Raw genomic sequence first — 72,089 nt, 5'->3', positions numbered from 1 at the left:
AAACGACCAAGAACTTGACGACCAAGTGGCGCCCTTCCTTTTTCTCACCCAGCCGGATAGGTACATCAATCCGTCCAACTAGGTCCACCACTCAGCCCCCAAATCCAACCAAGGGATGGGTGGTTGGGTGCATGTTGTTGGGTTTGTACTTGAGGTTTTTCAAGCACTTGTAGCTGATGATGTCCGAGGAGCTATCGGTGTCTATGAGGATCTGGCCAACCAGCTGGTTGGCGACCTTACATTCAATGACATCCGGGTCATTATGCAGACGGCGAACGCTGCTCCGGTCCTTCTCAGTAATGAGGGCGTCTGGGAAGGTATCGCTGGCAGATGCCTGCCCCTTATTAGCAGCATCGACCATCTTCTTCAGATGATCGTTGGTGCCCCGAATGGTTGGGCCACCGCCTGCAAATTCGCCTGCTATGGTGAAAATCTTCTCTTGTCTGTGTCCGAGCTACCAGTAGGTTGGACAGTCTTGGACGACTACCCTGGATTCGTCTTGAGAGTCCCTTTGGACTTCACGAGGTAAGACTTCAGCATCCCTTTGTCATCCAGACGGTCTAACATCCACTTGAGGCTATAGTAGTCGTTGCTGTCATGACCAACTTTCTTATGGTATTGACATAATTTATTTTTGTTCCGCTACCAGACGGAACTCTTCATTGGATTCAGCTTCTCAATGGTCACCCAATCCTTTATCTCTATGAGGATGGAGTAGCAATATTAGTTAAACTCGTACTTAGGGACAACGGTTTAAGCTCTGTTTTCTTCTTCTGAGACGGCTGATCAGAATCATTTACCACCAAAACTTCTTTTCTCTTTTTACTCTCTTCAGCCTTAGGAGCCTGCTGAGCATACCGACTCTACTTTTGTTTGTCAGAATTTTTGGAGTCTGACTGATTGCTGGGGGAGCAAAGGTCGATTGCTTGTATAAAGCTTTCCGCCTTTATAAGCACCTCGGGAAGGGTAAAAACCCTTTTTCTGACCAGGTCAAACTTAAAGGTCGACCCATCCTTCAAACCCTTGAAGAAGTATGTAAATGCTACTTCGTCAGGCAGTCCTTGAATCTGAATTCTTTTCATAATGGAGCCCTTCTCTCTCTCCCTACTTAATGGTGCTCAAGTCAAGACTTGTTTTCTAAACAGGGATGTTCATTGAGAAGTTAGAGGCAAACAAGAAGGAAAGCCTCTTGAAGTTGTCAATACATCCGGCTGACAAATTACAAAACCATTGTTGGGCGATGCCCTTCAATGTAGCCGGGAAACATCGGCACCGCATAGCATTATCTAACCCTTGTAGGTACATGAGGTTGTTGTATGCCATGAGGTGGTCCTCAGGATTAATGGTACCATCATAAGCACTAACAAAGACATTCTTAACCTTAGCCAGCTATGCCGCCTCGGTTATTTCCTTGGTGATTGCAGAAGGTTGTTCACCAAGTTTGAGCAGACGGAGCTTCCAGTCCAAAGGTTGGACGTTATATGCCGCCTGATCTCTAAAGAAGGTCGACTGCATGTAAGGGAGGGCATATTGCCCGTATGGCATATGAGGCACATACGGGGCTGACTCGATCAATTGAGGGCTTGTGTGGACGGACGTACCGCCTGTATGGATCTAATACAAGGATTGGGTATTTGTATACACTTGATTGTGTCTCCCCAAAAACTAAACCCAGTGATGAATATCTTTCACATCATTGATTACCGAACAAGGTAAAAATGTGAAAGAGTCTTTTGAAGCATTCGTTTTAATAAAATACTTCTTTCTGTTTTTAAAAATAATTCTTTCTGTACTCTATTTATGAAATGTCTAGTTTAATTTAGTTTGGTCCATGATAAGGGTCCAATAATGGTGTAGTTGGGCTCGAAAAGAGCTTTCCAACGATTATTATTATTATTATTATTATTATTACTATTATTACTATTATTATTATTATTACTATTATTATTATCATTATTATTATTATTATTATTATTATTATTATTATTTATTAATTAATTAATTATTTTATGGAAAAACCTTTTTCAAAAAAATAAAAACCTACCACCACAAGCCTGCCAACCACTAGGCCCACCAACCCCTCATCACCATGTAACTACCAGACTCCATTTATCCCCCTTGCGCCGATCGGCCGACCGAGTGACTAGCCCAACCGACCAATCCTACCCCCTCCCCTTTCCCCGATTCATTCTACCCCTCTCCCCTTCCCTTGCCCCCGATTCCTTCGACCCCTCCCCCCTTCCTTTTCCCCGATTCGACCCTCTCCCCTTTCCTCTAACCAGATCATGGATCCCCTCCCCTTCCTCTACCGTAAGCCGGCGTAAACCAAACCCTATATCCCATAGCCCAAACTGTAATACTTCGTATTTTTATGTATTTTTATAAACTATTTAAGTATTTATAAAATATATTTTTAAGAGATCAAGTATTTTAATTAAACATTTTAAAGGGTTAAAGTGTTTTAACTATAAGGTTTTATAAAAGTAAAATATATTTTGGGCCAAACGTATACAAATTGTTGGGCCTTATTTAAACTATCGTATGTAAATTAGTCCCACATACTCATATTGAAATAATCCATTTCATTTAAATAAGCCCAACCCTTTATTTGAACCCTTATAGGTCAAATGTTTTATAAGTCAAGCTCATTCATTTATTGAGCCCAAACTTAAACCCTATTTTATACTCTATAAATACCTTTCAAAACCACAAAATTTTCCCATACAAAAAGATCAAAAGTTAGATTATTTGGGGGTAAGTATTATTTTCTTATTTTCTCTTTTCCTTCTTTTCTTATTCTTTCTTATTTTTTTCTTTTTTCTTGTTCCACCTGATGGGTCCGTGAGGTTGGATGTGCATGGGGTGCCTTCCACCTTTCCATGTCATCACTTGCTGCCACATCATCACCACTGGCGACCCACCTCATCGACGTTACCGGTGACCCGCAAGCAGCCGGCCAGCCACCTTGGCTGTGAGTTCTCTCTCTCCTCCTCCTTGTTTTAAATCCTTGTTTTAAATTATTGTTCCTATAAATATATATATTTGGGTATTTATTTTGGTTTTAGATTATTACTAGTATGTTTGTAATTATGTTTTAATGATTAAAGATTGTAAATTTTAGGGTATAAAGTGATTTAATTTCTATTTATAAAGTATTAAAAGTTAGGGTTTTAATTATTAAAGTGTTGATTTTTAGGGTTCTAACTTGCAATTGATTTGGGGTTTTTATATACCCATTGATTGTAAGTGTTAATAAAGCATAAAGATTGTATTTTTTATGGAGTTTTAATGAGTTTTATTAAAAATAAATTGCTGGAATTTTATTATAAAGTACTACTTTTGTGTTTTAATGAAAAAGGGGTTGATTACCCATAAGTAGAGAAGGTTTTAAGTGGTTTTAATGAAATTTTCAAATTTATTTGAGGGGTTTAAACATTAAAAAGTATGCTGGAATATTTATATAAGCACTATAAATATGTTTTTACTTTGTGGTTTTAATTACCCACTTAAAGAAAGAGTTTTTCAGGTTTTAAACCAAAATTTCAGCTTATTAGAGAGGTTTAAGATGTTTAAAAGTTGCTAGAAATTTGTGTAATCAAGGGATTAATTAAGTTTATACATTTGGTATTGTAGGATTCTTTGAGTTGAGTAATTTCTAGCATTGTGGCTAGTTGGAAAGACGATTTAAGGTACTGTAGACACCCAAATGTGTCTCCCCAAAACCAAACTCAGTGATGAATACTTTCACGTCATTTAATTATCGAATAAAGCGAAAGTGTGAAAAGTCTAGTGATGAGGATGTTTTTATTAAAATATCTCATCTTTCTGTTTTTGAAAATATTTCTTTTCTTACCTTATTTATGAAAAACGAGCATTCTAGTTTAGTTTGATCCATGATAAGGGTCCAATAATGGTGTAGTTGGATGAGGTTTGAAAAGACCTTTCCAACGATATATTATAAGCCCAATTCCGACGAATAATGCGGAAGTTATGGCCAAAATACTAAACTGGGCCTGATTTGGTTTTTATATGCGGTCCAATGATCTAGAGGAGGGCATATTATTAATTATCATTCCTAAAGCTATTAGGATTGATTATATTCTTCTAGAATACTATAGAAGGTTCTCTTAAATCCTAATGGAGTTAGGATTGATAATTATGTTTTAAAGAGTTTGAAATTGAATAAAACTACTTCTTTTGAGAATCCTTGTTTTGTACGAAGTGGAATATATTCAGATTTTATTTTTGTGCCTCATAATATTTATCCAAATTTTATATGGTTGGATAGATCTTGAAATTATCTTTTCAATGATATATTATAATATTAAATCCGAGCTATAACGAAAAAGTTATGAATGAGACATGAAACTCTATTCAAAACTGACACCCTTCCACTATTTCTGCCATATCTTTTTATCTACAAAATATTTTAATCTTATTTTAATTGGGTTGGAAAGTAGAATTCAAGATCTTTCCAACGACATATTATATGACTTATTTGAACTTCCGGATCAAAAGATATGATAAAAACAAAAACGCGTGAAACTGATTATTAGCGCCTGATGCTAAGCATTAGCGTCTGGCGCTAACCTTCAGCGCCTTGCACTAATTGCCAGCGTGGACGCTAATCAAGTTTTATGCGCGTCAGAACTCTGTTTCAATTTTCTATCTTTTTTGGCTTATTTTCTCTATAAATAGCTTTCTAAAAACTCTGTTTTCATTCACCAACTCTCATCAAGATTTTCTTGATTACTTTCTCTCTCTCTTTTCTAAACTAGCCTTTTCTCAAATACAAAATTCCCCATTTTCAAGGCTTAGATACACCTAGCCATATTCGAAGTTGCCTTCGTCCTAGACGTGAAAGGTTTAATTTCTGAGGGTTTGGTCCCAAATCTCTCTTTTAATTATTTAATTTAATTTAATTTGTTTTAATTATTATTTTCCTTGAAGTTACTAACGCGTGTATTTTGTTATTAAAAAGAGATACGAGACATCCAAGTAAGTACTTTAATGGTTTAATTGATATTATGATATAGAAATCATGCTTAGATTGTTATTTTGATTCCTAGTATCATGTTAGGATGTTTTCCTTAATTTGATGTTTAGGGTGACAACAATAAATTCCTAGTATCATGTCTAGGGTAACTTTAATATCAAGTATGATTAAAATTATGATGCCTTTTATGTTCTTTCTAATATTTATGATTGTTAGTATCATGTTAGGGTTAAAGCTTTGATTTTTATATGCTTAGTGACATGCTAGGGTATGTTATTAATCTTGTTAGTATCATGCCTAGGATCTTGCTATTATGCTTTAACATGAATATTATTATTATTATTGTTTATTATTATTATGTTGCTTGATATTTTATTTTTATTGCTTGATCACACCTTTTATGCATGTTTAAAGGGAATTTTGTACTTGAAATCACGCTTAATAAGATAATTAATAATCTTGTTTAGGGTTAATTTGATTATAATTCAAGTGATCGCCAATAATAGATTTATTTGTGCATTAATATTCAACCAACATAGGTAAGCAGGTTTAGGGTAACCCTAATGATTGCATGTTAGTCAGAAAGCGCACATGAATACGATCAGAATAAAGTAGGGGCCTATTATTAGGGCAGGTTCAATCTCTTTTAGGTTAGATTTGTACCTTCATCCCCGAACTACCAGTCATGGTTCCAGACCTATTGGAGTTGACGATCTCCTGGATCGTTAAGGGGTGTAACCTTCACCTCGTGAACGGTTTACAAGTTCCTAAAAATCTTGTTGGCGACTCTTTTGCTCTATCTTCTTTCCCTTTGGATGCCACCGTACTTAAGTGTATGATCACAATGGGGTTCAAGTTTGGGATAATGCTTGAAACATTCCCTACATGTACGTTCGCGTACTTGCCATATATTTTATGATGTAGGAACATGCTAGGCTATGATTAATTAATTCCAAGTAGTATCATGCTAGCTTTTGATTTGAATTGGTGATTTGGTTAATATTGGTGATTGACTTATGAAGAATGGTTTATTTGTGATGGTTTGATGTTTGGAAATAATTAATTTGGCTTGTTGAATATGAACCACACTTTTATTATTGACATGATAGAGAGCTTGTTTACTTAAACTACATGTTTAATTTGGTTTGGAATATTGAAAAGGAATTTTGTTATGGTTCATATAATTTTTATTGATGCTATAAGCATGAAGAAAGAGCTATTTAAGTGTCTTTGTACACAAGAATTAAATTATATTTTGGTGCCTTAGTGCACTTAAGGTGTTTCTAACACCGAGGGATAAGAGTTGTGGTGCATTATGCGTTTAAGGTGTCTTTGACACCGAGGTAGATTTAAAAAGGGTTCAACATTAAATATTAGGTGGTCACTAATTATTCAAGAATTAAATTTGTATGTTTGATTGTTAGAATAATTATAATGATTGATTGTATTATGGTTTTAGAGTCATCATCAAGTCTAATAATATGTAAAGCAACGTAAAGTGAAAGAGATTACGCACCAAAACTCTTGGAATGTATATACCTTAAGTATGAACATATGGGGGAAGTTATGAAACTTCATATTTGACCATAACTTCTACTGGGAGTACAGGACGCTGTATATTCCTTTTAATTATTATGCGCAGGAATCCGCCACTTACGAGTGGTTCTTTAATATTGGCATGGCTAGCTCCCGTGTTAGTATCCCTTTAATGGGGCAGGTTAGGGGGGAAACCCGTTCAATGTGTAATCAAGCTAAATAAATAAATAAATTAGTTATTTATTTAGATAGTCATGTTGTATGTTGTATGCTTGTAAACGGGTGCAACATGGTAAGTTGTGTGATGATAGAATGAAAGAACTTTAGTGTGATTTATTTACTCTTATGTACTCAGCTTTGCTGATTGTGTGTTTGTTTGGCTTTATCTTTACTTTGGTTCTATGATGACCCATTTTTAATAGAGAATAGTTGAGACAAGTAGAGAGAAGCTTTTCAGGTGATGAAATATATTAATGATGGGCATGAGTGAAGAGCGAATCACGCTTAGTTTCCATAAGTTTATGATGTGTTTATCGCTTTAATTATTTTATTATTATGTTTGTGGGACTAACACAAAAGTTTTAAGTTTGTTTGGTTTTAGTAAGAGCCTACAATGGTTCCAAGTTGCAGGTTGACTTTATTTTACTTTACTTTCGTTTGGTTGACTTCTAAAGTTGACTTGTTTTGAATGTTTTTGCAGATAGTCTTCTGCTGTGTGTCTTTGATAATTTCCTTAGCCATTTCACGGTGCGGTAATGTCTTAGATTTTCCTATTTTGAGTTTTAAAAAGAGTTAAACAGTTATTTAAAAGGAAAGGAATTTCTAGGGTGTTACACAAACAACTGCCAAATCGTTAGAGTTTAGGTTTCTGGTTTGGGTTGGGGGTTTTGGAATCCGATGAGGGGGAGGAGGGAAGGGGTTGTGTAGGGAACCAGGGAAGGGAAATGGAAGGGGTGGGGTCGGTCAGCGAGGGGGAGTTAGGTGGTTTGATGGTAGCAGCCAAGGTGGCTATTTGAGAAGGTGGGAAGAGTGGTGGTGGTGTATTTTTTTTAAATAATAATAATAGGAGATAATTAATATTTAAAAAAATAAATAATAGGAGTTAATTAATTATTTTCTTATTAACAAAAAATTTATAATTTATTAAGTTTCTAGAAATTATTTAATATTTAATTAAGAGTTATATGAGAACTTAACCATGCATAAAGTTTGGTTTAAAAGTAAATTATATTGTTACATGATTTTATTAAAGAGAAAAAAAATTGACCGGTCATATAAGTTGTAGGTAAATTATCTTGTTTAAAGCAGATACTGCCCAAAGTTTGCATTATATAGAAATAATCAAATGTTTAACTTGTTTTTGGCGGATCGCTCAATGTTTGTATTATTTTTGACAATTTTTCCTTAATTTTTTTTTAAAAAAAATAAGGAAATTCTCAATGGTAACACTAAACTTTTTAATTTTCTCAGTGGTAAATTGCAAAAATTCTTATTATCCTTAGTAAACTTTAATTTATTATAATTTTCAATGGTGAACTTAATGAAGCAATTTAGTTAATATTAAACAATGGTTAACATCTTTTTAGTTAAAATCATTGACCACAGTTAGTTTTATTATTTTTTAAATAATTAACTTAAATTTAAATATTAAAAAATAAAAAACATCCACCCTCCCCACCGAACCAGCAACCCAGATTTGTCGGCGCCACCCAAACCTCTCCCCTTTTCTGGCTCCGGCGACTAGTTGTCCCCCCCCTCGTTTTCCACCTCTCTTCCCTTGAAACCACCTAAAACCTTACCTCCCCCACCCCCGAAACCACCTGGAAACCTGCCCCACCCCCGAAAACCCCAGCCACCACACTCGAATAACCCTAATCGGTCATCCTTCACCCTCACAAACCCTCGGTGACCTCTCCTCCACCCCCGAAAACCCCGGCCACCCAGCCCACCACTCTCGAAAAACCCTAATCGGCCCTTCTACACCCTCACAAACCCTCAACAACCTCTCCCCCACCCCCGAAAACCTTAGCCACCCAGCCCACCACCCTCGAAAAACCCTAATCGACCCTTTCCCCACCCACAAAAACCCTCGTCGAGGGTTCTTAAGGGCGGGGGGAGGGCAGATTTTGATTTTTCGAGGGTGGCGATTGGGTGGCTGGGGTTTTCGAGGGTGGGGGAGGTGGGTTTCCAAGAATAAGGGAGAGGGGTGTTTCGTGCGGTGGGGTGGGTTTAGAGGAGGGGGATGGGCTTGGCGCCGGCGCCGACACCAACACCGACGTGTGGGAGGGAGGGAGGCTGCGCCGGCCGGCCTGATGGTGGGGGAGTGGGGAGGGGTGGCTGTTGGGGGAGGAGGGTTTTTTTTTAATATTATTATTTTATTTATATAATATAAATAATTAAATATTAAAAAATATATAAAATCCTAACTATAATTAATTATTTATTAAAAAAGTCATCATCAATGTCATTAATAATAGTTATAAATAGTTTAGGTTTACTAAAAATATTATATTTTTTTGCAATTCACCACTGAGAAAACTAAAAATTATAGTGTTACCATTGAGAATTTCCTAAAAAAATAACTACAACAAAGTTGTAAAAGGTTTAAGTAGCACTACCACTCTAACAATTTTGGCTAGAATCTCTGACGTTTGGGTCTTATTTTTTTTACCACGATTTACATTTATGAAGGATAATTTAGTTAATTTAGATAATTATTTTATGAGGTAAAGGTAAAAAGTGAAAACCAGTGCCGAATATTTAAGTTGGAATTATTAAAGTGATAATGCTACTTAAACTTTTTAAAACTTTGTGGTAGTTTTTAAAAATTATTTTTGATAGCTAGTTGTTTTCAAAATACGCGCTTTCATTGGTAGTTCTTCACAAAATTTCCTTAAGATAATAAACTTTTAAAATGTATTTAATTTATATTTCAATAAATATTAGTGTAGGCGTGATTTTAGAGCAATGAGGTTTTACAGGATTATGATTGTCGCTAAATTATGAGTATGATTTTGTGTTTTCGGGACAATGAGGGGTAGTGTTCACTCATACTATGTTCGAGTTTTTCCGAGTGATTGTTATTCTACATATGAGAATGATCAAGTCATCTGCAATGACAAGTTAAGTGTTATCCAGAAGTAGCAGCATTTGTGATCCAATATTCGAACAAATTGCTCGAAAATTGTTGTCACAACTGCAAACCAACTTCCCATATAATACATTTCTCATCCAACATTAGGAGATTATTTGGGTAACTTTGGGCGTCATGAGCAGGTTGATATAAACTCTATTTGTAAACCATGCCGAATTTATTTTATAAGAGGGCGGAAATAAATTAAAACAGACTATATTAAAATTATTTATAAATTAACAAATTACGTAATTCTAGAAATATATTATACTTAACATGTTACATAAAACTATAAATATTTTATACTTAACAAACTATATTAAAATCACAGCTGCAAACCAAATTGATGTGTCGAACTATGTCCCAAACGAAACTGTTTGGTGTGATACAATGTTGACTTGATAGTTCTTTTTTTGTCTATATTTGAATCTAAACACATCCAATTTGTTTTGACTTGATTCCACAATTACTCGGGCATTACCCTATTCTGTTAAGAAGAATAAGTTAATAAATGCCTCTGAAAAAGTTAATAAATGTTCTTTGTATATATAATTTTGAATGAAAACCCAGCTCTTGATGTCTCAATATGGGGCTTGTCTATCTAGTTGTGAAAAGTGAAGACTGGGTGTGTTTCTTTATTGTAGTCTGAACCTTTTATATGATTGTAAGTCTTTATCTTAGTTTGGACAAAATTAAAGAATTCTATTTCTGTGCTTGTGTTGTACTAACGTAAACATAGCTTGAAAATTTAATCAATGTATTTTGAAGTAGTTAGTTGAGTAGTATTGTGAATTTGTGATTTTACTTTAGTTTTATTCTGTATATGGTATGTGTGTATTTGAGTTTCTAATTGAGTTATAGGTTTTTTTTTATTTAGTCATTGCTCGTAATTAATTCTTTTTGGTTTCTACTAGGGCATGAACAAATGTTTTTGACAAAAATTCCAAAACAATCAGAAAATAAGTGACAGAATAAATTGTCTATATGACTTGATATTTGTCCTGTAACCTAAGTTTAGTTGATCTGAAATTGGCCTAACTAACTAGTTTGATAGGTTTTGCAAACATACATTCCATATTTTATGTTGAGTTTCAACTTTCAATTGATATCATGTTCTCAAATATATGTGTAAACTGTTGGTTGACCTAGTGACTTGATTGTTTGACAACATGCGATGTGTTTAAAGGAGATATACTTCCTTTTTTTTTTAGTATCTTTCTATTTCGGGTGTCATTTTTATAGTGCTCATTTTTCTATTCGGGTGTCCTAATTTTTTATTCTCATTTAGTATCTTTCTGTTTTAAAACACTATAAAATTACCAATACACCTTCATTTATTTCAATTTTTTTTAGAATGATTTCACTTATTTTCATTTGATTTTCCTTATTTTACCCTCATAATTACCAATACCCCATTTTTTTTATTTATTAACTTTCCCTTATTTTTTTTATTAAACTCTATGATCTCCCTCTTCTCTGTGCTTTGAGTTTCGTTCATTGTTCTTTCTCTCTCTTGTTTTTCCACGATAAAACTTCATCACCTCTCTTCAAATTTACAATTTAAACTGCAACAAATTTTTTTTTTCAAAAAACTTGTAGATTTGTGTTTCTCACACTGTGATGAGTTGAAGGAGTACCCTTTTTTTGAAGAAAAAAAATTCATTTTCAAAGTCTTTAGGTATCATTCTTTATACCTCTCCTTTTCTCATTTAAGTATTAGTTACAGAAGTTATGAATGCTAACAACTATTTTGACATCTCCTGAACCTTGTAAACTTCGCACTATCTTTCTCCCCTAACCCATTGTCATCCTAACGCCTCCAAGCACATCGGTGGCCATTTCCCTTCCTATGGTCGCCACTGAGCTTCCCTTAAAGAGCCAATTTGCTATTATCTCAAATTCTCAATTAATTTGTGTTACTTTAAAGACTTGTAGGTTCTTTTCAACGATGTTTCGGTTCAATCTGTAAGTCCTTTTCAATAAATTAAATATGATCTTGCCCTTATATTTTTTGTATGCATCTTCTTAGCTTCTTGGGTTGTTATTGGTGTTCTTGTTTGGTTTAGCTTAAGTAGTTTATTGGGTCTCGCTATTTGGGTGATTTCTAAGGGATGGGGGAAAATTCAAGTTTATGACCTATCATGTTGCATCATTCAAAGTACTTGAGGGAGGATGATATTGATGTTGAAGAAATCTTTGAGAATACAAGTAGTTTGGAAAGGACTATCTCATATGTGATTGTTCTAAAGGATGGAGCGATGCACTACTCAAATTGAAATATTTAGTACAAACTTTGTGTGTACAATTGATGAATCTATTTTTTACATTTTTTATTCCCCGTCCCACGGTCATATTTGTGCTTATTTGAGATCTGCGGAGCTATTTTTATTACTAATATACGTTCTCTATTGTTTTTGTAGAGTTTGTATTATTTTGTAGGAATTCGCATATTTATGATAATTCCCGAGCTTATTGAGCCACTATAAAGATATTGGAGTTTGATCGTATTTTATGACGAATTGTTTTAAGCCTAAGACCGAGTTAAAGGAATTGATTTGCTGATTAAGGGCTCTATTAAGTGAAAGAGGTCCAAAGTTCCCACACAAAATACATACTAAACAAGTGAAAAACTTGGGCTAATGAAAACTCTAAAAGACCAAGTCCAACAACAAAAGGAAATGGAACATTGAAGCCCAGTTCCAACTGACTGGGCCCGATCGGGCGAGGTCTGGCCCGGTCGGGCGGATTTCAGCGCTGACTTCAGCTATTGAGCTTCACATCTTTGGGTTGGTGTAAACACCCATTTGTGTCTCCCCAAAACCAAACCCGGTGATGAGTACCTTTCACGTTGAATTGTAATCGAATGAAGTGAAAGTGTGGAAGATCTAGTGTTGCGGGTAGTTTTAATTTCTTTTTTCTTCTCTCTGTTTTTTGAAAACCTATTTTAAGAAAACAGCAAATCCAGTTTGGTTGGTCCATGATATGGGTCCATTAATAGTGTAGTTGGATAGGGCTTGAAAAGTGCTTTCCAAGGATATATTATAAGCCCAATTCCGATGAATATTGAGGAAGTTATGGCCAAATTACTAAACTGGGCCCGATTTGAGCCTTATATGCAGCCCAATGATCTAGGGGAGGGCCTAATATGGTTTTTTCATTCCTAATTCAATTAGCATTGAAAAATTGACTTTTGTTAACTTTTTGGAATTTTAATTAGAATAAAAAAGTGTTTTTGAGGAAAATACGATTTTATCCTCCTATACGGTTAAAATTCTATCTGATTTTAGAAAACGCGTCAAAAACCTGATTAGCGCCTAACGCCAGCATTAGCGCCTGGCGCTAGCGTTAGAGTCTGGCGCTAATGTCAGCGTCTGGCGCTAACTCTATTTTTTCGCGTCAGAACTCTGGTTCGATTTTCTATCTTTTTGGCTGATTTTCTCTATAAATAGCCTCCTAAAAACTCCGTTTTCAATCATCTACAATCATCAATTCCTTAGTTCTATACTTCTTTTTCCTCTAAAAGTTAGAAGCTTTTTCTCTCTCTCTCTCCTTTCTGAATCACCCTTCATACAAAATTCCGCATTCACAAGACCTAGAAACATCTAGCCAAATTCGAAGTTGCCTTCGCCCTAGACGTGAAAGGTTTTAATTTCTGAGGGTTTGGTCCCAAATCTTTATTTCAATTATTATTTAATTTAATTGTTTGTTTATTATTTTCTTTGAAGTTACTAACGCGTGTATTTTGTTATTAGAAAAAGATACGAGGCATCCAAGTAAGTGTTTTAATTTCTTTATTGATATTATGATATAAAAATCATGTCTAGGTTGTTATTTAGATTCCTAGTATCATGTTAGGATTCTTTTCTTAATATGATGTTTAGGGTGACAACAATAAGTTCCTAGTATCATGTTTAGGGTAAAGAATATAATGTCAATTATGATTTCAATGATGCCTTTTATTGTCTTTCTATTAGCATGTTAGTATCATGATAGGGTTAAAGCTTTGATTTTTATTGCTTAGTGACATGCTAGGGTTTGTTATTAATCTTGTTAGTATCATGCCTAGGATCTTGCTATTATTATGCTTTAACATGACGATGATGATTTTTTACTATAATTATTATTATTTATGATTATAATTATTATAATAATTATTATTTATTATTATTATGTTGCTTGATGTTTATTATTTTTATTGCTTGATCACACCTTTTATGCATGTTTAAAGGGAATTTGTACTTGTAATCACGCTTATATAAGATAATTAATAATCTTGTTAAGGGTTAATTTGATTATAATTCAAGTGATCGCCAATAATAGATTTATTTGTGCATTAATATTCAACCAACATAGATAAACAGGTTTAGGGTTAATCCTATTGATTGCATGTTAGTCAGAAAGCGCACATGAATACGATCAGAATAAAGTAGAGGCCTATTATTAGGGCAGGTTCAATCTCTTTTAGGTTATATTTGTACCTTTATCCCCGAACTACCAGTCATGGTTCCAGACCTATTGGAGTTGACGATCTCCTGGATCGTTAAGGGGTGTAACCTTCACCTCGTGAATGGTTTACAAGTTCCTAAAACTTGTTGGCGACTCTTTTGCTCTATCTTCTTTCCCTTTGGACGCCACCGTACTTTAGTGTATGATCACAATGGGGTTCAAGCAAGAGGTAATGCTTGAAATATTCCCTACAGTTTTTTGGCGACTCCACTGGGGAGGATTTCTATTTTAATTCCTGAAATTTATTTCGGCAATGATTTAGAATGAGTGGATGAGACTCGAAAAGTTCTAAGTATTTCATGTGCGTAATTTTGATTAGCATTATTGTCATATGTATAAATAAGATCTCATTGGAAAGACCATCCGTAATGAGTTAAAACATAGGATTTTTACACGTAGGAAATTTGAGAAATATCTTTCATAACTAGGATCGAAATAATGCTGCGCGAAACTGGAAAATTTTATTGAGCACAGAAAGCTGCTGAGACATGTAGGAACTAGCATCAGGGAACAAAGATTAGAGCCAACGTTTTGACGCTAGCGCCAAGCGACAGCTTCTGTCGCCAGGCGCTAAAGCTAAAAAGTGGCGCTGGCCTCTGTTTGCTGGCGCCAAGTTCTTCCAATACCGAGCCATAAATATGCGTTCTAATTTCGACTAGTTTTTAGCACTGTTTGCTCGATCCTACTTCCTTATTGAGTTTTTCTCACTTTTCTGAAACCCATATGTGTTCTACATATGTACATAACCCTCTGGGAATTCATGCTCCATCTACCTGATTGAACGCTCTGAGCAACAAAGGGTACATCCGAGAATGTTGAATTCACCAAACCATGGAAGCGAGTTTTTCTAAATTTGCGGTGTCCCATCCACTCGCGCCAACCCTTCACGGTTAGGCTTCCGCGCGGTGCATCCGGACAATTAACCATGGACCCTCTATTGACTAACCCATATCCCGAACTTTAGAGAACTAGAGCCATGGTTAGGTTGCAAACTCATTGCATCATATTGTTTCTACTTAACTAATTGTGCATTATTGGTTGTGCATACTCTATGTGTTTTTCCTAACCGTTTGTTTGACTTGTGCTAAGATCAAATAAATTAATTCATGACGAAAAGAACTTTGCCTAATTAATTAATTAATTAATTTGAGTAAATAAAGTCTAATATTTAATCAGAGTTGACTTAGTACGACTTTAGGAATACCCCTGTAGAGTAATAATACTGAAAACAGTTTCAGATCGACGCTCCATCAATGGCGCCAAAATTTGAACTGTAGCGCCACTCTGTGAAGCGTAGCACATGGCGACAATCCTGTCGTCTGGCGCTACACTGCAAAGAGAGGCGTTAGTCCTGTCGTTTTGACGACAGTTCGGTTTATTGCTCAAGTAATCACTTTGTGTCTAATTAAACAGTTTACTAATCAATTCGGTTAATTTTTACTGCTAATAATACCGTGTCAAGTCATTAATCGAGTCTAGGCACTAAGTCCCATGGTCTTAAACAAAAGTCAAAGCATGTCACTTGCACTCACCATATAAAGCACACACTAATTCACACTTTGACCATGTCCAAGAGAGTCTTGTATACGCGTATTTTCCGTCATTTTTTTAGGGGGGTAAGTTGGATATTAATCCTCCAATTTAAACCACTTGATTAAATCCCATACTTGATTCCCAAAAATAGACACCTTATTTTCGCCAAAAATATGCACCCTATTTTTGCTTTTTTCTCTTTTAAAACCCGTAAAGTCAAGGTCAATTTGAGTCAAATAATTAAAACAAAAAATGGTTTGATTTATAGCGCGTGGTCAAGAAAAGAAGGGCGTTTAATCAAAGACAACCTTTTTATCCAAGTCCAACTTTTCGGCAAACCCATCGCTCGTAAGAGGAAAGCTAGGACAAACCCATCGCTCGTAAGAAGAATATGCAAATATTAATGGAGTTTGGGACAGCGACGAAGAAGACATTTATTTGAAAGACATGGTAGGACCTCCACCTCGTAAACGCTATTCTGAAGAAGCAAGGACATTTTCCTGGGATGACCCTAGGAAAGAAGAAAGGAATAGAAAAACCGCGGGAATCACCTGGCCTCCCTAAATTAGACACTTTCGGACTTGGTTTCGAACTGACTCGGAAAGATCTCAAGCGAGCCCAGGAAAAGTCAAAGGCACATAGGGACGCTCGCATCCAAAAGAAAGCAATCCCAATGGATAAGTATCCTCTTACCCTTAATGGACAATTTATAAAAGAAGGAGAGGACTATCCATGCTATGAATTTCCCGAACCATTTGTTATAAATGGCATAAGGCAACCGAGATTCAAAATTTTCTTAGATTGCTACTTCATAGACGAAATCCCAACTCCTGTCCATAAGGAGAAAGCACCCCCATGCTTTGACTTTAATGTCATGGGATTACTATTTGGGCGAGAAAAGGATGAGCCAACATACAAAGGGGATAACTCCTCGCTCATTTAGACAGTCCTACAAAGTGAAAGCTTTAATCCCTCGAAGCTAATCACTCCAGCGGAAGGATCACTACAAGGGTGGCGCAAGACCGTCAAGGTGACTACTCCAAGTGGAAGGAAGATCTCCATCACAACGGGGCAAGGACCGATGTTCGAAGAGTCGTCTGAGTCAGAGTCAGAGTCTCTCCCTATAGAGTAATCTAAGTCCTTAGTTATAGCACCTCCTCCTTCTATCTCTTCCCCTAGGATAGTTTGTGATCAAGTCCCTGAGGACATATCCCTCTTTGATGTAATGATCTCAGAATTTAATAATATGGCTTCTTCTCCTTACTCCTTGTGTTCTTCTTTAACCCAAGATGACGAGCATTGCTTAACTAACAATGAAAATGACAAAGAATTTATTAAAGCAATGGAAATACTTGAAAAGAAAACACCGATAATTAAAGAAACTGAGACGGTTGATATCTCAAATGATTCAACCAATAAAAGAGAAGTTAAAATCGGACTAACACTTAATGAACAAGAAAGAACCGATTTAATTAACTTGCTTAAAGAATTCTTCGATGTATTCTCTGTAGGGAATTATAGGTACTACGCAGCGGAAATAATCATGAATCATATTCATATAGCACCTAACCAAGGATCTCATGCATAACACATAAAGAGTAAGAATAATACCTTTGAAGCGTGATTCCATAAGTGATCGAACAAGAACAATAAGAAGAACAAGAACCCCACGTTAGTGCACGAGCACGGATTAAACCTCCACTAATTCTAGTTAGTTGTGACTGAACACTTCAATCAACCTTCAATGGAGATCCGAGCCACGAACACACCACAACACCACCCACGCGCCACCACACGCGCCGCCCACAAGGGAGGGTCGTACGGACAGGGAGGAGAGAGAGAGAGAGAGAGAGAGAGGGCCGAGTAGAGAGAGAGAGAGAGTTAGGGTTTTTGGGATGCTTGGTTGCTTGTGTGACAATTTACTGTATGTCAAATTGTTATATCATGCAACCCTAGGCATGGTTTATATTTATAGATCATATCTAGAAATAAAACCATGTCAAGTCCAAAACCCATTAGACTCCTCTAACTATCCAAGCCCAATTATCAACATGGTATGTCATGAACTCATGAGGCCCAATAATGGGCCTCTAACTTGTTTAACCCAATACTCTTATGTGTGACCTTGTAGGATCCATTCTATAAGGCTTTGGGCCATTAAGCTAGCCCAAAGATCAATTGTCATATCTAGCACCAAACGTTGACGACCCTATAGAATGAACTTATTATCTCCATAATAGTGATCCTTGATATATCTAGTAATTGCACTTATCGAAGACATAACTCCTTCAATCTCCCACTTGTCTAAGACAAGTGCGCAATATTCAAATTCCTTAAGTCAATGTGTGTCAATTTGATAATATGATTGCATCTCATGTCGTGATCATATTAGTCTACAAATATTTTCTTGAAATACTGAGTGAGATTCACAGAACAAATGATTACTATGTAATCCATTTGAGCATGGCCATGCATTTTCTGAATTCTCCCTTTTCAAGGGGCCAAGACTCATTCCTAATTAAATAGGTAGACTCAATTCAATCTTGTGGCAACTAAAGCTCCCACTCAACTCATGAAGCAACCGGGAAACACCCTTTATAATCCCCAGTTACGGCTGGACGTTTGAATGTACCACAGTTAAATCAATCATTGAATGGAATCAGTGTTCCACTCATGTCAAAGGAATCCACTAATATATCCGGAAGCTCTATACTTGAACTTCAAAGTAGGTCAGTAGTTCGATCATGCATCATTCATGCATATCCATGTGATTGACCGAGCCTCACTATGCTCCTATAGCCCATGAAACTGCGCTATCCAATCAATCTTACATGCTAGTCCATTATTAGAAATCATTTATGTCCAGTTTAATGATTCCGAACTAGGAACTTAAATAATATATGGATTTTGTTCACATGTGGGGTTTCATTCATCAGGTCATCAACCTGATGAGCCCATCAATCCATAATTATTTTGGACATTTTATTTAATATTGAAAACCATCATTAAATAAGAGAAATATTAAAATTTCTGATTAAACATAATTCTGCAAATGAGTGTATTACATATGTAACTTATTTTTCTCCAAAAATAAATACAACTTCTAATTACATCATTTACCTCAATCCAGATTCATTAGCATGTTTCTCATGCTTTGGAAGTGGAAGGGGTTTAGTAAGTGGATCAGCAATGTTCTCATCCGTATGAATTTTTCACATCTTGACATCTCCTCTGTCAACGATCTCTCGAATGAGGTGATATTTCCTCTCTACATGTTTGGATTTGAAGTGTGACCTAGGCTCCTTTGATTGAGAAATGGTGCCATTATTATCACAATACAACTCGATTCCCTTTTGAGCACTTGGTATGACATCCAGCTCAGTTAGGAATTTCTTAATCCAAACTGCTTCCTTAGCTGCTTCAACAACAGCTAAATATTATGATTCTGTTGTAGAGTCTGCGATAGTGCTTTGCTTCGAACTCTTCCAGCTCACTGCTCCTCCATTCAGACAGAAAATGTATCCAGATTGTGTTCTGAAATCATCTCTATCTGTTTGGAAACTCGCATCTGTATAACCTTTGACAACCAACTCATCTTCGCCACCATATACTAGAAACATTCCTATAGTCCTTCTCAAGTACTTAAGGATGTTCTTGGCAGCTGTCCAGTGTGCTTCTCCTGGATTTGCCTGAAACCTGCTACACATACTCAGAGCATATGTGTAGGGAATAATTTCAAGCCTTAATCCCACTAGCTTGAACCCCACTGTGATCATACACTAAAGTACGGTGGCGTCCAAAAGGGAAGAAGATAGAGCAAAAGAGTCGCCAACAAGTTTTTTTAGGAACTTGTAAACCATTCACGAGGTGAAGGTTACACCCCTTAACGATCCAAGAGATCGTCAACTCCATAAGGTCTAGAACCAAATAAGGGTTCGGGGGTGAAGGTACAAATCCAACCTAAAAGAGATTGAACCTGCCCTAATAATAGGCCTCTACTTTATTCTGATCGTATTCATGTGCGCTTTCTGATTAACATGCAATCAATAAGTTTAGCCCTAAACTTGTTTAATCTATGTTGGTTGAATATTAATGCACAAATAAATCTATTATTGGCGATCACTTGAAATTATAATCATAATTAACCCTAAACAAGATTATTAATTATCTTATTAAGCGTGATTACAAGTACCAATTCCCTTTAAACATGCATAAAAGTGATCAACCAATAAAGAATAAATATCAAGCAACATAATAAATAAATATCATGACAATAAAATTATAATCATCAAAATAATAATCATAATAACAATATTCATAATAATAACCGTCATAAATAAAATAATAATCATCATCATACATTATAGTCATTATAATCATAATCATGTTCATGTTAATATTAAAGCATAATAATAATAGCAAGATCCTAGGCATGATACTAACAAGATTAATAACAAACCCTAGCATGTCACTAAGCAATAAAGATCAAATCTTTAACCCTAACATGATACTAACATGAATAAATATTAGGAAGAACATAGGAAGCATCGTAACAATCATATTTAATATTAAATTTACCCTAGACATGATACTAGGAATATCATAATAATAATGTAAACATGATTTCTACATCATAATATCAATTAAAACCATTAACGCACTTATTTTGATGCTTCGTACCTCTTTCTAATAACAAAATACACACATTAGTAACTTCAAGGAAAATAATAAACAAACAATTAAATTAAATAATTGAAAGAGAGATTTGGGACCAAACCCTCAGAAATTAAAACCTTTCACGTCTAGGGCGAAGGCAACTTCGAATATGGCTAGGTGTTTCTAGATCTTGCGAATGCGGAATTTTGTATTTGAGAAAAGGCTAGTTTAGAAAAAGAGAGAGAGAATAATCAAGAAAATCTTGATGAGAGTTGGTGAATAATTAGTGAGAATAGGTGAGAATTGGTGATGAATGAATGAATGTAGATGAGAATTGATGAATGAAAAAAGAGTTTTTAATACGATATTTATAGAGAAAATCAGCCAAAAGATAAATTAAACAAAACAGAGTCTGACGCTCAGAAAACAGAGCTGGCGCCAACCCTGGCTAGCTGGCGCCAGGAACCAACACTAGCGCCAGGCGCCAATGGCTAGCGCCAAGGCCTGAGGTTAGGTGCCAAGCCTGGTTTTAACGCGCTTTCGAAAATCCGATAAGGAAGATAGAATCATATAATTTCCTCGAAAATGCTATTTGGTTTTAATTAAAACTCTGAAAAGTAAAAAAAAGTCAATTTATCAATGCTAATTGAATTAGGAATGAAAAGAACCTTCTAGAAGAATCTAGAAGACTAAAACCATTCCTAATTGCATTAGGAATGATAAATCATATTAGGCCCTCCCCTAGATCATTGGGCCGCACATAAAGCTCAAACCGGGCCCAGTTTAGTAAATTGGCCATAACTTCATCAATATTCATCAGAATTGGGCTTATAATATATCGTTGGAAAGGTCTTTGCAAGCCCCATCCAACTACACCATTATTGGACCCATATCATGGACTAACCAAACTGGATTGGCTGTTTTCTTAAAATAAGTTTTCAAAAACAGAGAGAAGAGAAAAGAATTAAAAACTAGACTTTCCATACTTTCGTTTCATTCAATTATGATTCGACGTGAAAGGTACTCATCACTGGGTTTGGTTTTGGGGAGACACAAATGGGTGTCTACAATATGCAACATCCGGCCTCGTACATATCATGGAATACATGATTGACCCTATTGCCGAAGCATAAGGTTTATCAACAATACATCTCATCTCTTCTAGCATGCTAGGGCATTGAGATTTACTAAGCGTAATGCCATGAGACATGGGGAGAAATCCTCTCTTAGAGTCTTTCATGGAATACCTATCAATAACCTTATCAATATAAGTTTCTTGACTTAATCCAATCATCCTTCGAGATCTGTCTCGATGTATCTTGATCCCCAATATGTATTCAGCCTCACCTAAGTCCTTCATGGAAAAACAACTCTTCAACCATTCCTTGACTAACTCAAGCATTGGTATGTCATTTCCCGTGAGTAGTATGTCATCTACATACAAGACTAAGAAAACAATGCTACTCCCACTAGACTTCTTGTATACACAAGGTTCCTCTTCATTTTTGACAAAATCAAACTGTTTAATTGCTTTATCAAAACGAAGATTCCAAATCCAGGATGCTTGCTTCAATCCATTTGAGCACGGCCATGCATTTTCTGAATTCTCCCTCTTCAAGGGGCCAAGACACATTCCTAATTAAATAGGTAGACTCAATTCAATCTTGTGGCAACTAAAGCTCCCACTCAATTCATGAAGCAACCGGGAAACACCCTTTATAATCCCCAGTTACGGCTGGACATTTGAATGTACCACAGTTAAATCAATCATTGAATGGAATCAGTGTTCCACTCATGTCAAAGGAATCCACTAATATATCCGGAAGCACTATACTTGAACTTCAAAGTAGGTCAGTAGTTCGATCATGCATCATTCATGCATATCCATGTGATTGACCGAGCCTCACTATGCTCCTATAGCCCATGAAACTGCGCTATCCAATCAATCTTACATGCTAGTCCATTATTAGAAATCATTATGTCCAGTTTAATGATTCCGAACTAGGAACTTAAATAATATATGGATTTTGTTCACCTGTGGGGTTTAATTCATCAGGTCATCAACCTGATGAGCCCATCAATCCATAATTATTTTGGACATTTTATTTAATATTGAAAACGATCATTAAATAAGAGAAATATTAAAATTTCTTATTAAACATAATTCTGTAAATGAGTGTATTACATATGCAATGAGTTCTCGAACATGACAAATCTTGACCAACTTAAAAAATACTACCCATAATCACTTGAGTAGAACACTCAAGAGAGCTACGTTTGGCCTGATTCCTTAAGAAAGGATACGTAGGCAACCCTTTATGGGTGCGGCCACTTCATTTGTTTTCAAACCTCGCATCCCAGACTTAATAAAAAAAAATTCAACAGAAGATCGACGACACATTGGCGTCACAGAAAAACTTTTGGCGCTATCCGATTAACATTAGCGCCAGACGACAATTCCTGTCGCCTGACGCCAGACTGCCGCAACTGGCGTCAGTCGCAAAATCGCAGCGCCAACGTTCTGAAAAGTATCGGGGAATATTTCGGTGTTTTTCGAAAAAGTTTCGACTTCCTTACTCGAAAAAATTTCTAAAAAATTAAATTTTTATTGCTTTAATAAATTAAATTTAAAGCAAATAATTTAATTACAAAGCTGGAATTTCATTAATAAAATAAATTACATTATTGATGGAATTTAAATAAAGCTTAAATAAATTAACTTTGTATTTAAAAACTAAGTCTAATAATTGAAATTTAAGCAATGTTCTTAATCTTTTTTCTCTTTCTTTGCCCTCTTCCAATTCTTATCTGCGTCTTCTTCCTCATCCATAACCTTAGCTAGTAAGCATCCTTTAGAGGACCTACATTCAATCTTGGAGTAAATAGTTTCCCCCTTAGCTAGGACCCCATGCTTCTTTTCTACCCAAGCCTTCTTCCCTGTGGTGTCAGCTTTCCTTTTTCCTTTATCTTTTGCAGAACTTTTCTTCTTAGGCATTGTAGGTGTTTTGAACTCAACTCTTTCACCCAAGCGTTCCTTAACAGGAATCACTTTGTTACCTAGACGACTCTTTACATTAGTTTTACTTTGATTTTTCTTCATGCCCTTTGAAGGTTTCTTCAGAAGCCAACTTTTCACATCATTGGGCAAAGAAGGAGGAACCTTTTGGGTAATCACTTCCCATAAAGGTCTAGCGCTCCAATAAGCATCAAATTTGTCTACTTCCTGAGAGACAGGGAACTCATAGGGACGACGAAGATCCCCAGAAGGAAGTGTTTGAAGTAGGTCGTACTGTCTTTTTACCCTGCAGGGATAATAAAAAGTCATTCGGGACAAGCTTGGAAGACGGCAGAAAGGCTGCTTGTTGACACCAACCATCTTTTCTATTTTCCACCAAGGGATGACCCACTTGATGGCAAAATTGTAAGACTCAAAGACCTTCTTCCATTCGTGGTGCCCCATCTTAGAGAAGCATTTCTTCCTTCTCACGAAGCAGTTTGGAGTATACTTCTCAATATTGTCTGGAGGGGTAATTAATTCCAGTCTTTCCATTAGCCACATCTGTAAAAAAATTTCAATGCAAATAAATTATTATTTCTATACAAAAATATATTTTTGATTTCTGTAATTAAAAATATTATTTTTCTACCTGTAATAAAATTGGAGAGCCCCGGAAAGGTGCTTTTGGATTCTTCTTTAATTCATCAAGACTAAGCATAGTCTCTCCAACTATTAATGGCATTGGATTTCTCCCAGATTCAATCTGCTCTAAAACCGTGGATATAATTGCTTGGCCCTCATTAGTTTTACCACTAGTGAGAAAATATTTATTAAGCATGCAAAAAAGAAAAGCCCTTCTTCTATAAAATTGAAAAGATTCAGAATAAGGTCTATCAAAATAATGGCGAGCAAATTCTTTCAAATTAACTATGCTACCATCTACTATTTTGGTTAGATCTTTGTCTTTTAAATTAAAGAAGCGCTCAAAATCCTTATAATAATATTCGTTTATTTTAGGGATTACTACAAGATCTCATGCGGGGAAGCCTAAAATAGCACCGAATTCTTCCGGCAAAGAGCTAATTTCATCATACCCTAATCTAAAGCAATAAGTATTCACATCCCAATATTCTAGAGCAGTATGAATAAAGTCTAAATCAAGATCTACCCCTTTGACACCATAAATACCCCCCATGTGAAAAACATCTAACTCTTTTCTCTCCTTGGCAGTAAGAGACCGACACCATTCATGAGTGAAGTTGGTAAAACTTTTAGAAACTAGAGACATGATTGTTATTTTTTTCTAAAAGCTAAGAATATATTTAATCTGCGGAAATTATGAAGAAAATCGGCTGGGCAGGGGGCTATTTATACACAAAATCGGCACAGTTTTAATCTGGGAAGGATTCGGAGTCAGCGCTCATTAGCGCCAGACGCCAAATATTGGCGCCCAACGCCAGAGCCTGGCGCCAAATGTTGGGGTTTGGTGAGTCCGACTCACCGCAGAAAAAACCCCGACCCGAGGAACCACTCGCAATAATTAAAATCATAAAGCATAAATAATTAATCACAAAGAAAAGATAACGAATCTTACCTCAAAGCGAGCTTCGCCCAAAAACCGGGGCTCTTACTTGAAAGCTACGAGCACGTCAAGTGCCGCGCCTCCGACGGTATCCACCCACAAAAAGGCGAACACAACTTTAAGGTCCCCTACCTTGGGGTTAGCAAGGTCCGACCAAAACCCGAGTGTTATACGAGTTTAAGAGTTTTCCCAAAAATTATGAAATGCTCTTTTGAACTCCCACTCAAGCAAAGAATTCTCAAGCCATGCCATGACTATTTATAAGGAAGTATGCCTTGTGAATTTCACTCATCTTTCAATGTGGGACTTTTCACAAAAAGATCCCACATGGAAAGAATGGTGAATTCAACCCTTAGTTAAATAAACAAAGGAACAAGTAACAAGTGTCACATGGTTAGGTGTGGACCACTTTCTCACTTGGTCCCCAAGGCATTTCACATGAACTGTGAACTAACCATGTGTCACCCAACCTTGAGCCCCAAGTTGGGTTCGGTTGGCCCATTTTATTTTGGCCCGTGTCCATGACCCATCAACCCGGGTCCACGACCATTGCCACATGTGTCGCCACCGTGGCGCGCCGCCACCATGGCGCTGCCACTAGGTCGCTGCCAATGTGGCGGCTGCCAACGTGGCGGCCACGTGTGCTGCCACGTGGCGTTTTTCCATGTGTGCTGCCACGTGGCATGCTCCTATTTGGCATGCATTCCTAGCCTTTCGCGTGGCTAGGATTTTACTTGTTACTTGATGCATTTTCCCGTCTCGCCAAATCCTAAATTTTTACTCGACATTTGAGATTCTCCGACGCTCGGTTTCGACGCTCCAAGCTCGAATTTCTGACGTCTAAATGTTTAACACTCGGGCGACGAATTAATTTCTTCCGAATTAATTCGTCGAGTTGGTTCATATATTTTGCTTGGGTGTGACCCGAAGGGTTCAGTCAAGATTAAGCTGTAATATTAATTATATTAATATTACTGATCGGAAGCGGCCTCCACCTAGGCATTCCGATCACTTGACCTTACTGAATATATTAGCTTTCTAATAATTCTGAACCCGCTATCAGAATAATACACTTGTTCGAAGGACACCATTCCTTTCAATCTCCCACTTGTCCTTCCAGACAAGTGTGTATTTAGTGTATAGCCCTTATCCTATGTCTCTTCATGTCTCTTCATGAACTACAGAGTAAGATTACTAGTCATCTCTGTTACGTCCAGAAGTGTTTCTCGAAATCCGAGTTTGACTGTCAATAAGCAGATGATTTCTAAAATCCATCTGAGCACGGCCATGCATTTTTCACAGTCTCGCTCTTCGAGAGGCCTTGTAAACAACAAGACATGTTCCCTATTGTTAGTAGGGGGACATTTCCAGTCTTGTAATGTAGCTTCTCTTACTAAGAGGACTCACCCGCCTGATATCTGTCTTTATAATCCCTAGTTACGGTAGACGTTTGGCGGATACCAAAGCGGACCAGTACTCAAACAAGAGATCTCCCACTACTCATGGTCAAAGGAAAAGAGTTCCGATAGTAATAATGAGAAAATACTTATGACGATTTTTTAAATCTCTTAAAGTATCCTCATAGGTAGATCCAGTATGGTTCTAAACCAATACCTGTGCAAATGATTTATATCCTCATAGCACAAGAAACGGTGCTATAAATCATACTACACACTAATCTCTGATGGTCATCAATCGTCCACAAAATATGACCTTGATTAGGGATAATTTTCGATTAAAATATTTAATGTTCACTTAATAGGTGTTTCTTTATCCAAGCCATTGACTTGATACCCTATTTTGAATATTTATTAAAATCAAATGGACTCATTATTTAATTCTAAACCACAATTAAATAGTTTTGTGGAATATTTAGAAATATTTTATTCCACTATGAAACTTCACAATGTTTCATCTTATGATAAATGGTTTTTCCCAAATGTTTTAAGAGTAGTACTCTTCATAAAACATTCATAAAAATCACACTCATATTTGATATGCTTGATTTCTTTCATGCAATTATGAATGTTGTCGTTCACTTATTGCATAGGTTTAGTTATAATTACTTTGCAAACCTTAGCATCTTCATTATCCACCATTTCCGTAATAAGATGATAAAATTTTGAGAGTGTTAATGGATTACATGTGATTCAGGATTTATTGTCAAAGCAATGGCTCCCACTCATTTTTATGATTCGAGACCTTCTACTTGACAACCTACAATCATCAACGTTCAACAACGAACTTTTCCATTTAACATCTTTCCTTATTATTGCCTTTCAGGCAACAATATTATCAACATATATTTTAGTAGACTCCCTGATGATGCCTTGCTTGGGTTTCACTCCATGCGACTCACAACGATTTGGGATACCCTAATCACTTGTGAGCATGGAAATTATCCTTAAATTCCCCGCACATTATACATGGATGCACATCCATGTTACCATTCTCAAGCCACGACACTTCTTGCCTCGTGCTTATAAATGGCTTCCTTGCTAAGGATCTAATCCTTGTTAAGGTTTGTGCTTGCAACATCAAAACTCAAATTATATTTGTTTCCATGCGTCAAGAACTCATCCAACTACTTATCTAAGTTCTTTGGATGTTCTTGACTATAATCTAATGATCTAATACTTAGATTAATGTCGATTGGTATTATATACGTACTTCACATGCTCTAAGCATTTAAGTCATCTGACGATTCCATATCATAGCTTTACATGATGGATTTAATTCTAGAATTATTCTCAATTTTATTCCATCCATGTAACATTTAGCTCATACAGTTACACTGAGTCTTGCCAAATTGTTCGCTATATGATGTGGTTGAAAGTCTCCTACTAGAGTCTTTCTCGTTTGACTTAGTACTTAGCCTAGCTTATACATAGGTCAAACATTTACTTAGCTTCATACATATGCGTCGAAAACCTTTCAAAGTCCTTCATGTTTAACATGGTAATTTCTTTTACTCATTTAAACATTTAATTAAGTCTATACCATAGAACTTAATTCCCAACATGTACTAAATATCGTCTTTAGCTCGGTCCATTGTCGAAAATACTTTCAAATCTAAACATTTAGCATTTGATGGTTGTTTCACAATAGAGTTCGTAAACTTCTTGTTGGACCATTACTTTTGCTCCCACTAAACTTCTTGTTCATCAGAATTTCTATGTTTCTCCATAAGTCAATCCTCTTATTAACTTTATTAGAAAACACGTTCCAACTTCATGCAATGCTTCCTTTAATCCTATGACGGATTCCATGTGCTTGCTTTCAAATCTAGCATTATTTAGATTTTCAAAACCCTTAGACTATTCCATAGTCACTTCCAAAATCTTATTTTGGGTAGGCGGTTTTTGTATCTATTTTGCCATATTTCATATGTGCAATTTTGCTAGATCAATCACGAAAAGACTTGAGCATTCCGATTGGTGAATGGGATTTTAAAATCAACTCCTTGATATTAATTATATCCTTTACAACCAATCTAGCTATGTATGCATATACATTTCCACATTTGTTAGTTTTCTCCTTGAAAACTTATTTGCAATCGATGGGTCTTTCACCTTTCATGCAAATTAATCAAGTTTCAAACATGATTTTCAAACATGGAGTCTATTTCGGATTTTCATGGTCTTTAACCATTATTCGGAATTTGGATTTGTCGTAGCTATCTTACAAGACATTATTCCTTTACTATCTAATAGTAAATAGTATGCTTGTAAGTCTTAGGTTTGTTTCTAACTTAATAGAAAATTTATAGGATTCAATCCAAGCCTTTGGTGAATTCTATACCTATACGGGGCAATTGCATCAAACACTGAGTTTTAAGGCGCTTTCAAAGCCCTTTTATTATGTTGATCTTACTCCAACATTTTTAATGTTTTGTGAGTAATGAATTCTCTTATAAGGCACTTGTAAAGTCCTTTTGAGTATTCTTGATCAAGCATTCTCATGAAGTCCTTTAAGGTCTTCCGAGATTCTCAACTCTAGTTTGTTGCTAAGTTCGATGGTCATCGAGTTCATTTGTCTCCCACTTGTCGTTTTGGAAACGTGTTGCTTTCCAGAAAGACACTACTTAGAGCAACAAACAATTTTTGTTCTCAATTAATATGTGGAGGTAATACCCGTAGTCTCACAAAGAGACATGTATATTGTCTTTGGGTAAAAGTTCATTGTGTAACAAACAGTTAGCTCCTACTTGAGCTATCTTAGTCTTTATTGAGCCATTCAGCTCCCACTGAGTCACCTAGCTCCCACTGAGCCACTTTGCTCCCACTGAGCTAGTGAACTCCCATTGAGACTAAGAGCCTTAGACATATACTTGAAAAGACTTTTAGAAGTTATTTCTATCCATAACTGAATATGGCGTCCTTTCTTAGCTTCGACACATTGTTTAGTGTAACATTAGTCATTTGTGCAAATCTTTAAGAACTTTATAGGAAGGGTTGTGAACCATCATTGTTCGAGTCATTTTCAAATGACACCGAGGTCTCCATGAAGACACACTATGTCCTTTGTGGAGTTATTTATGAAAATTTCCATTCATAACTTTGAGATAGCTCAAGCAAACATCGCTCGACCTAATCTAGACGTTTTGATATCTTGCCAAGTCGATTCTGTACTTCACTGAACTCTTGAGCTACTCAAGTCAAGTTTTTTCACATTTGATGAATATAGCCATATCCTTTCAAATTCTTTGTGAAACTTTGAAGTAATTGAATCCTCTTTAGCCTTCGGAGTCAACTGTCTATACCAAGAACAATAGCTCTCTGTTTTGTCGGTTTCAACAAGTAAGACTTGCTTGTCTTAGAACGATTCCAAATCGAGCAACTATCAAGAGTCTATCTAATAGAGCCTTTGAGTACATTCTTGTCGATGTGACATTGCTAAAGATGTTCGGAATGCAAATCAAGTCCATGACTTGAACTTAGTGAGTTTATCATGTTTAGGGAAATGTTTGTTTATAATCAGGCATTCTTGACCCAATTCTTGGATAACCATGCCATTCAAATAAATCTCGCAACTATTGCTCATTACTTTGAATGTGAGTCTTTCCGTGTGTAAACGGATCAATTGCTGAAATGGGACATAATAACCATTACTTGTTCCAGCCTTTGGCTTAAAAGGTCTTTAAACAAAACATACGACCTTACAACTGATGTAGCTCTTCTTGCTTCATTCTAAGCTTCTAAGTCGATAACTTAGATTAACTTCAATAGTTTGAGGTCACTATCATAGTGGAACACTCAAGCAGTATCCGATACTTGTGAAGATAACGAATTGCTAAGTTAACTACAATAACATGAACTCATGAGTTGAAATGAAATCTAATTCCTTTTCTTCGTTCCTTCTTTCCTATATTTATTATCATACAATATCTCATAATCTTACTTTAAGAATCATTTCTTTAAGTACCTTGACTCTTATACTTTGTTAGGCATAATCAAGCACCTAGTGCGCCGTAAAACAAAGTTCCATCTTTTCCATTAATTCTTACTCAAATTACTACATCAATGAGTCCTACTCAATTATGTATGATGCGAAAGGATACGTTGGTTGTCAATCTTGAGATTGCAACTCAATTCCTCATGTTTTATCAAAACTACCTAGTATTTTGAATACATGATGTCCAACCGTCCTTTCGGACTTAGTTATAAAATTCATTTATGAGAATTGTATTTTAGAAATGCTTTTCCTGTCTTTGAGATCTATTCTCAAGGATTTCCTTTACCAATCATGGAAACAATATTATTTGATTTAGAATACTATGAATATAAGTGCTAAGTATAACCATTTATCAAGAACATAATAAGTTTGAAATTTAATAGCATTCATGCAAACTTCAATCTTATTAAACGTCTTATTTACGCATAATAATTGTCCCTATTTGGCGAAAATAAGGCGATTCCAAGATCCGAAGAAACAAAGAGTGGTTAAGCATGCTTTGGCTTGTCTTAAACACTTAATCTTCTAGGGTAAGCATTGCCTTGCTAATGGCTCTAAGCTACTCTTGGTTAGACAATCGTCGCAGCTAATGCATCTTTGACGATGTATCTCTTTTGCCACGGTATGTGAGGACTCCTCACTCATACCGATGAGTTAAACCAAAACCAACATGCACACCCGGTGTGCCTTATGCCCCTTGGAGAAGTGATGGCACCTCGCTTTGGCGTAGCCTACCATAACCATCATCCGGTTAGTAAGTGTTGTTTTGGAAAGGCAAGTTTGACTCAATATTATTAGGGACCTAGGATTTCTATGTTGGTTGATTTAAGTGAACTTAACTAATCATCGCAACATCAAGAAAACCTAAACATGCATCTAACGAATAATTCACATATATATAAGCATAAAATATAAAGCGAAATTATAGATGCATATTGGCAACTAGCATGACCCCTTGAAATCTTCATATCTTCCAAAGGTCTTCATTTGCAATTCAAGGCTTTGTCTTCCAAGATACGCCGTCTTTAAGACTTAACCAAACTATGCAAAAACTAGTGTCTACAACTAGGAATAATCTAAATATTAAAGTACAAAAATACTTAACGGTCTGTAGACCGTATTTAGATTTACAAAAATACATAACGGCACGTAGTCCGTATTTTCTATCCTAGTCGGGTCCCACTAGTTGCCATTTCATAAAACCAGTGAGAGAGAAAATATATATTCCATTCATCCATTCACTATTTGTGAATGGCCCATGCAATTTACAAATTTAAAACAAAGTAAAAATGCATTTAAACAACGCGCGCACTAGTAACTAATCTAGGTGGTTAATCCGATTAACACGCCTAATTAAAACTAGTCAAAGTTGTTTAACCGATTATATAATTTACGTCACTAATAATTGAAGCTCCCACTAAATTCCGCATTTCCTTAATTAATCTAATTAATTAAGTCGGTAGCACCAAAACTTGTCAAAATGAAATTTTGCCAATGCCGCTCAAAACCGAGGCCTAGCCTCCCAAAATTTTAATTAAAATAAGTAAAACGGCAAAAAATTAACATCAAGCCTTACTACGGCTAGTCACCTCACCGCACCAAGCATACGCACACGCCAAAAAACGAACACACGACCCACGGCACACGGCCGCGAGCTGCTGCCACGGCACAGCCGCGCGTGGCTGCTGCAGCCCGCGTGCTGCTGCCGCGCGTGTGCATGTGGCCGCAAGCAAGGCGGCGCTGCTACCTTGGCAGCCACATATGGGCTGCTATGCAGCCCGGCTCGCCAAGGTGGTGCATTGCCTCGTTTTGCGTGCCACGGCCTCGGGATTTGATCCCTTTTCGCGAGACAAAAATAATTAATTCTAAATTAATTTTAGAACTAATTTAGAGAGCAAAATAAAATTTTAAACAAGTCTAACTTAATAAAATTTTCAAAGTGCAAATAACCAAAATAATTCCTAGAACCATTCTTAATTAAATTGGTTTAGCTTGGTGCAACATAAAATTGAGGCAATTTCTCATTTTCAATTTAATCAATTTAAATTAAACTTGAGAATTTGACAAAGTAAAGTGAAGTTAGAAAAATATGAACTTTAATGTTCAAATGAAAATTCCAACATCTAAATTTTGTGAATCCTTGAAAATTATATCTGCCAACATGAAGATAACCAAATTTACGTCACAAAAATCGAAACTTTATGTTTCCAATCAACTCAAAATGATTAAAACATCAAAGTTTAACACAAAATAACATGGAATTTAGTGGTTTTTAAAGTTTCAATTACTTATCACAAATAAAGATTGAATCTTTAACACTTAGGAAGCCTCAAAAATAAAACTTTCACACTAAAAAGCAATTAGTTTGCAATTATGTGAAAATAAATCAACCTTTAAGCATCAAATACTACCAAGTAAGTGTGCTTTAAGGGGACATAAAAATGCAGAAAATAATGCAAATAATCAACCATATAATCCACAATTTATGCCATTAATTTCAAGCTTAGAAAAGATTTAAAATTTTTCGTCAAAAACGAAAAACCCCTCGAAAAAGGCATTTCTGGTCAGAATTTGGCTAAAATCACAGATCCCTTGGGGGATAAAACCTTTCCAGAACACGTTTTCCACCCAAAATTCACTCGTCTTGGGCGAAAATCTGGGTTCTGGGCCAAACTCGACATTAAAAAACGGGATTAAAATAAATAAAACCGAGCTACTAATCTAATTAGCAACTAAAACAAGAAAATTAAGCCAAAATAAACCTTGAAAAACATGATTATAAAAATAAACGAGCGGGGCTCCGATACCGCTGTTGGGGTTTGGTGAGTCCGACTCACCGCGGAAACAACCCCGACCCGAGGAACCACTCGCAATAATTAAAATCATAAAGAATAAATAATTAATCACAAAGAAAAGATAACGAATCTTACCCTCGAAGCGAGCTTCGCCCAAAAACCGGGGCTCTTACTTGAAAGCTACGAGCACGTCAAACGCCGCGCCTCCGACGGTATCCACCCACAAAAAGGCGAACACAACTTTAAGGTCTGCTACCTTGGGGTTAGCAAGGTCCGACCAAAACCCGAGTGTTATATGAGTTTAAGAATTTTCCCAAAAATTATGGAATGCTCTTTTAAACTCCCACTCAAGCAAAGAATTCTCAAGCCATGCCATGACTATTTATAAGGAAGTATGCCTTGTGAATTTCACTCATCTTTCAATGTGGGACTTTTCACAAAAAGATCCCACATGGAAAGATTGGTGAATTCAACCCTTAGTTAAATAAACAAAGGAACAAGTAACAAGTGTCACATGGTTAGGTGTGGACCACTTTCTCACTTGGTCCCCAAGGCATTTCACATGCAATGTGAACTAACCATGTGTCACCCAACCTTGAGCCCCAAGTTGGGTTCGGTTGGCCCATTTTATTTTGGCCCGTGTCCATGACCCATCAACCCGGGTCCACGGCCATTGCCATATGTGTCGCCACCGTGGCGCGCCGCCACCATGGCGCTGCCACTTGGTGGCTGCCACTAGGTGGCTGCCAACGTGGCGGCCACGTGTGCTGCCACATGGCGTTTTGCCATGTGTGCTGCCATGTGGCATGCTCCTATTAGGCATGCATTCCTAGCCTTTCGCGTGGCTAGGATTTTACTTGTTACTTGATGCATTTTCCCGTCTCGCCAAATCCTAAATTTTGGCTCGACATTTGAGATTCTCCGACGCTCGGTTTCGACGCTCCAAGCTCGAATTTCCAACTTCTAAATGTTTAACACTCGAGCGACGAATTAATTTCTTCCGAATTAATTCGTCGAGTTGGTTCGTATATTTTGCTTGGGTGTGACCCGAAGGGTTCAGTCAAGATTAAGCTGTAATATTAATTATATTAATATTACTGATCGGAAGCGGCCTCCACCCAGGCATTCCGATCACTTGACCTTACTGAATATATTAGCTTTCTAATAATTCTGAACCCGGTATCAAAATAATACACCTGTTGAAGGACACCATTCCTTTCACCAAACGCTACGTGTAGCGCCTGGCGCTACACCAAAATGCGTGGCGCCAGGTGGCGCTAACGTGTTTTAAAAATTCGAGCTTTCCAAAACCGCGTTTTTGACTTGATTCGAGTCTGACGAATGACTTTACGGTCTTTTTTATGCTTCTTTTATATCTTCTTTTTTAAAAAAATTTCATTTATTTCTTCTTCTTAATTAATATAACTATTATATTAATTATATTATTTTTCGGATTTTCATTTCCAAGTTTTTTACAACTCCAATATATTTTTTTATTTTTTCATTTTTCTTTTGGGGGAGAAAGTCGGATACCCTCCATCAATAATTAAAATGACGGAATTTTTGCGCAAAATTAATTTTCGTAATTCTTTGCACACACAAACATGCACATAAAAATAAAAAATGAAAAACGATGAATGATGAATAAACTCATAGTAGTATGTATATACAAGCATGTCTAAATAATAAGTCCAAATAAAGGCAAAGTTCTATACAAAATCAAAATAATAAAAAGCACAGGAACAAACTACGACGTCGGGGGACATACACCATCATCTCATAAAACTGCGTCGTACGAGGAGTAACCTCTCCACCAGCTCCAGCTCTAGATCCGGTCTCCTCGGAAGGTGGAAAACTCAGCATAGGACCCGTCCACCCAATATCAACCTGAGGCTGAGGCTGCGGAGGCTGCTGCGATGACGAGCCGATCTCGTACATCCCACCACCTCTAAGAGCCGAGGTATCCTCTTCCTGGCCTACCGGCGCAGCATGTGCACCCTCAGATGAAGAGCCTAAGCCCTCTACCGCCTCGGCACGGGCAGCCTCAGAACGACCGCCCCCGACCACCCGAACCAGTGCGGCGACGTCTCGAGCTAGACCTCGCCGGTTCCCTCCGCGCCTCAGGTCTCGTACGGGTACGAGATGGAATGGGCTGACCCTGCAAAAGAAGCTAAAATCAGAAACATGCAAAATAGAAGCAATAATGCAAAAACATAAGAAGGGAAGCTACCTCCTAGGCGGCGTCGTCACGACGACATGTAGCCACGTTCCTCATCCGGACGAGGTGGCTCCGGAAGGCATCTATGCATCACGCCATCGCCGCGACCACCTCGCGCGAAAACTGACAAGAAAATAAAGTCAGTAAACATGCATAACATATATGGACAAAAGTTGCAAATAAATAAGCTTACCCGAGTCTGGTGACGAGGAATCGACCGCTCCACAAAGCGCTCGCCCTCAGGAGCCGGAGGAATCATCTCCTCAATCGGGTCGTATGTCCCCTGGTAGTGGATAAACATACGAGGTGGCACGAACTCAGTAGGTCCACCCTAACAAAGCAATTCAAAATCAGTAAAGCATTACTTGGGGGCTACTTAACGAAAGGTAAAAGCTGAAAATCATACCGCCACCTCCTCAGCTGGTACAACAACTGGAGCTAACAACGGCAGTAGCTCCTCCTCATAGCACAGCCTAGGGATCGTGTAAGATCGCCAAGGGGTACCAGGTCCCTCTTACATGCTCACAAACCTCGCGACTTTAAACATGTGACGCGATGGAGGAGCAGGAACGACAAAAGTGTCCCAGTAATGCTAAATAACAACCCTCTCTCCAAGATACGCGATCGTTCCATATGTCCCCAAGAAATAGCGACGCTCAGCAATATAATGCGCAGCTAGCCCAGGGACAACCAAGTCGACCCACGGCCGTACAGCACGTTAGGCTCCTGCAAAGAACGCCTATTAGACAAGAATCTATCAAAGGTGTTACAAAATGTTCAAATATGTAAAGAACCATATCAAGATGATCCAATCTCGGACATAAGTAGTGGACATCCCAACCCGGCGGCTTCCCCACGAAGCACTCACTGGAAACTTGCGCGGCGACGGTCTCGCCGGCGCAGCTGAGGGAAAGTACTCATAGAACCAGATCTACAAAAGGAAAATATTATCAGCGAGTGCTAACTAAAGCTTAGAGCTAAACTTTACAGGAGATAAAGTATACCTCTACGACCCTCCAAAAGCCAGATAGAGCAACGGTCCCCGTGAAGAACCGATGTTGACACGAGTCCCGTAATGCTCGGATGAAGTCAGCATAGGCTAAGCTGGCCCAGCCGTAAGTCCCGATCAGATGTAGATCGCGGACATCGCGAAGGTAGTAAAGCAGCGCCCTACTACCCTTGTCAGGGGAAAACGTCCCCGACAGCAAGATAAGTACAAAGATGCACAACCGCTGCTCTCGGGTAGTTGCATCATCATCAAAAGCCGCTGCTAGAGTCGAGCGGCGAATCCCCTTCGCAATGAACTTAGTCGAATCCACCTCAGCTCGAGCCCGAACAGCAATCGGACCCAACAGCTCCTCGACCTCGGGAGAAAATACGCTAATCTCATTGTTAAACGGCAACGCAACAGAGCTAAACTCCAGTCCTGTAATGAGACTAAAGTCGGTCGGGGTGACCATCATCTCACCCCAAGGGAAGAGAAAAGTGTTGGTAGTGTCCCAAAAGAACTCCACCAGAGCACGAACCACATGGCGACCCCTGCTAGAGGCAATCATGGCCTCTGAGGTCTCGAAGAGTGCAGTCAGTCCGCAAGACTCCCAGAGAAGTTCTGCCTCTTTCTCGTTGGTGATGTACACCTTGTACTGGTCGCCTAAGGTATCGCAACCTGAACCATGGCAGCGCGTCCTCCCAACTATGATGCCTCGTCTCACCCTCTCAGAAATGCGGTGGACGGGAGAGAAGTACAAAGTCCGCTCATCCCACTCAGGGAGTCGGTCGAGTGAAGTGGACGGATCGGCGTCGTCCTCTACAGGCTCGTGCTCCCGTCAAACGTCTGGGGACCGTGAACCCGAACCTCGTTGTCTAACTATGCTACATTGTGCAAAATTATCATAAATTATTGTTCTATAGTATCTAAGGTTCGCCTAGTCGCATGATACTATGTTCGCAAAAAATAGAGTACGTAGTACTAAAATAGAGCACGAATTCAAATTGAGCATATGCGGCATTTTTCAAGCAATAAAACAATTTCTTGCAATAATATAGTAATTATTGTGACAAATTGGACAAGAATTGCTAGCAAAAACATCAAGAACAAGCCACATAGTCTTCCCGACCTTATGAGGTCCAACAATGGTGATTTGTTCGGTTCTTCACCAAATTGAGTCAAACAAGTCTTAAAATACTCCCAAAGCAATATATAAACATAATCAAGCAATTTCATGGAAAAAAAAATTCGATAAACAAAGAGAATTAAGCAATTTAAGTTTCGAATTTTCAAGAAATTCGTGAACAAATACATACAAAATTTATTAAAACCGGGGTAAGTTTGAAGGAAACTTACATAGATCGGGAAAATGGATGGAATAAGCTTTGATTTGCAACAAATTTGAGCAAATTCAGTTGAGAAACGAGCGAGAACGAGCCAAATGAAGTTCTGAGCAAATTCTCTAGCAAAACACGAGCAGCAGCAGCGGAAATGAAGAAGAGAAGGGTATTTATGGAAAACCCGACTCTAGCGCCAAGCGACATACTTTAGCACCAGTCGATAAGGCTTTGCGCTTGGCGCTAGTACCAGCGTCTGGCGCTACAGCCAAATATGCGGCGCTAGCAATATTTCAGCAGCGCTAGACTGTTCAGCCACTTGGTGCTGTTGTTCCAACCTCTTGCAATATATTTTGGGTTCCTTAGTACGCCAGTTAGCCCCTCTAAGCAATTTGACATGATTTTAGTAATCAGTTTGATTACAATTACATAAAGTGATCGACCTGATGAATGATCGTCTCACTTAGGTTAAAGCGCCTAAACATTGGCTCATCGCAAAGCACCGACATATTGGTTCATTTAGCAAAAAGCACCGACATACTGGTTCATTCAGCAAAAGGCACCGACATACAGGTTCAAAAGCAGCAGAAGCGCCGACTTACAGGCATAACGGAAGCAAAGTTAAAGCTAACTTTTAAAGATCGACAAGCGTGGATCTTCGGTAATTTTTCTTCGGAATACTATCGCAACAAATAAGGATAGCTTCAAGCGAGGATATCTTCGGCAGCATTCCCTAGCTTGTGGAGAGTTGTCACAAACAATTGAGGGTGATTTCAAGCGAATTTGTCTTCAGTCGTGTTCCCTGGCTTGCAGAAGATGGTCACAAAATATTAGAAGGTTGTTTCAAGTGAAGCAATATTCAATGGGGTTCTCTAGCTTGCAGAAGCCTATCATAGCGGAATTAGAGGCAGTTACAAGCGTAGCAGTCTTCAGGCGGCATTCTTTAGCTTGCAGGAGGTCGTCAAAGATACGAAAATACAACAATGCAGCAACAAATCAATTACCTTCAGAGACGTGTGCTCGATGGTGCAAGATACGCGTTTCTTAACTCTTTTATCTGTTTAACTAACGCTAGTTTGCAGGTATCGGCATTACAAGAATGATTTAGGATCGCATAACGTTTTGAATCATTCTCCGTCTCTATCGATACTTTGACTTTTGTTTTCGAAACTTGCGTTTCTCCAAACTCAGTCAAAGTGGGGGCTTCTTTTTGGCTAATTTTCTCTATAAATAGCCTCCTAAAAACTCCGTTTTCAATCATCTACAATCATCAATTCCTTAGTTCTCTAATTCTTTTTTCTCTCAAAGCTAGAAGCTTTTTCTCTCTCTCTCTCCTTTCTGAATCACCCTTCATACAAAATTCCGCATTCACAAGACCTAGAAACATCTAGCCAAATTCGAAGTTGCCTTCGCCTTAGAAGTGAAAGGTTTTTATTTCTGAGGGTTTGGTCCCAAATCTTTATTTCAATTATTATTTAATTTAATTGTTTGTTTATTATTTTCTTTGAAGTTACTAACGCGTGTATTTTGTTATTAGAAAGAGATACGAGGCATCCAAGTAAGTGCTATAATTGCTTTATTGATATTATGATATAAAAATCATGTCTAGGTTGTTATTTAGATTCCTAGTATCATGTTAGGATGCTTTTCTTAAATATGATGTTTAGGGTGACAACAATAAATTCCTAGTATCATGTTTAGGGTAAAGAATATAATGTTAATTATGATTTCAATTATTCCTTTTATTGTCTTTCTATTAGCATGTTAGTATCATGATAGGGTTAAAGCTTTGATTTTTATTGCTTAGTGACATGCTAGGGTTTGTTATTAATCTTGTTAGTATCATGCCTAGGATCTTGCTATTATTATGCTTTAACATGACGATGATGATTTTTTATTATAATTATTATGATTATTTTTATGATTTATGATTATAATTGTTATAATAATTATTATTTATTATTATTATGTTGCTTGATGTTTATTATTTTTATTGCTTGATCACTCCTTTTATGCATGTTTAAAGGGAATTTGTATTTGTAATCACGCTTATATAAGATAATTAATAATCTTGTTTAGGGTTAATTTGATTATAATTCAAGTGATCGCCAATAATAGATTTATTTGTGCATTAATATTCAACCAACATAGATAAACAGGTTTAGGGTTAATCCTATTGATTGCATGTTAGTCAGAAAGCGCACATGAATACGATCAGAATAAAGTAGAGGCCTATTATTAGGGCAGGTTCAATCTCTTTTAGGTTGGATTTGTACCTTCATCCTCGAACTACCAGTCATGGTTCCAGACCTATTGGAGTTGACGATCTCCTGGATCGTTAAGGGGTGTAACCTTCACCTCGTGAACGGTTTACAAGTTCCTAAAACTTGTTGGCGACTCTTTTGCTCTATCTTCTTTCCCTTTGGACGCCACCGTACTTAAGTGTATGATCACAATGGGGTTCAAGCTAGGGGTAATACTTGAAATATTGCCTACAGTTGGTTGGCTGGTTTTATTTGTGATCATTGATCAATGTCGGTTTAGGAGTAGTAGTTTTAGTTTTTGGATTTTTAATACTTGTAAGAATAGTTGTTTGACTCTTTTTTTTTTTTTTTTTTTTTTATCAATTCCCTTGTCTTTATAAAAGGAGGAGGCGAGTAGTAGTAAGTGGTTCCATAGTGTTGCTACTGAGTTTCATCTTTCATGTGCCTAAGATAATACTACTATTGTTTTTTATTTTTATATTTTTTATAAATTGCAGCATGTTGACCGACAATGTATTTTTATGTGGTTGAGTAGAATTTGTTAAAATATTATGTAAATGGGGTTTTTTGAAAAATTAATAAAATAAATAAAAATTATAATGAGTGAATAGTTTATAACTAATTAGTGTAGGGTATTTCTATGTAAGCAAAGTAGCTTGGTTGCTCAATGCAAGGTTGGTAGCATTGAGGTGAACAAGATTCAAAACCTTCAAATTTATGCCATGTGGATGATCTTTTATCAAGTAAGGATGAGTCTTTGATTGCTCAAACTTTGTTGACAATTCGAGTCAGACAGTAGTGGAGTGACCACAAACATTATTGGGAACAACACCATCATTGATGCTATGCAAATCGCCTTGGAAATATGCTCTGTGTATATGTGTTATTTAGGATGTTAAGAAAGTGGTCTTGAATACGATGACCTAACACTTTTTTGGGGTTTGGTGAGTCCGACTCACCGCGGAAACAAACCCAAAAACAACGCCGCACCCGCAATAAATAAAACCATAAACATAATTAACTTAACAATAAGATTACCTTTAGAGTGTGCTTCGCCAGACCGCTTGGGCTCTTACTTGAAAGCTAGCTTCGAAATTATGAAGCCTCCAACGATGATCCACCTGCAACAACGATCACCGACTAGGTCCAATGTCTTGGGGTTAGCAAGACCCGATCGATAAACCCAAGTAATTGAGTTCAAAGGCTACAAAATGTGATAACTTTTCCAACTCTTGAGTTCAAAGATTTTCACTACTAGTGATCCCTTTTCCAACTCTTACTCAAGCATCATTTCCAATGCCCTTACTTGGGTATTTATAGGAAATGATGAGAGTATGATTGTCTCTCCCATCAATGTGGGATAGTGAGATTTTTCACATTTTATTTTAAAGCTAAAATAAAATTAATTTAGCAAGCTAGTAATAAATCAACAAGTGTCAACTATACATGAGATAGCAAGTGAAGACCACTTGAAGAGGGGGGGACGAAACTTGCTCCCCACTCTCTCCCTCACCTTGCGCCACATGTCCACTCCCACTTGGGCATCAAGGCACCCAAGTAGGCTTCCCTTTATTCCTCCCTTAGTCTCGGCCCAGCCACCCGCACCCTTGAGTTGCGGGCTGCTACTGCTCTCGGCCAGCAAGCTGCACACTCTAAGTGCGGGCTGCTGCCGAGGCTTGCCTTGGCTGCTAGCATTGGTGCGCTAGCACGCACCAGCAAGCTAAGGCTCGGCTTGGTGTGTATGCTAGCCACCATGCTACGCATTATGCCCCTAGCACTCAGAATGCACGAGGCACTCCAATGCTAGGGGTATTTTGGGAAATACATTGAATTATTACTACTTGCACGTCTCGTCTTTTACTATTTTTGCCTCCTTTTTACGCTCGATTTCCACACTCTAAGCTCGAATTTCTGACGTCTAAATAAATATTACTCGGTTGAATCATTAATTCCTTTCGGATTAATTCGTCGTTTCAGCTCGTTGGTTTCTTGGGTGTGACCCGAAAGGTTCACACAAGATTAAGCTATTATATTAATTATGCATTAATATTACTGATCGGAAGCGGCCTCCACTCAGGCATTTCGATCACTTGAACTTACTGAATATATTAGCTTTCTAATAATTCTGAACCCACTATCAGAATATTACACTTGTTCGAAGGACACTATTCCTTTCAATCTCCCACTTGTCCTTCCGGACAAGTGTGCTTTTAGTGTATAGCGCTTTTCCTATGTCACTTCATGCCTTTTTATGAACTATAAGGTAAGATTTATTTGTCATCTTATTACGTCCAGAAGTGTTTCTCGATTCCGAGTTCAACTGTTAATAAACAGATGATTTCTAAAATCCATCCGAACACGGCCATGCATTTTTACAGTCTCGCTCTACAAGAGGCGTTGTAAACAACAAAGACATCTTCCCTATTTTAGTAGGGGGGACATTTCAAGTCTTGTAATTTGGCTTATCTTACTAAGAGGATCTAGCCGCTCGAGTGATGCCGTTATAATCCCCTATTACAGCAAACGTTTGACAATCATTAAAGCGGACTAGTGCTCAAACAAGAAAGCTCACAGTACTCATTGTTGAGGAAAAAGGTTCTAATAGCAATAATGAGAAGTATACTCGTGACGATTTTTAATCTCTTAAAGTGTTCTCATAGGTCGATCCAGTAAGGCTCTAAACCAATACCTGTGCAAATGATTCATGGTGGTCATGTCCTAGTAGCACAAGAAACGGTGCTATAAATCAAACTACACACTAATCTCAAATGGTCATTAATCGTCCATCGTTTAAATGACCTCGATTAGGGATAATTTGAGATTATAATATTCAACATTCACTTAATAGGTGTTTCCTTACCAAGACTGGTCTTGATACCCTATTTTGAATATTCCAAGAATCGAATGGACTCATTATTTAATTCTAAACCACAATTAAATAATTGACGGAGTGATTTAACTTGCATGAAAATTTTAATTACTCCAAAACAGAATGGTTCATCATAGTGCTTTACATTAAAATTGTCAGAAATTTATTAATAAACACTAAAATAAGGAAATCAAAGCCAATCTTCGATGTGCCTAATTCCCATTGCCTCAACGTGCTTGTTATTCTTCACTTGAGGCAAGGGTTTAGTCAGTGGACTGGCTACATTGTCATCTGTTCTAACTTTACAAATTCTGATTTCACTTTTTGATTTCCATTCTCGAATCATGTGAAACCGCCGCTTGACATGTTTGGCCTTCTGATGTTCTCTTGCCTCTCTGGCCTGAGCAATAGCACCATTGTTGTCACATTAGAGATCTATTAGTTCCTTGATGGAGGGTACAACACAAAGTTCACCAATGAACTTGCGAATCCAAACTGCCTCCTTAGTTGCCTTAGATGCTGCCAAGTATTCGGCTTCAGTTATAGAATCTGCAGTTGTGCTATGCTTAGAACTCTTCAAACTTAACGCTCCTCCATTGAGACAGAATATGTACCCAAACTGTGACTTGAAGTCATATCTGTCTGTCTGGAAACTTGCGTCGGTATAACCCTCAACAACTAATTTATCTCTGCCACCATAGACCGAGAATTTATCCTTGTTCCTTTTCGGGTACTTTAGGATATTCTTGGCCGCAGTCTAATGCGCCTCTCCTGGATCTGATTGGTATCGACTCGTAGCGCTCAAGGCATACGACACATCTGGCTTAGTACATATCATGGCATACATGATCGATCCAATAAGCAAAGCATATGGAATCTGATTCATCCTTTTTCACTCATCAGGTGTCTTTGGACACTGCTTCTTGCTTAGGGTTATGCCATGCGACATTGGTAGGTGGCCTCTCTTGGCTCCTTCCATGCAGAATCGAGCTAGTACCTTATCAATATAAGTACTTTGACTCAATCCTATCATCCTTTTTGATCTATCTTTATAGATATTTATGCCTAGTATTTACTAAGCCTCTCCTAAGTCTTTCATTAAAAAACATTTTCCAAGCCAAGCCTTTATAGACTCTATCAATGGAATATTGTTTCTAATGAGCAAAATGTCATCGACATATAAGACTAGGAAGGCGATGTCACTCCCACTGACCTTCTTGTAAACACAAGACTCATCTGGATTCTTGATAAAACCAAACTTACTAATGGCTTCATCAAATCGCAGATTCCAACTTCTGCTTGCTTGCTTTAATCCATAAATGGATTTCTTAAGATTGCATACCTTTCCAACGTTGTTTTGGTCGACAAAACCTTCAGGCTATGTCATATACACAGTTTCTTCCAAAATACCATTTAGGAAGGCGGTTTTAACAACCATCTACCATATTTTATAATTGTAATATGCAGCAATCGCTAGGAGGATCCGAACGGATTTAAGCATTGCGACTGGAGAAAAGGTTTCATAGTAATCAATACCATGATGTATCATCTTTCCTAATAAACATCCTCTTTCTCCCAACTTGGAGAATGGATGCTTTATCATCTTTCCTAATAAACATCCTTTGCAATTCTCAATAGATTCTAAATTGAAATAGTTAAGAACGCCTTCTTGAAGAAGCTTCCTGATGCGTTTGATGTTAATGTGGCCAAGGCGACAATGCCACATGTAATTTTGATTTAACTCCATGGTCTTAGCTCTTTTAGTAGTATTATTCACATTATAAACTTTTATGTCTAAAAAAAGCACATAAAGACCATTTTGAGAATGTGCGATACCATATAAAACATTATCGAGATAAAATGAACATTCATTGTCTTTTACTCGAAATTCAAAACCTTTGGCGTCCAACGCCGAAATTGAAATGATGTTTTTGGTAATGTTGGGAGCATAGTAACAACTATAAAGTTCCAAAACAAGCCAAGAGGGCAAAGACAAATTGAGAGTTCCGACGAATACGGCCGTAATTCTAGCTCCATTACCGACCCGAAGTTCAACCTCTCCCTTCTCTAGCTTCCTAACGTTCCTTAGGCCCTGAGAATTGGAACAAAGGTGTGAGAAACATCCGGTATGTAATACCCATGATGTTGAGCTAGTGAAGTTTAAGTCTATAACGAATATACTTGATTCAGAAGCAACGGTTCTGTTCTTCTTATCTTCCTTAAATTTGAGGCAATCTCTCTTCCAATGCCCCTTCTTCTTATAACAGAAGCATTGGGAATCAGATTTAGAAGATGCTACCTTCTTTTCCTTGTTGTCCTAGGTAGCTTTTGGCTTAGGCTGAAAGTTCTTCTTACCTTTCCCCTTGAACCCTTTCTTCTTTTTACCCATGCGCTTGAAAGACTTGCCCTTTTTCACAATGAGCATATCATGTTTTCCCTCATCCTTGACCGTCAGCTCGGCTTGCTTCAACATACCATGAAGCTTAGTGAGGGTTTTCTCCATGCTGTGCATATTATAGTTCATCTTGAACTGATCATATCCTTTGTGCAGCGAGTGGAGAATGATGTCAATTGCCATCTTGGTTGAATACCCCGCATCAAGCCTTCCCATGTTCTCAAATAATCTTATTGAGTACATGTGGGCTGACTTAATCTCCTTTCTTGAGCTTGCTCTCAAGGATCTGTATGTGGGTTTCAAACCTTTCCGTTTAGGCTTGCTCTTGGAACATATTTTGCAGCTCAGAAATGATCTCAAAAGATGTCTCCTTTTCAAAGAAAGTTTTTTGAAGCTCGGGAGACATTGCCGCCAACATGATGCATTTGACATCCCGATTGGCACTTTGCCATCGGTTTAGGGCAGCTTGAGTCACTTCCTCATTATGAGCATCGGGAATTTCCTCATCAAGGACAAATTCCTTTTTCTCTTGCATGAGAACAATTCGCAAATTTCATTGCCAATCAAGAAAATTTGGCCCACTCAACTTCTCCTTGTCGAGAATTAATCGTAATGAAAACTGGTTGTTTGAGTTACTTGAAGACATGATTCTACAATTGAAAGAATTTTAATGAAAAACCATTTATAATACTTAAATAAGATTGAATTTTAATTCATGCATATTTCAAAATTATTTAACGTCTTATTCACACTTAAAAGTTTGTCCCCTTTTAGTAAAAATAAGTCGATTCCAAGATCCAAGGAAACAAAGAGTGGCTAAGCATGCTTTGGCTTGTTTTAGCACTCAATCTCCTAAGGTAAGCAACGCTTTGCTAATGGCTTCAAGCCACTCTTGGTTAAATAAATCGTCGCATCTAATGCTCTCTCAACAATTTATCCACTTTGCTAAGACATGTTAGGACTCCATCACTCATATCGTTGAGTACAACCAAAACCAACTTGCATACCCGGTATGCCTTATGAGTCTACGGAGTAGTAGTGATGCCTCGTTTTGGCGTAGCCCATCACTACTCTCAATAGGTCGATAAGTATTGTTTTTGAATGGCAATTTTACTCAATATTTAGGGACCTAGAGTTTCTATGTTGGTTGATTTAAGTGAAGAACTTAATTAATCATCGCAACATTTGAAATCCTAAACATGCATCTAACATATCATTCATATATAAATGATCATAAAAATGTAAAGCATAAGCATTTTGATTCATATTGGCAACTAGCATGACCCCTTGAATTCTTCAAGTCTTCAGAAGGTCTTCTTTTGCAACTTCATGGCTTTGTCTTCCAAGAACCTCCGTCTTCAAGACTTGACCAAAATTATGCAACTACTAGTATCTACGATTAGGACTAATCTAATATTAAGGTACAAAAATACTCAACGGTACGCAGGCCGTATTTAGATTTACAAAAATAAATCACGGATCGTATTCCGTATTTTCTATCCTAATCGGGCCCCACTAGTTGCCATTTTATAAAACCTGTGACAGAATATACATTGCATTCATCAATTCACTATTTGAGAATGACCCATGCATTTTACAACAAAAACAAGTAATAATGCATAAACACGCGATAACTAATAACTAATCTAGGTGGTTAATTCAATTAACACGCCTAATTAAAACTAGTCTAAGTTGTTTTAGCCGATTTTGTAAATAAGCGCAATTAATATTTGAAGCTCCCACTAAATTCTGCATCCATCTTAATTAATCCAATAAATTAAGCTGGTAAAACCCAATTATTTGCCAAAATAAAATTTTTGCAAATGCCGCTCATTAAAACCGAGGTCTAGCCTCCAAAATTTTAATTAAAATAAACAAGATTAATTAAAATAAATAAAATGGCTAAAATGCAAAATAATAATATTGCCTTAAAACTGGGGTATATGTGCTAATTAAGGGGAGGTGCGCATAGCCGTGACTCATGCTAAGCGTCACACCTATAGCTTAGAATACCGCATATGTGTCGACTCTTTTACGGGGCGTGCAAGAACACAAGCCACGAGGCCGCACAAGCTTGCTATCTATGCGAACCATGCCACAAGCCTCGCAGCACATCCCATGAACACCAGTGTCGCACCAAGCCACACATGAGTAGCAAGCCCACACCAAGCCGTGGCTAGCGCGCACAGCTATGCTGCTGCGGCACGCTGCTGCTTGGTAGTGGTGCTTGTTGCCTCGGACGCACCAGCCACGCACCAAGAATCAGCCCTTGGCAGCCACATGCGGGCTGCACAGACATCCGAAGGGTGTTGTCTTGGTTTGCGTAACATACTCTCGGGTTTTTGAACCCGAGTTTCGCGTGACTTACTAATTAATTCTAAATTATTTTTAGAACTAATGTAATGTGCAAAATGAAAATTAAGCAAGTCTAACCAAATGAAATCCATCCAAGTGCATTAACCAGAATTATTTTCAAGAACCATTCTTTAATAAAATTTGTTTAACTTGGTGCAACAAAAATAAGAGGGCAATTACTCACTATTAATTTAATCAATTTAAATTAATCTTGAGATTTTTACAAAATAAAGGGAGTTGGAAAAATGAACATAAGTTCAATAAAGATTCCAACTTTAATACTTGTGAATCCTTGACAAATTATATCTTCCAATATGAAGATAAACAAATTTCTATCACCAATTTCAAACTTTATGATTCTAATCAACTAAAAAATGATTAAATCAACAAAGTTCTACAAAAAATCATGGAATTTAGTAACTCAAAGTTTCAATCACTTAGCATAATTAAAGATTGAATCTTTAGCACTTGAGATCCTCAATGAAAAATAATTTCACACTTAATGCAATTAATTTGCAATTATGTGAAAAATAAAACCAAGCTTTCAAACACAAATTACCACTAAGTAATCATGCATAAAGAGGTTTAAAATTGCATATAAAATATGTATTGAACCAATTACATAACCACCACAAATATGCAATTAATTTTCAAGGTTAGAAAGACTTAAAATTTTTCGCAAAAACCAAAACCCCCTCGAAAGGTGCATTTCTGGTCGTTTTTTGGCTAAAAATCGAGCCTAAAAGCGTAAAATCGTTTCTAGAACGCCTTTTCCACCCAAAATTCCCTATTTTTAGGTCGAAATATGGGATCGAGAGCTAAAGTTAGCTCTAATTCGAGGTTAAAATGGATAAAACGAGCTACTAATCTAATTAGCAACTTAAAACCAGAAAAATTAAGTCATAAAACACCTTGAAAAATATTATGATTTTAAAAATAAACGAGCGAGGCTCCGATACCACTGTTGGGGTTTGGTGAGTCCGACTCACTGCGGAAACAAACCAAAAAACAAGACCGCACTCGCAATAAATAAAACCACATAAACATAATTAACTTAACAACAAGATTAAGATAATAAGATTACCTTTGGAGCGTGCTTCGCCCAACCGCTTGGGCTCTTACTTGAAAGCTAGCTTCGAAATTATGAAGCCTCCAACAATGATCCACCCGCAAAAATGATCACCGACTAGGTCCAATGTCTTGGGGTTAGCAAGACCCGACCGAAAAACCCGAGTAATTGAGTTCAAAGGCTACAAAATGTGATACCTTTTCCAACTCTTGAGTTCAAAGGTTTTCACTACTAGTGATCTCTTTTCCAACTCTTACTCTAGCATCATTTCCAATGCCCTTACTTAGGTATTTATAGGAAATGATGAGAGTATGATTGTCTCTCCCATCAATGTGGGATAGTGAGATTTTCACATTTTATTTTAAAGGTAAAAAATAAAATTGTTTAAGCAAGCTAGTAATAAATCAACAAGTATCAACTATACATGAGAGAGCAAGTGAGGACCACTTAGAGAGGTGGGGGGGACGAAACTTGCTCCCCACTCTCTCCCTCACCTTGCTCCACATGTCCACTCCCACTTAGGCATCAAGGCACCCAAGTAGGCTTCCCTTTGTTCCTCCCTTAGTCTCGGCCCAGCCACCCGCACCCTTGAGTTGCGGGCTGTTGCTGCTCTCAGCCAGCAAGCCGTGCACTATAAGTGCGGGCTTCTGCCAAGGCTTGCCTTAGCTGCTAGCATTGGTGCGCTAGCACGCACCATCAAGCTAAGGCTCGGCTTAGTGCGCATGCTAGCCACCATGCTACGCATTGTGCCCCTAGCACTCGGATTGCACGGGGCACTCCGATGCTAGGGGTATTTTGGGAAATACGTTGATTAATTACTATTTGCACGTCTCGTCTTTTACTATTTTTTACTCGACTTCCGACGCTCGGTTTTGACGCTCTAAGCTCGAATTTTCGACGTCTAAATAAATATTACTCGGTTGACTCATTGATTCCTTCCGGATTAATTCGTCACTTCGGCTCGTTGGTTGCTTGGGTATGAACCGAAGGGTTCAGTCAAGATTAAGTTGTAATATTAATTATGCATTAATATTACTGATCGGAAGCGGCCTCCACCCAGGCATTCCGATCACTTGACCTTACTGAATATATTATTTTTCTAATAATTCTGAACCCACTATCAGAATATTACACTTGTTCGAAGGACACTATTCCTTTCACACTTGGGTGCTAATCAAGGAACGTTGTTATGATCAGATGGAATGTTTGAGTTATATTCTATGAAATTTAGAACAATTAAAGGAGTCCTTACATTCAGGAACATTGTTATAACTAAGGGGGTCAAGTTTGAAGGATAGTTCAAAACGTGTTCACAAATTGGGTGGAGTAAGGTAAGAGCTTGCTACCATGGCTTCTTATGGAAAGATGAGAATTGTTGTGTGAACTCAACAAAGAAAATATACCATGGTAAGAAACTTCTTAGGAAATGAGTAGGTCTATGGACCAGCAATCATTGACAATGATTGTAAGGAAATTTGGAAGCATTGACGATTGCTACTAACCAAAGCCGAGGTTAGCCAAAGGCTAACAGAAGTCTTGGTGATAGAGCTTGCATGTGAATCCTTGGGCACATGAGCACTTCCAAGTGAGTAAGTGGCAAGGGTATGCCATCACTTTAACTCAATTAGGTGCTAACCCGAGCGAGGGGTGTCCTTTGGGAGATATGTGAATTATCTCGTAAGAATCTACATGGGGGATCAGCCCTATTAGATTGCTTTCGTAGAAGACAAAAACAAGTCCAAAGAGTCTCGTTCCGGCTTTAAAAAGGGAATATCGGACAAGGGTTATGTTAAAGGACCAGTGATGTTGCCTAGTACACGTTGGCGTTGCGAGGTAGCCCAACTTAGTGTTATTGAGGCAAGTCGTGCAAGGCACGAATAATTTTGATCAAGGGAAAGTCATAGTCCAAAGATGATACTAGATAGTATCTTCAAAGTTAACTTAGTGGCTAGCAAACTCCTAACAATCAGAACAGGTTGAATTTCGGATTAAGTGAAGGTGTTTGGGCTATGAGAACATAGATCGAGTGGCTATCTACCTTCTTAATCTTTAACGAGGACGTTAAGCTAATTTTGGTGGAGGAGGTTTGTTACAGTCACTTTTGGTTGACCTAGGCTAGGCCGTTGACCACCCTGCATAGGCGTGCAAGGCCTTCGGGATCTCACTTGCCTAAGCAAGAAAGTGCACGCTCAGTTCAGGAAGGACGAGCCATGTGAGGCTAGAATAGCTCACTACCATGTCTAAGGATTGAGAGGTTATCAGGGATAACCCCAAGTTCTTAGGCCATGGTGCTAGCAAAGACTTGGTCAGTTAAGCCTTGGGCCTAGGGCTTGCACGCTCGCGCGCGCACCAAAAGGAGCTCGGAGTGTTTGGATGAGAAAAACTCCATAACAATCTTTGATGTTGATTGAGGGGACTTATTAGGACCCTAATAGCTCATACATGGCCATAGGGCAAAGATTGGGTTCAAGGATTGGGCTTGAGAGCCCATTATTGTGTTAGTGTAAGTTGGGTGTTCACTAGTATTTTCAAGCCAAAACAAAATAAAGCTCTATAGGGGGTGAGTGTTAGCTCAAGGGGTTAGTGGCTGACAAAAGGGTGGCCTTATCGATAGGAGCCTTGGGCATGGTCTTATACATAGGATAGCTTATGGGGACTATAACACACTTGGATGGCTATGGTGGACAATCGATAGGACAAACTGACTCGGTAGTCCAACTAGGGTGGATGTGGGATGACCAGCAAGGGCATATGGCTTAGTACGATGCATGTTAACTCGGTGGTGCATGGTTTGACAAAGGGGTTGCTCTTGGGATCATGTTAAGGTGTCTCTATGTTCTACTACTATGGTGGAGACCGTAGTGGCTCTGGTATGGAGGAACATGTGCAGCGCGGGTCAACGACGATTATGGTACCTTTAATGGAACTATGGACTTGCGTGGCCATGTAGTGGATACTAAGGAAAGGTCTTGGCTTATTAATTTGTCTAACCAAATCTTCCCTTGGTTGACTATTTAAAGTAGGGACTCCTTAACGATTACTCTTAGACATCCTGGTTGTATGTGGTTGCCTTGATTTTAAGGATTGGCTAAGTAGTGGGACTAATGGGCGGTTTAGGTAAACACCTAGGTTTCACAACTCTCCCTAAAATGTCGGGACAGTTATGCTGAGGTGGCACGTTGCTAAGTATGGTTTCTAATATATAGGACCATGATGTTAGTGGTTTAAATAACGGGTTTTTTAACCATACCTTTGACTGAAGTTTATCAAAAATGCGGTTAAGCCACTATGGAGGTGGTTTCTACAAAATAGGAGCACCAAAGTAGTGGGGTTTGGCAAAAAAAGTGGGTAGTTATTCAGAGAGGATAATGCCACATCATGCGGAAGTTACACCACTCACTTAGTGGCCCTTGAAAAGAGGAACAATAAGGGAGTGGGCGGTTATATCGATCAGGTGATTGTGTGTCACGTAAGCCTTGGTGCATGTCTCCTTAAATCTAGGAGCATGACTTGGTGGCGGTTACCAAGTAGTTATGATGAATGTGGATAACTCCTCTACCACGTGGATAAGGACAGATACATCCAAGTAAACATGTAGGTAGCGGGCGATTATTGGTTCATAGGTGTAGTGGGCGTAGTGGGCATTTATTCTACCTTTGCCTATAAATAGACCAAGGTATTCTTTTGTTGGACATCAAATTTGGGAGCTCTAGAAAGAGCTTTTAAAGAGAGAAACTCCTTGTGATTTGTAAGTCATGAAAATAATAAAGTGGTTATGTTGTTGATGCTTTGTCTCTTACTTGTGTGTATATGTTCTTAGTGCTTGAGTGTTATTAGGATGGTATAGACTTGGTCTAGGCGCCATCACGGGAACCTCCTAAGTTCCTATCTTAGGTAAAAAAAAATTGTCCACAAAACATCCCGTGACACCAAGCATATTGGCGTTGTATGTGGGGAAATGTGAAACAAAAAATCAAATAATAAGAAATTATATCGTCAATGTTCACATAATGCATGATAAAAAAAATTAAAAAAAAAACCAATATATTTGTGTCATACAAGTACTCAAGCATATGAATTCGTTAATTAATAAGCTAACAATTAAAGAAGTTCATTGTATTAGTTAGTTGCTTCACTCCAGTTTCTGTCTGCTACCACAACTTTCGTAACATGAGATAGAAAGTCCCTGAAAGTCATGAAAGTCAATATATAAGATATGTATAATTTATTACTAGCAAAAAGAAATCCTCGAAAATTATTAAAGTATATCAAAATCATGTAGTTTGTTCGTACAAACTCATAAAGTTCGACAATTAGTTATAAGCATAAACAAAAGAAATATTAGTTTTGACAAAGAGCTTACAGATTCAAGAAGAGACATTGGGTCTCTTTGATTTTGCTTCTTCTTTGCTGGAGAGATCAATAGGACCTTGTACAAGAGAGTTTTGTTTGCCGAAATTCCAATGAGAGAGCACATAATGATGATGAGTATGGCTGCCCAAAGAACTTTTGGGGATATAACAGTATAGACCCCAGTCATAAATGCCAATATAGTGGAATAAAATGCTACCATGAGTAACACCATGCTTCGATCAATCAATATCAAAGATTTATTCGAATCTTGATGAACCATGGACCAAACAAGGCAAATCAACACCAGCATGGAAGTACACATGGCCAATGTATTCGATATCAAAAACACCAAAAAAACAACCTTCTTGGCTAGAAGTGCTTCCCCAGTTTCTTGTTTTAATCCGCCCGGAAGAGTAAAACCTGCAGTGAATGTAATGGTGGCTAATAGGGCCGCAACCACAAACAATGAATTTCGTACTTCTAACAAATTGGTCTTACGTTGGAAGTACGATGTTTTTATCCAAGGATCAAAATCGATTCTTTGGCACATTTTTTCCTGCAACAATAGTTTGTAATAAAATAAGTGACTACTACATAAATTGTACGTGATTTAATTTTTGTGACAAGAATATTCATGCTGTTAACACATGTTGAAAGGTAATTACGACACATCTCCTAAGTTTACAACAATGTTACTTGTATCTGTATGTTTATATCTTGACTAAGCTTAATTTATAAACAGATTTTTTGAAAATAACCACCTAATATTGTTGTTATTTTAGCAATTACCACCTATAGTTTTAATTTTTATTTTTTTTTTATTTTTTTATTTTTTGCTATTTTACAACCTACTATATTTAAATACATGAAATTTCCCACCAGATTTCCCAAGCCCTCATACATGACGTCATCATGCCTTCTTCTTCCTTGATTCTCATGTTCAATGATTTTTTGTTCAATATAAGTAAAAATTAGATTAAGGGAAAAGCATTTAGTGGTCTATTTAACATAATCCAAGCTCAAACGAACATAATTAAGTCACTAATATTTGTCAATTTTATTCTGTTGTTCTTCATTTAGAGTTTATCCTAAATTTGGGGAAATTTTTAAAATGAGATAATTTTTCAAATCAAAGATTATATACATTGATTAAATCTATATAAAACTAATATATATGCTCAATTTAGGTACGTGATTTAGTGGTTTGTTTGCATAAACCATAATTTAGAAAAAACAACATTAGATTTTAAAATATCTCTAAAATATATATGAACCCTAATTTTCCATATCAATAATCAGTAATAATTTCTTAACAATAATATCAATTTCGGTACTAATTGAAGACATGATACATTATATCGATGCATACTAGTCCCAATTTCATAAAGTAATCACTAAATAACAAACTATTAATTTCATTTCAAAACCCTTAATGATGAACACCATCTTATAGTTAGCCCCAATTCTATAAATTAGGTATGTAATTTAGTGGTTTGTTTGCATAAAAATAAAAGATAAAGGTTAGAAAAAGGAATGGGATTGAAAAAATCCGTCGATGGATCCCACAATGACGTCATGTAGGCAATCGGGTGGGGAATTTTCTTTATAAAAAAATTGTAGGTGGTAATTACCAAAACACCATCAATTATAGGTGGTAATTGTCAAAAAATCATTTATAAACTTTTCTTTAGGAAATGGATGTCCAAGAACGTGAATATATTTGGTCACTACATCTAGTAAAAAATGTATCTCTAAATGATTTTAGCAAAGAGAAACTGCTTTTATAGAAAACAATTACTAAACTCCATCTTAAGATGACAAACAGTTTAGTCACCTAGTTATCACTTATGGAAATATATTTATGGTATAAAAACAATTATATTATAAACCTTGAATTTTTTTTGGAAAGAAAGCATACCCATGTGTTGTCACCGTTGCATACTTTTGCCAGCAAATCCGTCACACTTTTTTGGTCTTTGTCTTTGATGTTACAATCTATCTTCTCTATATTGAGTAATGTTTCCGCTAAAAGTTTTTTGTGATTTTGTAGTGCTTTGTGTAAGGGAGTTGCCCCTTTTGAATCTTGAAGATTGATTAGATCTTTCATGTATGGTATCTTGAGAAATTCTTCGTACTCTGTTAAACTTTTGAGTTGTATATGATGCAAAGGAGAATCCTTATATTCAATACAAAGATCTCGAAATGCTCCTGGGTTATGGTTGATGAAAGCACAAAGAGTTGCAACATCACCTTTCTCACAAGCTTTGATCCAAGACATGGGTGCTCTATTAAACACAGAAGGATCTTTTTTTAGCACAACATTTATAAACCATGAAGAACCAACTTCATATGCTGTATCCCAAGGTGATTTTTCATTGTGATCCTGTTTGGTGATGAGTTCCGATGCTTCATCAACTAGCCATGCACCGAACTCCTCATCTACAATCATATATATTTTAATAGAAATAATAAGAATTGTATGGAGTATCTATACATAATAAATTATCATTTTCTTTGAATTCTTTTGATAAATTAAAGCTATTAATTATACCTTTAAATTAGATGTACAAAATATAAATATTGTGAAACATATGTGTAAACACAAATTTTAAATATGCAAAATATAGACTCAAAATAAATAAAACAAAATGTTAGTTTTATTAATTTGATATTTTGGGTACAATCTGTAATTTGTTTAGGTTTTTGATAGGCTTTCTCCTCTCCTCCCTTCAATTTAAATGAAATAGAGAATCTCTATTTATACCCCTAGGATTAGGATTTGATGTGTATTGGATGTTGGGATTGACAATAAAACCAAATTAAAATGGGTTGATTAATATATTCACCAAAACTAATTCACTTCAGTTTAATGTCAAATAATCAATGAGTCAATAATTTGACCTTTGGCTCACATAATGTCAAACATGGCACTTAATTAAAATTTTTATGCCTGCAATCTTTTTTTTTTTTTTTTTTTTGCTAAATCATGCCTACAATATGAAACTAACTACATAAGATTGTTTTGTTATTTACTTCTAATATACATATTTGTTATTCAACAATTAATAAATACGTAATGGAAATAGTATAATATAAAGACAAAATAAAAATATAAGTCTATAACATCTCAAATTTGTTGCAAAATAAATAAAAAATAAAAAAAAGTTAGTTAAACAACGCAATATCATATGCATTTATTTGGTAAAATACTAAAATAATATGTTACATTATTAGTGGCTAAAGATTACTTTATGGAGAAAGGAAAAAATAATGTGGACCTATAATTTTAAGTGAGTACACAAATGTGGACCTATAATCATTTAAGTGAGTGCATAAGAGAGGAACAAAATTTACCTGTTAAACTTGTAGCAAGATGTAATATATTCTGGCCAGTTAAAGAATCTGTAACGTACTTGGTTCGTGGTGCATTGTCCAATTTTTTCAATATGGTTTTGGCTACTTCAGAGCAATTGTTTTGTATAGCAAGAAACAAAGTAGAGTGCTCTGGCTTGTAATAATCTAGTAATGTATCAATATTATCATCTCTAAGCAGTGACAATATGTACAATGCAAGATCTTCACGATTGTTGCGTAACGACAAGTGTAGAGGTCCTTCATTTTTTTTATTTTTCTCAAACCATGGAAATTGTTGAATCTCAAACAATTCCCAATTAAAAAAATTTTCTTTGTAAGCTTCAACAAGTAGTCGTACAATGTACTCTGTTGCTTTATGAGTTGTAGCAACATGAAAAGGATTATTTAGCTCATTATAATCCTTAGCATCAATAAGTTTGATGAACGAAACTTTCCACTTAGTCTCTAGTATGAATTTAAATAACCACTCTTGGTCACTTTTTATCCAACTGTGAATTACGGTGGATCCTTCTCTATTAACTCCTTTGATTAACTCGGGATGTCCATCAATTAATTGTGCGCAAAAGCTTTCTGTGTAAAAGAAAATGTTGTAATTACAAAAACGATCGTTTATAATTAAACAATTTACGTAAAAGAAGCCAATAGGAAAGCATATAAAAACTATTCCGTCCGTTACATTATAGTTACACATATTACCTTTAAGCAATATTAATCAATAAATACTGTACGTTCTCACATAAATGACTATGTGTCAATGAATAGAAAAGTCATTAAAGTATAATATTTCATTTGTATTAGAATTTGTCACATCAAAATTCCCAATTCAATAAACAAAAGAAAATAAAAAGATGAGTCATACAAATTTGTCAAAAAAACAGTGTTTAATAAAGGTTGTGCTTTTAAGTAAATAATTAAAACATAGCCCGTGTGAGATTACCCTCTCTCTATTTTCATAGTGTACAATTTTTATTTTTACACCTTCAATACACTGAGTACAACTTTTGACCAAATATTTTTAATAATATATACATGCATGTGAATTTAATTATGTAAAACATTGTTGACTTGGTTACAAATATGCATATATATTTTCACAATATCAACTTTAGTATTTTTTTTCAAATGAACTATATAAGATATTGATTGTCAAAATTGTGCGTTGACAAGTGTTCCAATAAAGTGATGCATTTAAAAATGGAGGGAATACAATTTCCTTATAACATTGATGTATTAAGTTAAAAAAAAATCATTAGATATAAAAATAAATTAATGCATCATGAATAGACTTATATATAATTAACTATGATTGGTTTAAAGAAAATAGACTTGTAATGGGTGGGTAAATTAAAAGCCAATTGGATATTACTACTAGTCAATCTACGCCACTTGCTTAATATACAAATTAATACTGGTGATCATACACATACGCTATAGTAAAGTATAACAAAGAAAAATGACAAAGATAAGTAGAGTCACCTGTGCATAATGGCGCAAGATGCAAAACATTCATCTTCTGGTCATTACTAAGAAGTTGAGTCCAACCTTTTTTATCCACTATCTTCAATATCTCTTTGGCAACTTCATGGCATTCATTCTCGATAGCCAAGAACAAAACATTTTTCTCACATTTAATAACTATATTTTCATCCACTGATAAGATATAATTTGCCATTGCTTCATTTTTATGGATTATAGCCAACGAAAAAGGCGTATCTTGATGGCAGTTTTGCACTAACAAGGGATGTAAATTGTTTGAAAGGATCAATGAATTGTTTGTGTAAACATCTACGAGTAACTCAACTATTTTCTTTGCATCTTGTTCACAACGGGTATATTCAGCCAAAGTGTGTAATGGACTATCACCATATATATTTGTAGAACAAACCAAGTCTCTGAAAATAACATTAACATCTGGGATGATATCCTTACTTTCCAGAAGAATTTTAAATGGCCACATTTTACCACTATACGACCACGAATGGAATGCGGAATTTCCGGATATAGTTTTACATTTTATTAACTTTGGCTCTCTCTGAAGTAAATGTCGAAAGATTTCTTCTGATCCCTCTATAATCACAAAAGGTATTCAAATATTATCCTTATGTAGTATGTGCACATGTTATTATTTTTTGTGAAAGAGAGTGGCAAATCCTAAAGATAAATAAAAACGCACACAAAACGACTATAAAGAAAACATAACAATAACACATAAATAGAAGAAGAAGAAGAAAAAAAAAATGAAAATAGCAAAGCAGCTATGAACTCAACTTCATGCTAACATACTCCTACACATGATCCATGATTGAGATCATTCTAGGAAAAGCAACATCCCCCTCCCTCCCCAAAAATCCTACAATAAAATAGCACGAAGATCATTTAGGACCATTGTTATGACCTTGTTCGTATACTCAATTTTAACACAGTAATTTACAAACCAATCTTCCGCTTAATTGTACTCCTTATAAAAATGCTGAATTGTTATTAGCACATAATATTATATAAGTAGATGAGGGGTAAAGGTGGAATTGTTTTTAGAAGGTGAGGTTATTTTGAGCAGATTGGCAAAGGTGTGATTATTAATTTCAATTTTTCCTTTTTTTTTCTTTGATTTGTTAGTTGAACAAAAATAAGATATGCGGATTACTTGGTTTATAAAAGGCTCAATCAACCTATTTCCAAAAAATTCGAATTAAGTACATATAATTCCTACGATGACGTGTGCAAAATATCATTGAAAGTTGAGAATCATTAGAAAGATGATTAGAAAATGTGAAAAGTAATTAATATACAAGCAAGGGTTCATCTACAACAAGTTATTCTCAAGTGTCTAGTCCTAAGCTTTAATCAAAATCACCAAAAGTGAAAATAAACATTTGAAAGCTAAAGAGGTCGAAGAAATTTTAACTAAACTTGTTATGTTGTTTATGTTTAGATTATTCATGATGATTTAACAAAGAAGGTGTTGGTGAATGTTTTTGATACTATTTTCATTTCTCTACTAGATTCAGTTGCTATAAATATTTGGATTGAAAATAATATTGAAAATATTACTTTCTCTGTTCTTTTAAATGACCATTATAACTTTTATAATACTCACCACTCCTCTTTTGATCTTTTTTATTTTATTTTATTAATTTTTTTTTTTTGCATTACATGTAAGGGAAAACCTTACTCGTGGCTTAAAAATTAACCACTACTCTTAAGGGTCATATTGACCCCTAAACCTTTTAACGAGACATTTTTAGGCATGCAAATCGAGAAATAAATATTTAATTATACTAAAAAATTGAAGGTTCACTGGCACTGGCAGGAATAGTGGTTGCAATGCTCACTAAAGGCACGCTTTGCAGCCAAGTCATTAGTATGCGGTGTTGTTGCTATTACGCAAAGTATAGGATGTTTGGGGTACCAAAGCTATAACTTGGAGTGTTTTAGCCAATCAATATTGCCTTAATTAAAAATTTTAAAATAAATTTATAGGTTCCAACTGACCACGTTCTATTTTGTGGAGATGCTTCAAAAAATTGTATTATTCTAAGATAATCCAAATGTCATTTTAGTATTGAAAGAAGGGTTAAAAGGTCATATTATTTTGCAAAACTTAGTTTTAATATTCTCAACTTTGGAAGACTTTTTTTTAATAATCCTAACTTTCAATTATTATTATTCTAAAACAATCCAAACTTCTGGTGTGTTTTCTTCTAACCAGCTTAAAACAATTAACAAAAGTCAATAATGTTGTACCTAGTTTTCTAGCTAACATGTGTCAAGCCGTGATAGGTCCAAAAAATATATATAAAAATAAACATAAAACCCTTCCGCTCCCCCACCGGACCACCATAGCTTGGTCCCCCTTCCCCCTTGACGACCCCCTGCCCCGTCCCCCCTCCCCCTTCCCCCGAACTCCCACACCCTTCCCTATACCCTTCCCTCCCTTAAAAGGCCCCACCTCTGAAATCCCCCACAACCCCTAGTATTTGTAATGGTTAGTACATTCAAAAGTTCTTACATTGATCTTTTTCTTTAATGCCTTTATGAAATTTTAATTTGCTTGGTCTTTCTAATTACTTGTTAATCTCTTTGTTTTGAATGTTAATCATGTTTGGCTTTTATAACCTATTTCGTTAGCCTAGTGTTTACCATATTTAATGAGTAGATCCATCCTTGACTAAGGGGATGGTGATGGTTTAGATTGGATCTTGAGCATGTATGGGGTTGAGATTAGGGTTTTTTTTCAATTTTTTTTTCTTTTGAGTAGCCAATCAGTTGTTGTAATTAGGTGAGTTGAGCTTAATCATGGCAATGGTGTGATTTAGTAAGAGTGAGAGACTCATTGGATGATTTATTCTTTTTCATTTGTCTTGTTTCATGGTTAATTTTATGACGGTAGTGTAATCTTTTGTGTATGAGAATGAAATTAGCCCTAGTAGGTTGTTTGATTGTGCTTGTAATCATTGATCATGAATTGTTTAGTTCACATTTCTTTCCCGTTCCTAAACCCTTGACATTGCTTGAGTGAATAGCTTTAATTGATACATTTCCTTAGTGCTTGTTTGACTTGATTCCCTCTTCTTTATTCATAGTATGTCCTAGTGTTCTGTTTTCCCACTAGATTTCTCGAGCTAGATAATTGTTGATAGTGATTTATGGTTCTTAGGTCACTCTTGTGGTTCGACCCTATCTTATTACTAGACTCGTTTACTGATTGTTTAGTTTTGGTTTACAAAATATATTTAGAGTGAATAGTGACAACCTATATGTTCCTTTATCAACAATCCGGGTCGGATCTGGATATAGTATAGTCCAGGCTAAGCTTCGGTGAACTAGGTATAACTTACTTAAATAAAACATCATATATTATTGATAGGAATGGTTCCTTCGAACAAGTGTATTATGCCGATAAAGGGTTCGAAATTATTAGAAAACTAATTATTTATCAGGGTCAAGTGTTCAGAATGCCTAGCTAGAGGCTGCTTCCGATCAGTAATATTAATATGTAAGTAATATTACAGCTTAATCTTGACTAGCCCTATCGGTCACACCCAATCAAGTGAACAATCTGTGACAAAAAGTTAATCTGAAAGGAATTATTTAGTCATTAGAGTATTATGAGCATAGACGCCGGATATCGAGCTAAGAGCGTCGAGACCGAGCATCACGAGTCGAGTCGGATTAATAAGAAGACGAGAAAGTAAAAATCAAGCAATCAACAAGTACTAAATGCCCTTAGCATCGGAATGCCCCGAGCAAACCGAGTGATAGGGGCATGACTGCTAGCATGGGCACTGCACAAAGTCGAGGCTGCTAGCAGTGCTGGTTGGTATGGAGCATCGCATGCTAACCCGCCAGCATCGATAGCAATCTAGTGCGCCAGCATTGCTAGCAAGCTAGCATGCCAGCAGCGCTAACACGCTAGCAAGCCAGCAGCGCTAGTAGGCCAGCAACATGCTAGGCCTTGATACCTGCTGCTAGGGAGATGCGCACCACCTTAAGCCCAATAACCCGCAAGCGCGCAAGGCTTGGTGGGCCGAGGCAGTAGCCCCGCGCCAAGGCCGGTAGGCTAAGCCAAGAGATCCAGGCGCAAGCGTGGCAGCCATGGCGCCAAAGGCTAGCTACGGCCAGCTAGCACACAGGGATAGGGGGGCCGAGCATGTGGCGGTTTGTGAAGGAATCTTGGGGAGAAAGGGATTTCGTCCCCCCCTGTGGTCCTCACCTACTCCTTCTCTCTTTCTATACCCCTTGTTGATTCTTGATTGCATTGCCTTTTTCTTTTGATTTTTATTTAAATTAAAATAAAAAGGGGGTTTTACCAACTCTCCCACGTTAGTGGGAGAAAGGAATGTTCATGGGATTTCTCTATAAATAACAAGCTTTGGGATTTGAGAAAACTCACTTTTTGAGTTGTGATCTTGATAGGATCACCAAAAGCATGAACACTTTCTCTCGTAATACTATAAGTTCTTTTTGGTCTAGCCCCGCTAGCTCCGGGGTAGGAAACGTAAGGGTCGTGCTTGAGGGTGGACTCCTTAGGAGGTTCTCAAGCTTGGGAAACTAGCTTTTCAAGTACGAGCTCTTTAAGGAGTGAAGCACGCTATAAGGGTAAAATCGTCTTTCCTTTTCTCTTATTAATTATGTTAATTAATATGCTTATACTTAGTTGCATTTATTTATGTGCGGGTATTGGGGTCGGGTTTTGTTTTCGCTTGGTGTTGGACATCACAAAACCCAACAGCGGTATTGGAGCCTCGCTCGTTTAATTTTTGTAACTATTGCGTTTAATCACATAATTGATTAACAAATTTGACTAGTTTTAGTTAGGCGCGTTAATCGGATTAACCACCTTAATTAGATACTAGTTTACGTGAATGTTGCATTGTTACTTGTTATTCGTTGTAAAATGCATGGGCCATTCACATACGGAGTATAATGAATGGATGAATGAAATGTATATTCTCTCACAGGTTTTATTAAAATGGCAACTAGTGGGGCCCGATTAGGATATAAAATACATACGGACTGCAATCCGTTATGTATTTTTGTAAATCTAAATACGGTCTGCGAACCGTTGCGTATTTTTTTACCTTAATATTTAGATTAATCCTAGTCGTAGTTAAACTAGTAGTTGCATAAAAGATTGTGATGTATTGAAGACAACAATCTTTTGAAGACGAAGCCTTAAAGTTGCAATGAAGACCCTTGAAGACTCAAAGATTCAAGAGGTCATGCTAGTTGCCAAATATAATGCATCTTTTACTTATATTTTCAATATATATTTATGTTTAAATTATAAACGAATGATATGTTAGATGCATGTTTAGGAATTTGAATGTTGCGATGATTAATTAAGTTCACTTAAATCAACCAACATAGAAACCCTAGGTCCCTAAAATATTGAGTCAAACTTGTCATTCCAAAAATGACACTTACCGAACTAATGAGAATAGTGATTGGCTACGCCAAAACGAGACATCACTACTTTCCTAGGAACGTAAGGTATACCGAGTATACATGATTTTTGGTTAAACTCAACGATATCAGTAAGGAGTCCTTAGATGTCGTGGCAATGGAGATAAATGTCATAAAGCATTGGATGCGACGTATTATCGAACCGAGAATAGCTTAGAGATAATAGCAAGGAGTTGCTTACCTAAGAATAATAATTATTAAGATAAGCCAAAGCATGCTTAATCACTCATTGATTCTTTGGATCTTGGAATCGTTTTATTCTCGCCAAATGGGGACAAATTTAATGTGTGGATAAACCACTTAATAAGCTTGAAATTATGCACGAATGCTTTAAAATTCAAACTTCTTGTTTCATGAATGGTTTTTCATTTCAATTTCTTTCAATTGTAGAAACATATATGTGAATAACTCAAACAACCAATTTTCTTTACACTCAATTCTCGACAAGGAGAAACTAAGCGGGCAAAATTTTCTTGATTGGAATAAGAACTTTCATATAGTTCTCATGCATGAGCAAAAGGAATATGTCCTTAATGAGGAAATGCCCGAGACTCCCAATGAGGAAGTCACTCAGGCTACCCTAAACCGATGGCAAACTGCCAATCGGGATGTCAAATGCATCATGTTGGCCACAATGTCTCCCGACCTTCAAAAGACTTTCTTTGAGAAGGATACAAAGATCATTTCTAAGCTTCAAAATATGTTCCAAGAGCAAGACCGAACTGAAAGGTTCAAAACCCACAAGCAGATCCTTGAGAGCAAGCTTAAGAAAGGAGAGCCGGTAAGCCCACATGTACTCAAAATGATTGGTTTATTTGATAACATGGAAAGGTTTGATGCGGGGTATTTGACCGAGATGGCAATAGACATCATTCTCCATTCGCAGCACAAAGGCTATGATTAGTTCAAGATGAACTATAACATGCACAACATGGAGAAAACCCTCACCGAGCTTCATGGTATGTTAAAGCAAGCCGAGCAAACGCTCAAGGATAAGGGAAAGTATGACATGCTTATGGTCAAGAAGGGCAAGCCGTTTAAGCGCTTGAGCTAAAAGAAGAAAGGATTTAAGGGGAAGGGTAAGAAGACCTTTACGCCTATGTCAAAAGCTTCCGAGAACCACAAGGAAAAGAAGGTAGCCTCTTCTAAATTTGATTTCAAATGTTTCTACTCCAAGAAGAAAGAACATTGAAAGAGAGATTGCATCAAATTCAAGGAAGATAAGAAGAACGAAACCGTTGCTTCTGGATCAGGTATTTTGGTTATAGACTTAAAGTTCGCTAGCACAACATCATGGGTATTAGATACCAGATGTGGCTCACACCTTTGTTCCAATTCTCAAGGACTAAGGAGAATTAGAAGGCTAGAGAAGGGAAAAGGTTGAACTTCCGGTCGGCAATAGAGACAAGGCCAGCAGGCCCACCAAGGGAGTCAGGCGCCAGCGTGGCAGCCTTGGCGTCCAAGGCTGACTACGGCTAGTTGGCACGTAGGGATAGGGGGGCTGAGCATGTGGAGGTTTGTGAGGGAATCTTGGGGAGCAATGGATATGATCCCCTCCCTTTGTGGTCTTTACCTTCTCCTTCTCTCTTGCTATGCCACTTGTTGATTCTTGATTGCATTGCCTTTTTCTTTTGATTTTTTTATTTAAATTAAAATAGAAAAGGGGTTTTTACCAACTCTCCCACATTTATGGGAGAGAGGAATATTCATGGGATTTCTCTATAAATACCAAGCTTTAGAGAGAAGTGAGAAAGAGAGGTGGTACCAATGCTTGAACCCTGGACCTAGACTTTAGAGATTTCTATAAATACCAAGCTTTAGGATTTGAGAAAACCCACTATTTGAGTTGAGAGCTTGAAAGGATCACCAAAAGCGTGAACACTTTTGCTCGTAATACTGTAAGTTTTTTATGGTCTAGCCCCGGCTAAGCTACGGGGTAGGGGCCGTACGGGTAGTGCTTGAGAATGGACTTCGTAGGAGGTTCTTGCACTTGCGAAACTAGCTTTTCAAGTACGAGCTCTTTAAGGAGAGAAACACGCTACAAGGGTAAAATCGTCTTTCCTTTTCTCTTGTTAATTATGTTAATTAATATGCTTATGCCTAGTTGCATTTATTTATGTGCGGGTCTTGGAGTCGGGTTTGTTTCCGCGTGGTGTTGGATATCATGAAACTAACAATTATAACTAGGATTCTATTTTAAATTTTCTCCTAGCGTCTATAAAATGCTCAGACTGACTCTGTTTGCTAAAAAGTTAATCCAACTTATAATTTTTAATTGTTGATAATATAAAACTTTTTTTTTCTAAATAAGGTTGATGATTAATGAGATTTCTCTTAAGGTGATATACATCAACTAATATGTTTTCGTTATTAGCGACAACTATTTTTTTTTATATTATTAAGTGAAATTTTATGCATGGAGATTATACATGAACATGATTTTATTTATATACAAGAATAATTATAATCTCTGATTCGTACAGATATACTATGCAAATAATACATTTAAAAACAGATTGGATATATTACAGAAATATAATGAACATATAGCTAGAGTGGAAAGAACATATTGTTTAAATATAATATACATACATCTTGAGTGAAAGGAGCATATTATTAAAGTTATTTATCAGAAAACATGAGGTACTTATTTCGTAATGAGGAATTTATTAGCATTTGATAGAAAATATCCATAGAATATTCTCATCTTAGGTTTAGGATATATTTTGGATCTAAACAATCCCAAGATCTAATCTAAGCTCTGATACCATGTCAGATAATATAAAACTCATTCGTTAGAGTGATTTCCATTGATCAATATTTATAGGGTTACAATGAGAAACCTAATCATACTAGGTAACTATAAGATATGTACAAATATCAAAGATAATCTTATACAAAATATATCCTAAACCTAGGATGAGAATATTCTATGGATATTCTCTATTAGCATTATCTTATTTCCATATGCCCGTTAATTATATTAGATAATTATTTTTGATAGATTGTTTGATGAAGCTATTTTTTTTTGGTAGGAAGATATATGAAGGACCCTAGCGGGGAAGAACCCCTCATGGGTTAACTCGGCCCGAGTTACCGGGCTAGAAATTTTGAGAGAGTTGGGAAAGGTAAGGAAATTTCATCCCCAAGTTCTCACTTCCAACTGTTTTGAATGTTTAATTATATGTCCTTTGATTGTAATTCTAATGTACTTTTACTATCCATAATGTCTATTGTTTAGGAAAAAAAATCACAATAATAATCAGAATTTTAAGCATTCATCCTATATTTTCAAAATATGAGTTATTATTCTTGTTATAGTATAATTTAAAATATTGGAAATATCTTCCCAAAATAACACTAGTGACTGGTAACCTATTGAATTCGTTAATTTTTTTTTTTTTTTTTTGTTTTTTTTTTTAGTCTCTTCTTACCTCTCTTTTTCCTAATTAACTTAGCCAAGCTCCTCACGTCGTAATACTTTTTTTAAAAAAAATAATTCTCTGTCTCCTATTTATAATTAAATATATCCCCAAACGGTATATTTAATATAATTAAAAATGATGCTCTAGCCCACAGTAATAAAAAAGTTGTTGATTTATACACGAAAATGCCTCCATTAGAAACAAATTTTGTTTCTCAATATGAGAAACAGGGAATTTCCTCATTATAAAATTTACTTTTTAGATTCTACCAGCCTATCATATGATTTTCCTAAAACAATATGCTATTATTGCAATTATGACGAAACGAAAAGTATATAAGTAGATCATGGGAAAGAACATATTTCCTCTATATTGTATTACTTGAGCTATTACTCCAAACACGGAGCTATTTAAGAGGAATTATAGCAAATATTGTTTTATAATGAAAGTGAGGTTGGTTATAGAATTAAAAAATGTGAAAAAATCAAAAGTGGGTAAATTGAGAAGAGTGAGAATATGACAAATTATAAAATATGATGTGAGCGGACCATTAGTGAGAAGATAAATAATAAAACATTGTCAAAAGATTCTAAACTAATGGAGCAAGTAGTAAAACACGACTACAAAAGAAAAGTGGAACAAGTAATAAACACAAAATGATATAAGATAAACAAAAAGAGAATAAGAGATATAATAACAGAATATAAGACACATACATACAAAAAGAACATAAATACTAAGGGACCAGACAAGAACCTTACCTAAGCCTTCTATTAGATGCATCAAGTGAAATGGAGTGGAGCCATCGTACTCTCTGCAATTAATAAAATGAGAAGAATTCAAGACCTCCAAAGCTAATTTGCTCATTTTTCTATAAACGGCTTCGCAAACCAAGGACTTGCTAGCAATGGTAATGACATTGCAAATCCACTCCACATCCATTTTTAGAATTTCCAGCGCACATTGTTCGTGATTATTAGAGAGAGCTACGTGACAAGGGGTATAGCCATCATAAGTCTCTTGTAACCAGGGTCGTTTAGAAAGATCAGATGGTAATGTTGGTAAACATCGATACACATCGAGGAATAGCTTTACTATCTCTATATTGCCAACCTTGGCTGCCTTGTGAAGAGGGTTCCATTTGGTTACTTCGTTCCCTGGTTGAAGGAGGAGCTGCTGCTTTGCTTCAGGAGTTAATATTCTCATTGCTTCTCTAATAAACTCTTCTCTATTTTCCATCGCCGCCAAGTGGAAGATATTACCGTGATGTTGTTTTTCAGACTGATCGTCCTCTAAAGGGAAGAAAGCCAAGTAGTATTCGATGGGTTTTTCGAATACCTCGCATTTTATGAGGAAATCTACATCTCCTCTCAATGTTGCATTTCTTAGATCTTCATCCATTTTCTCACATGTCATAATTAGAAATATGGAAATTTGAGTTTTATGGAATGTTTTAGTTTTAGATTGCTCTCTAGAGACAAGGAATTGTGTGTAGTATTATGTCATATTAAAAAACAAGTTGGTTAAGATATATACTTATTTAGTTATATATCCTACAGAGTAAAAGCAAAAAAAAAAAAAAAAAAAAAAAAAAGGTAAAGAATAAATAAGCAACTACTTCGGTGAATTATGTTTAAAGTAATTTAGTGTAATCTAAGCTAGAGAGATTCCATATTTGTAAGATCCACAAGCCTTAATTTATTAAAGGACATCATCTGTTACCACTTTTCTTTTAGGAATATTTAACTGCTTTCGCTAGAAGAAAGTTAATTGAACTATTTTGTACAGACATTAAACACTCTTTACGCAAATGAGTTTATTTTATTTGACAAATTTTCTTTAGAGTAACATTAACTTTTTATATTTAAAGCAAAAATGGTAAGGAAATTTTTTTGTGTAGCCACACTGTGTGGCCAGGGTTAAGACGTCAAAAGACTTATCAAGTTAAATAATATAAAAATGAAAGAAATTTATGGACTATGAGACTACCCCGTATAAAAAATGAATGTTTTAGATTAATACCCATGCGATATACACATATATAGATATACCTTTCGTCCCTAATTTGTTAACATACTTTGTTCCACACAATGCTTTAAGCATTTTGTTTTTAATTTTACTTTGTGATAATTAACAACCATTTTTTTTAATTAAGAGTTATAGAGTTTTCAAGGCTTTTTGCATAACATGTGAGTATATATATATATATATATATATAAAAGTTTTTATTAATAAAATAAGATTTATTTAATTAATTTTTTTTTTATAGATTATTGCAAATATTATTGATTTTGTTGAAGCAGGAAGGAAAAATTGTATTCCCAACAAATTATATATTTTTAAATTGATTAGTTAAGTTTCTACATATTATATTATTATAATTTTCTTAGTTGAAAATGTTTGCACAAATTTTGACATGCCATATTTTTAATATGAAAAGTAAATAACTAAAGAATATGCATTTATATATGTTATTAATATTTTTCATCCTAATTGGAATATACTTTATTGCCAAAATTAATAAAGTTAGATAAAAAGAAAAAAGAAGGATTATACATGATCATTCGCTAAAAGTACTGTTCTAATCATATAATCTATTAACTAATATTAAAATAAACAGAACATGCTCACATCATTTTTGACACATGTCAAACTATAACTAAAAATTTTCCCGCCAAAACAATATATGATGTCATCTTACATTGAACTATGAATTAGACAACGTTGATCACTATATCATAATTTTGATGATTTTGTTTTTTTTTTTTAATTACAAAATGTACGTAATTCTTATTTATATTCATGTACAATAGTGATTTATTTTTAAAATGCACAAATTAAAAATAGGTTTTATATAAAATGTGCATCGCACAGGTTCTAACCTAGTATGAAAATAAAGCAAAATTAAAACCTGAAAAATGTTTAAACACTGTTTTCGGGCCTTAAACGAACTCGGATCGCTTAAAAAGCATGTCGCTCACATCAAGTGTGATTTGGACTTATTGGCCCGTTTCCATTTTCGAAAATACATTTTGTTAAGCAATCTAACTCTGGGAGCCTGATTAGTAGAAATTATTACCCTTAAACATTGAAATCAAGCTTTCTGGCAGTGAACCTCTTCGCCGAACTGAGCAGCTATTCTCCCTACGTCAATATACTTCTTCCGATCCATTATTTTATTATTGCACCATAGATTTTGGGTGCAAGTTGTTGGTAGTGGAAAAAGGAGGAGAAAAAGGTAAAAATACAAAATTGTCATATGATTGTCAACATAAACTAAATAATCAAGTATTAAAAATTAAGACTATATTAAATATTTGCAGTGTGAGCATAGATATCTCCTTTCCTAACATGGATATGGTGCAATTTTTGTAAAATTTCATTAGAAAACAAGTGGCGTAATATTAAAATTCGAAGGGATTACTACAAAAATATATATGGGGGATCATATCGCTTTATATGTACTCTCACACTGTCACACAAACAAATTAGTTAAATTAAAAAAGTTAGGGACAAGATCGAAGTTCTTGTATAATTTAAATCTTGTTGATCATGCAATCAAAGTCCAAAAATATATCTTTTTTTCTTGACAAGCCTAAAGTAAATGTGTGTCACATGACATGGAATAATAAAATGGACTAAGGCAAGTAAAATAAAGAAACGTGAGCATCGTGAAGTAATATTCAATGATTGTTATTGCAGCAAAGAACATATTAAAAGTGCTAAAAGGATGAGAAAATGTAAAAATAAATCAAAAACTTTTAGTCGGGTCTCACTGTTTTTGATTTATTTACCAAAATTCCATGATAACTAGACAAATAACAAAAATATAAATAAACCGACAACTTTTTGGTCAGATATGGGTCCCACTGTTTTTGATTTATTTACCACAATGACATGATGACTAGACAAACTTGTTGATTTACTTATGAATTTGCCACTTGATAAACAAAAGGTGATAAACTGGGACTTCCTCTATCTTTCATTAGACCTTGTCCTTTTCACCTTATTTCAGTTTTCATAATTTAAATAAAATAAGTTTTGATAAGATGAGCTTATAAGAATTACCCACTTTCAAATTACAATTATAATATTAAGTCTAATAAGTTCAATTTATGTAAGTTTAGATAATAAGAAATTAAAAATTTAAAATAATGGAAATTTATTTGAACAGAACACATTATAAATTTAGATGGCATGGTGATATAAGTTGAGTTTCTTGGTCGATAATAGAAAAGATAAAAATGGAAAATAAAAAAAAAAGGATAAAAATATATTTAATGGAGGATCCCACATCACTTGGGTTTAATGCTTTAATTCGCATCACTAGTGGTAAGCTAATACACAATTAGTTTGTGGTGCCACAAAGGATTTCAAGCTAATCCTTCTTTGTAGCTAGTTTGTGGCGTAACAGGCTAGCTAGTAGCTTATTATTTAAATGACCTAGCTCACTTGATTTTCTCAATTAGTTTTTCAAAATTACTTCATCCGTCCCCAAATGTTAGTCACTTTTGCCATTTTTAGTGACTCAAAATGTTAGTCACATTTGCTTTTTTCAAGTACCATTATTATTTTTTTTATCAAAATTTTCTAACATTTGCAAAAATATTTGTGTAAATTTAAATTTTCCACGTAAATTTTACTTTCGCATGTACTTTAATTACTTTATCCCTCTATTTTTTTGCATACCCAATGTAAATTTACTTTTTCAATGTACTTTATTTAATGTTCTTTAATTTCCGTGATTTTTCTTCAAAAGTGACTATCAATCAGAAACAGAGGGGTACATATTATTAATAAAGTTACTAACTGATTTGTAAAAGGAATTCTTACAATCTTCCTTGAAAAAGAAACATATCTTACTCGATCATTACGTAAAGAATATGAGCTAGTAGTATATATGAACATGCGAAGGTGAAATCAATATACCAATCAACCATTTAATTGTTTTTTTTTTCCCTTAAAAAAACCAAATAAACAAACAAACAATTAAAAACTGATAATACTTTCCTAAATAAAATTATAAACTGATAATTCATCAAAATCTCACTTTAGACCCGAGCCCAGCTTTATCCTTCCCCCTCGACCAGCGCCAAACGTCGTTGCCCTCCCCCTCAACCACGAGCCCCCACCTCGAAACCCACATCCCTCCCACACAAAACCCTAGAGAAACTCCTTCCCCACCTTTGAAACCCCCCAACCACCCTTCCCCAACACCCTCGGAATCCCTAGCTGCTAGGGATTTCAAGGGTGGGCGATGGTTTTCTAGGGTTTTAAGCGGAAATA

At 36.3% G+C, this 72,089-nt stretch overlaps 1 protein-coding gene across 1 annotated transcript; it reads right to left on the bottom strand.

Moving 5' to 3' along the window:
- Window positions 1–54,913: 54,913 nt before the first annotated feature.
- LOC145632731 (uncharacterized) lies at window positions 54,914–68,285 on the bottom strand. Its single transcript, XM_081685073.1, has 4 exons — window positions 67,565–68,285; window positions 57,889–58,479; window positions 56,392–56,982; window positions 54,914–55,476 (listed from the first exon to the last, which is right to left on the bottom strand). The coding sequence occupies exons 1-4, from the start codon at window positions 68,217–68,219 to the stop codon at window positions 54,914–54,916; spliced, it is 2,400 nt and encodes a 799-aa protein (XP_081541199.1). The 5' UTR covers window positions 68,220–68,285.
- Window positions 68,286–72,089: the final 3,804 nt, after the last annotated feature.

Source organism: Chenopodium album, chromosome 5 (assembly GCF_948465745.1).
Source record: "Chenopodium album chromosome 5, dcCheAlbu1.1, whole genome shotgun sequence".
Lineage (NCBI taxonomy): Eukaryota > Viridiplantae > Streptophyta > Magnoliopsida > Caryophyllales > Amaranthaceae > Chenopodium > Chenopodium album.
This window is presented reverse-complemented; position numbering and strand designations above follow the sequence as displayed.

Bases quoted from the DNA above. Each gene is read 5' to 3' on its own strand.
- LOC145632731 (XM_081685073.1), bottom strand. From the start codon at position 68,219: ATGACATGTGAGAAAATGGATGAAGATCTAAGAAATGCAACATTGAGA. The intron at 58,480-67,564 runs GTAAGGTTCTTG...TTGTGATTATAG, and splicing joins GCATCTAATAGAAGGCTTAG to AGGGATCAGAAGAAATCTTT. The intron at 55,477-56,391 runs GTAAATTTTGTT...ATATGATTGTAG, and splicing joins TCTTGCTACAAGTTTAACAG to ATGAGGAGTTCGGTGCATGG.